The sequence below is a fragment of the Falco biarmicus genome, chromosome 3, assembly GCF_023638135.1.
Source record: "Falco biarmicus isolate bFalBia1 chromosome 3, bFalBia1.pri, whole genome shotgun sequence".
Classification (NCBI taxonomy): domain Eukaryota; kingdom Metazoa; phylum Chordata; class Aves; order Falconiformes; family Falconidae; genus Falco; species Falco biarmicus.
In genome coordinates this window covers 89,595,468-89,667,556 of record NC_079290.1, presented here as the reverse complement: position 1 = coordinate 89,667,556, position 72,089 = coordinate 89,595,468, and positions in this window count along the sequence as shown.

Here is a 72,089-nt window from a genome sequence, read left to right as displayed (position 1 = left end):
TTGTCTGCACATTTCAGCATATTAACACTGGGGAAAAAAAATGCAATGGAAAAACATTTTAAAATCAGAACAGTTTGATTGATGCAACCTTTCTTTTTTTTTTTTTTTTTTTTTTTAGCAGTTTAGAAATATTTTCAAGTTCTTAATCCATGAAGGACTCTCCTGGAAGGAAAAATAGCTCCTTAGCCACCAATAAGTCACATTACTAGGCACATGAATATTTCATGTAAAATTAAACCACAGGAAGGATACCAAAAATCTAGCAAGAACAAAGGTTCTTTTTGGTCTCTCTGTTGTGTCGCAGTATTGTTTTGATGGTGGCATTTCTTTGTACTCATTTTTGTTCAAGTGTTTGATCTTTCCTCTTTCCCCTCTTTCACCATCCCTGTTGGTCTCCCCCTTTTCCCTCTATCATTGCCACCATGTGGAAGAAGAACGACCCTCTCAAGAGCTCATATGGCAGTGGGCCCAGCAGGATGGATGGAAACACATCCTCACCTTCCTGATGGAGGGCTAAGTGGCTGGAATAAGGAGACAAGAGCATTAACCCATTGTGAAAAAATTACTTTGTGTGTGTGTGTGTGTGTGTGTGTGTGGAATTAGAGAACACTGGGACCTAATAGAAGCGTAGTATTACTACAGAAGGCTGTTTAGGATGAAATACAGCTATCGTTTTCAGGATGGTTGGCATGCACAGAATTTACTTTACCATGGCTCCCCAAGCAACACATCTTGCCTTCTCAGCACCTGCCATAGGAGCATCAGAGGATGGAGCGGAGTGGAGACACCATGGCCAGGCTCTGTTGTACTCCCTGGCAGGAAAGGGAATTTGATGGCACCACACAGCTGGTAAACAGCATAGTAGTTGTCACATGAAGAATAATGAGATGTCCACTGCTGAGCCAACAATTGTGGTGAAATTACTTTCCACAGATGAAAGAATCTCATTGCAATACTAACACACACACCTCCATCCCAACGCTACCTGCCTCCAAGGTACTGCTACACCTCACTGGGCACGTGATACCAATCAGTAACAAAAATATGTATGACTAGTCACTCAAGCTCCACTTAAATGTAAAGAAAATAGACTAGTGCTGGGCTGAAATAAATCCAAAGGGGCAGGGGTGGGGTCATGTTGTCTAAACTTCTGAATTACCATACTCTGATTTAGTGTTTAACTATATGTTAAACACATCTGTGCACAAAGTTAGGTCAAGCTGATGCACTCTCTAAACTTGTTACAAATGAAGGGACTTCTAATCAAGGGAGTCAGCCTTGGGAAGGATGAGTGACAAAGAACAGATGGTGAAAAGAACACCGTTATCTAATATTCAAGCAAGGAAGTTCTGACCTCAAGAGAAGACAAGCTGATAAGGTGTAACAACCCCCATACATCAACAGAAAATTAGTTGAAAGTAGGACAAGGGTAATTGTGGTAGTGGGAGATTGCAACCTCTGACTCAAATAACCCCCCTGAAAGAGGGCAACCCCACCTTGGAGAGCATGCGTAGTGAAAACTTTCAGCAGAGCTATCTGAGGATGTGTACTGATTTGCTTTAGAAACGAGAAATTTGTAACCAATCCTGTGTACGACAAATGAATATGCAATGTGCTATGAAGTGTAACAAGCAAACAAATGAGGCGAGAAGTTAGGGAAGACTCCATCATAACTTCTGGGATCAGTCACTGGGCTGAACCTGTCTTCTCCCCCATAGGGACGCCTACTGGGTAAGAACTTTATTCTATGACTCACACTAGCTGTTAAGTGGATCGTTTTAAGCTTGCTTTGCAGTCAGTGTATTATCTCTGGCAATCTTTGAACCTTATTCTGTCACAGACTTGCATTTTGTATAATAAAAATCTTTAGCTGAAGTTCATTTTGTATAACTCTGGAGATTTGAGTAGTTGTTGTAAGGGATTTGACTCAGTGACGCTGTCAGCAGAGGTCCCTGAATAGTTTAGCCGAGCCACCCTCTGATACAACGGGCTGCCAAAGCGCAGGTAGTGGACAGGCTGGTCGGACACAAGGGTCTTGTCTTTCTTGGGAAACTGACAGGCTGATCAAATATAAAGGGTCTGAGGAAACCCTTCTTCTTAACGTGACACCCATCTTTCGGAGGAGAGATGGCGCAGGGGACAACAGGGCAAAGCTGGTACAAAACCCCTACCAGGTCCAGATTCTGCTCTTGGTGACTTCATAGGTATAAAGAACCCAACTGCAAGGCCCAACCACCTTCTCTCACAAGTGTACCAGAGGTCAAGGAGATCTTTCTGGGTAAGATACAGACCAATGCTTATTTCCTTAAGATAAGGACTACATAAAGAAGAGGAAATGCAGGAAAAGGATGAAGCAATTCCCACTCCAAGGAAAGATGTAGAAATTTTTGATCTTTTTTGACTGGCACTTTATATAGCACAAGAAAATGTTGTAAATTTCACAATCTACTCTCAAACTGTCCTCTCAGTACATTAGTCAAAACCAGGCCTGTCGTTTAAGGTCATAAAGTCCAAAGGGAAGTCTCTTAGGAGCTCCAGTTTTACTTCCTAGGGACTTTCTTTTTCTCTTTCATCATCAATCCTTCTCTTCCTGCTGCTGAGAAAGATACAGAAAAGGAATTTGTATGTTCTCAAGACTTAAGATCTTCACCATAGAGGGATGGCTGTAGACAGACCCAGAAAATACACTTAGCATGCAAGATTGCCAACATGCAATGTTTGCTTCATGCCACAGCATCAGTACACAGCAACATTGAAAAGCAGTGAATTGATGCCAGCTCCTATTGATGTGAGGTCTTTTGAGACTACATTCAAGGCATTTATGCCTCCTGCACGTCCCAGCTTTTAGAAGATTACATGTAAATTTCCCTTCCTCTGCTAGAAACTTTACAGAAGTTGTTTCTTTTCTCACTTCTTTTCCAGGTTGCTTGCAGGCATTATTCATAAAGCAATGAAGCAAATGGTAAGAAAACAGCTAAAGTTTAAAAAAAAAAAAACTAACAAGGAGAAAGGAAAATTTGGCGCTGTATAGAAAGCAATAACATTTCATTTTTGAAACCAAAATTGACCCTAGAAAAGCGGTGTCAGCATTAAGTACCTGCAAGGGGAAGCTGGAGTGTCCAGACGGCACAGAGAGGAAGGTTTTAGAGGGCAGCTCCCATGCATGCTTTCCACAACCCCATAGCTAGTTAATAGGACAATTTCAGATTTAAAATTGCAGGTTTCTTCCACCTGCAGCCGGATGACGACGTTTGCCAGGTGAGCTGCCACTGCCACCGTGTGGGGACTTGCCGGAAGTGCAGGAGCGTCCTGCCACTCGCAGCCAGCGCTCCTGCGCCAAGCCCCTCCTGAAGAGCGGAGCTGGCCGGCACTGCAATTCTCTGCCAGCCCGGCTGCCTGTGGGGAATCACCCCAAATGACCCACGGTCAGAGAAGCTTAATGTCTCCAGTTTTATCTGCCAATGATTAGAGTCAAAGAAACGCACTGCCAGATCCCAAACTCCTGAATTTGAGTATGCATAAACTTTGTGGCAGTTGTAATCTGGAGCTGTGTATTTGGCACAGACATTCACATCCTTCATAAATCACTGTTGACTAATGTACAGCAAGGAGAGTGTTTTTGCAATAACATACACATAACTTTAAATGGCAAAGGAGGAACTGTCAGCAGATGCTGCTCAAATGCATTAATTAAAAACTGTTTAGCTGCTGGGAAACTGACTGTGTTTTGATCCAGGCAGTTGCAGGCAATCCCAGGACCATACGCATACATTTTTAAACCATACAAGCACTAGATGTAGTCAGAGTTACAGAAATAAAATGAAGTTACTAAAAAAAAATTAGAGCACTTTCTATGGAGTAGAATATTCATGCAAAGAAAAAACAGCATCTTGGCATCAAGTACACCGTGAACCCTTTCAGCCACCTATTTCCTATACACTGTTGTGGACATGCAACCTACCTAAGCAATGCTAACACATTATTTAAAACCAGAGACTCTTTCATGAATTCCTGCCAAAAATATTTCATTGCCATGTGTTTGTTTAAGCTATTGGAAAGGTTTCTGCATGTATCCCATAGTCAGTAGTGAAGCTAGCTGGAAAAGAAGTGGGAGTAGAAGGGAGATCCCTGCATGTTAGTGTTACCACGGTTTACTTCTGATCCTTTAATCTTTCTGCTCTAGCTCATTCAAAATGCAGACCGTTTTTATGCCTTAGAACAAAGCAAAGATCTCAAGCCCTTCATAAAGACTAATGCAATTACCTAAAACACAGGGAAAATCAATAACCAGTTATGTTAATTATTGCTCCCAGTTCTTCAAATTCATATATGTATATATGCACATATATGAATGCATACATATATAAATAAATATATATTTATATATACTGCTTATCACACTCACGGGAAAGGGAAACTGTATTCTAATATCTTCTTAGCTCCCTATGGAAGAACTGTCATTGTAATACCTACTAATAAGACACCAGTGGATTCCTGGGAAGGCCAAGGGTTAACAGCTATTGACGATATTGTCTGATGCAGATGAAGTCTTCAGTTCCCAACCTGGCCCTGAAGAAGGCAAGGGCAGGTGGAATGAAGGACAGTGTTACTGTCCTGAAGTTTTCCAGCATCATCTGAGGACAAACATTTTTATCCAACTCTGTGTTGAATGAGGTCCTGTGAAATTTAATCTGATCATCATTGAAATAATAGGCTCAGTTTTCCTGTATGAGTTACGTATCTTTTACAAAAATTGAAAGGTGCGTGAATGTCACTACATTGCAGCCATTATTATGTCTTACTTAACTTGGATGACATTTAAATAATACTGTTAACCTTCTCCCAAGTCTGACTTCTTATGCAATAGCCCATCTTTATCTGGGTAACCTTTATGTCCTCACTCAGTTATTTCTGTACAGCATTTGAGGATATCTGATTAGGTACATACAGACATAGAGATCATAATTAAAAATTAATCTGGACATTAAACATTCCTCTTATTCCTACATTGTAGAAGGAAAAAAGTCAGCTGTGGGGGTTAATGGCTCTAAAAACCTTGCAGAAAAAAAATTGAACCTCTTGAAGGATCGAGATCCTGTACATTCTCCAGTATGAACTTAGGTTGTCCAAGTCGGTGAGTGCCATGGGAAGCTGAGCCACAGGTCCTGCAGCAACTACAGCATTTTGAGACCCTGGAGGCATAAGCAGCTCTAGTGCCTAGCACACAGCTAGAGGTGAGGAGGATCCAGGTTCTACTACTTGATCAGCCAAACACTGATGCTGATTTTGCATCTAACCCTTTTTACTACCACACACGACAATTCCCCAGCCTGTGCTTGCACTGAGCTGAGTGAATCAAGTCAGGCTCAGTGCCAGGCCTCAATATGCTGACGCAAAGCACTCAGAAGTGAATTGACTATCGCATGACAGTCATCTGTCATCTCTTTTGTCTTTGCTGCCTACAGCAGGGGCTAAAAGGGTCCTTAGGTCCTCTCTGTATGGACATTTGCTGCTGTGGCCCAAGCTCCAACTCCATGCAAAGTGTCACCGCTACTTTGTCCATGCTGAGATGGGTCTGCCTATGCTATTCAGCACACAGGCCTCTGACTCTTGGGTTCACATCTTCCAGCCCCTGCTTCATCAGGCTGGCACTGATGAGAGATGAGAGCGCTCAGTTTCAGCTCACATATTGCCAAAACAGCAGTGAAAGCCTGGGCCAGTGTGAGGCAAAGAGCCTGGAGAGACTCCCCTTTGTCCTTTTTTTCTGGCAAACCACCAGAGACCATCTTGGTTCTAGGTTCAGTTTTCCCACATCCCAGGGCAGAGCATGAGCACCACACTGGGGACATCCCAGACCCCTTGCTCACCCCAAACGCACCCTGTGCCCCCCCCCCCCCCTTCCCCCGCCAGCTTCTGCAGGACCATCATGAGAGATGGAGGAGTGGGCAATGTCATGGCAAAGTCACAAGTGTACAGCATACCATGGTGTCTGCTGGTGGTTGGCTTCAGTTTGGTCTCACCATTGCACTGCATTTTGCTAGGCATGGACACTGATATTTCTTTGATTTCCTTATGCACCAAGTAGACTGGAGACACAGAACAGGGACGGATTCTTCATCTCTCCTTCATTGTCCCACAAAGTAGGAGGAGACATGATGCTAGATAGCACATGTGATCTTTCAAATATGCGGTTTCTGGAAGAAATGAGGATTTTCAGAGACACCATTTTAATGGCCCAGTCATGCCCTGAATGAGGTGGGATTCTGGCAGAAGTAGCAGTTACTAAGGGCAGTAAAATGACATCTGCACATACAGGAATAGACTTGGGAGTTCAGAGCGCTGCATTTTTTCTTTTCAAGATAATTCTAGCAAGAATGAAATAAAGTAGAAAAGGTTTAATGTTAGGGAATCTAATCACATCGCTTTTTTATTATTATTTAAACAACACATCTACTAAAACAGACTCAATGAAAGTTAAACAATCTCACTAACGATTTAATTTTCAGTTGGTAATCCAAGGTCTTTCGGGAGATGTACGAGAAACACAAGAGAAAAGCTCTCTGCCTCCATTAATGCTTTATGTCAGAGTTAAAATTTTATTCCAGAACTGCCTTGTTTCAGCCTCTGAGAGTAGTATCGTAACATCTTAGAGACTGCTATGTAAAGCAGTTTAATTACTATCAGATGGTAAGATACAGTGTGAAAGCACTGAACTCTGTTATTGATGAACAAGCCAGCAAAATTAAACCACTCACTGGAAATTGTTCCTTAAATACTTCTGCAATACCAGTGAGAATTGTATTTCCTAGATTAAAATTCCAAGTAATGCTTACTATTTCTTTAAGGTAGTTTTTTGCTTGCTTGCTTGTTTCCTTGCTTGCTTTTTGACTGGTGACTAGAGGTGGGATTTTCAGAATTACTTCAGCAATTAAGATTCCTACACCGCACTACAAGAAAAGCCTCCAAGCTTCCAACACCTCCAAAAGTGGAAGTACCCAAAGGCAAGACTTACTTTCGAAATCTGAGCTGAAATCTAGTTTTATGACTGCTTCTGGTGTTTGAGCACAAAAGTCTCTATTCATGTCAGTCATAGCATGTACTTAATTCCAATTATTCTTTTTAAATTGAAATGTGTATTTTAAGTCAGATATGCAGAATTTTATTGTTGGAATAATTTAACTGAGGAGAAAATAATATTGTAAATTTACAGTATTACTGAAAATGCAGGCTTTTTGGGGAAAAAAAACTAAACCATTTTGCATTTGATGCACTGAATTACAAAAGAGCTGAATTAGTTTGCTCAAAAGTAGCATTGTAACATTTCTTATAAATGCCCAAATAGGATAATTATGTTAAGACTCCCAGTGGGTAGACAAAACCTTTCACACGTTTTTAACAGCATGTATGATTCCTTTGAACAGGCCCTTCCTTAGTCCTACCCTGCTGAGATTCACAGCCTAGTTACAGGCAAAGAAGGAGGAGTGGACTTTTTGTTTTACAATTGGCATTTAGGAGCAAATGAAATCTACTTGGATGCTAATTCAAGTAATAATGTAATGGTTTGCCAGCTTTTCTCACATCTTAATGATATACCATAATAAAATCCACTATGACGATGACAGGATTCACTGGGTAGTTTTTTGAAAGGCTAATCTTGTTTTGCATATTCCAGGGTACCAAACACTGCAGACTAAAATTGTTCGTAAGAGTCTCAGCCTTGAGAATATGGGGAGGGATTAATGGCATTAAAAGCTTTTCAAGGACCAAATACAAATAAGCATTAAACTCCAAAAGAAAAAAAATATCAGTTAAAAAACCAAACCAAAACAAAAGTAAAGGTGGCTGGAAGCAGAAAAAAACCTGATTATTTCAATCTGTTGCGAATCAGGAAAGGCTGAAAGCTAGCAGTCAGCCTGATGTGCAGTGACTAACCAAAGGGCAAAAACACTGACTAATGGTTTTTGAATAAGAAATATTTCTTTTAAACTAGAAATTAACTATCTAGAAAATATTTATGGTATTTACAGACATTCTTAGTACATTTTCTTTCCTCACATTTTTTTTTTTTTAATAAAGAAACTCACATACACTTTATACTTCCCTTCATACCAGCATTCCCAGGTAAAACTTTACTCTTTGCCAGCAGTTCCAATGATCTTTGTAAATTGCATGGAAGCAAATGCTGAGCTTATTTATGCATGTAAGGCATGTAGCCCCACTTCTCACATATTTCTGAGGAATCATGAATGGGTGCAGTGGAATATGATTGTACTATTGTACTAAAGCCTGACATCAGTCTTCAGTGGCACCTTTTTTTCTCTGCCTAGATCAGCGGTCTGCACACAGCACAACACACTCATGTGCACTGCAGCCTTGTGCCAACAGCCCTGATCAGATGGTTATCAATCAGATTATTAAAGAGCCAAAGTAACTGGGTCACACCAACGGGATTGTGAAGAATTTGGCTGTGGTCAGAAGAGGGTTATTCTTCTACCTGGTCTCTGGACTAGTCAGTTATGTAACTACCAAAATAATTTCTCTGCTTAAAGTCTGTTTTCTTCTGACCAATGGCCTGACTTACCTCTATTACTTTGGTTTTTTGCATCCCTATTTCTCCTATCGCTTTTTACTTTAGTTATTTCAACTACTAGCTGTTCTGGCCAATGCAACTGCAATTCCTGTTGGATTTACTGGGTGCTGTTATAACCATGAGAATAAATAGCAGCAATGTCTCCCTGAGCAGACTGACTCTTGCAGGAGATTTCCCTCCTAGGAAGTCCAGTTGCTTTCTGGCTGGTACTAGCTCTTTATCCGGCTAGATTTAAATGTTTTGCAGACCTGAGCTGAGTTGGTCAGGGGTTATTCTAATGAACTAGATTTCCTCTCAGGAATTTTAACAAATAAAATATTTCTCAGGTCTGGAGAAAGACCTATGCTATGCAGAGCTACTGCAGGAGTGTTAATAGTCTAAAACCTATGGTACATGAGTAAGAGCATGGATACACTAGAGAATCAGATGAAGTTCAAGCCCCTAATGCTACTGCTTCAGGAGTGGTCTCCCCTGTCCTGCACATGCAGCTTTGTCATTAGCTGCTGGGTTTTGGGGTGGCTCCTAGTACATCTCTTTTGTGTTACTGCACTTTGCACAATAAAACAAACACCTCTTCAGTATGACAACTTTCTCCTGGTTAATGAGGGTGCCTGACAGAAGATCACCTTGCCAAAGCTGGAAGAGAAATAAGAGGATCTTTCTGCACCCAGGCACCTTACAGGGCAGCCTGGGTCTGCCTTCATTGAGGGTAAAGAGCGGGGTGCTGTGGTTTAACTGAAGCATGGACACATGGAAAAGATGGGAGAGAAAGGACAGAAAATGGAGACAGACAGGGATGAAAACAGTAGTGCTGAGGGCAGATGCAAACTGCTGAAAGGAGAGGGGGAGCTCGTAGCACCCTGACAGAGATGAAGCTGGGTCACAGTACAAGTAACATTTAAAGTCCATACAACTCTCCATGCAAGCTGTATTTAAAATTGCTGTAAGGCTGTAAAGCCTCCCTTCTTTCCCTTTTGCTGTTTGAACAACTTCAGTGTGAGAGAGAGGCATAGCCTGGTGGGCTTCAGAGCAGGACCAGAACCTTTTATGTCAACATCCTTAAAAGAACAGGTGGAAAATGCTTTTTCAGATTGAAAGCAAGATACTAAACAAGGTTTTCACTGGTGCCTAAGAATGACAGGTGAAAGTCTGATAGAAAGACTTTGCTTAATATTACCCCTTGACACAACTTTCACAAATCATTACACATTTTTACAAAAGTCAGCAGTTTTAAAAGAACCCCACTGGTCTTTCATCACTGTCTAACTTGCATCATACAATCAGTATTTTCCTTTGTATTCTAAATGCACATATTAACCAGCAAGTGGTCCTATAGAAATTGAAATCACCCCTTAAATACCCTTTGCCTTTTTAACAAGAAACAGCATTTTTCTGGGAAATCTATCCAAGTCAAGAGAATCACCCACTTAACAGTGCAGAAAAAAATCCCCAAACCTTTTCTTGAAAACCAGTTTAAAAATTATTTACTCTTTGCAGGCCTGTAAGAAATGTGATGTTTTTTTCCAGGCCCTGGGTTATCTGTCCCCTTGATCTTTCAGGTATCTCCTATTAAGAATCTAAATTAAATTAGCTGTTAAAACACATGGTTTGTTTTCTATGTCTATTTCAATAAATTGAATTTGCTCTTTTGCTGTTGAAGCAAAGTAACTAGGTTAGTAAAAAAAAGGTAGGGCTAGTACTAGGAGTTGTACCAATCACAGGAATAAGATCAGGAGGGAAAGCATCTAAGGGGTGAGAACCATATCGTGCTGGTATCATGTTCCAAAGGATGCAGTTGAAACTGTATTGATGGAATAAATTAAAATGAGCCTGGAAACCTTATTTGAAGAGTATAGTTACAACAGTACTCAAAGGATGAAGTAGGTTATTCCAGATTACAATCGTGTTAGTGTTAATTTCTATGATTCAGTTCTACTGTTTTCTGCTTACAACACAAATTTTGTAATTTAAACAAACTGTGTCTGCATGCTGCATATCATGCATGCACCACTACTTACAAGGATGGCAGGTAACAGTTCAAAAAGAAACAATGGCAGCTCTAGTAACTTTAATATTTACAGGAAGACTTACTGAAACAATCCAACAGCCTTATAATTCTACAGTAAAGAGAGCTACACTCCAATACCTTTCTGCCAAATGTCATGGGAAATGGCAATTCTTTGCAACTCTTCAATGGGGCAATATTGGAGATACACAAACTGCCCAACACCGCTGCTGTTATGTTCTCCTCAGCTGGGCCTGCAGTACTAAAGTGTGAACTTGAGCAGAAATATTGCAAGAGAGAGAGGATAGAGTTTTCCTGGCAGACAATTGTCTTTGTATTGTGCAAAAAACTGCTAACATTTGTAAGTTTTGCAGAAGATACTTTGAAGAGACACCAGGAATGAACAAAGAGTGCACCTAAAGGAGGCTGGGTTCTCAAGGGTAGCAAAGCACTGGTGTCACAGTTAGTCTGGAAAGTAATTGGAGAACCGAGAATGATATTACAGCTGTGGATCAGCTGCATATGGCTCTACTCTGGACTACTAAATTTAGCAGCACTTTCCTTGTTCCTCTTTCCTTTTCTGTAGCTGCTGCTATTCCTGTTACCATAACGAATTTTGCCCTGGTGAAAACTAAGAGAGAGGAAAAGGACTCCCTCATTCCCCAAAACCTCCAGTATTTTGCTTTCAGTCTTGGATCAGCAAAGCTTGATTTTTCCATTACTGCTGAGAAGCCTTGAACCAATTCTGACAACAGAGGTCCAGCTATGAGAGGGAACATGAATAGCCCTGTAAATCCGTTTTCTTGAAATATGTTCATGGTCCTCATTCTTGAGCAGGAGGGAGGCTTGAAGAGACAGAAAGGAAATTGACACTGACCATTATGTCATGCCTGCTTTAGATTTTGCTGTAACTTTAGGGTAAGAATAACCTTGCCTTCCTAACCCTCTCATGCCATGTCCTCCTCAGAGTGACCTACTCAAGTTTCAGATCTCTGTAGGACTCATGGAAGAGGAGGACAGTACTTCTCTGGATAATAATTAATTTTTTGCAGGCTCTGTAGAATGCATAATTGTATTTTTCAAATTTTCTGTGAGCAATTCAGTCACCAACTGGTCACCACAGAGCCTATTGACATGCATTTCAGAACAAAAGCATAATAAAAAACAATATGAAATCTAGTTTATTGCTGGTTTTCTAGTCCTAACTCAAAGCCACCTTAGATGACACTAAGCAGAGACACAAATTTCAATACGCTTACTCTGATGTTTCTCTTCTTTGGATATTCATTTGACATTTGGTTAGTCATCTTTTTAAAACACCATCATGTCCTTGCTTCTTCAGCTTTTTGATCCTGAAACAGAACAGAATACAGTTTTACCAAGTGAGAGAAGCAGAATCACAGAATGGTCAGGGTTGGAAGGGACCTCTGACCCCTGCTAAAGCAGGTTCACCCAGAGCAGGTTGCACAAAATTGTGTCCAGGTGAGTTTTGAATGTCTGCAGCGAAGGAGACTCCACAACCTCTCTGGGCAGCCTGTTCTACTGCTTTGTCACTCTCAAAGTAAAAAAGTTCTTCCTCAGATTGAGGTGGAAGTTCCTATTTTGCAGTTTGTGGCTGTTGCCCCTTGTCCTGTTGCTGGGCACCACTGTAAAGAGCCCGGCCCCATCCTCTTGATATTTGCCCTTAAAATATTTGTAGACATTGATAAGATCCCCTTAGAGTCTTCTCTTCTCCAGGCTGAATAGGCCCAGCTCTCCCAGCGTTTCCTCACCAGGGAGATGCCCCAGCCCCTTCATCATCTTCGCAGACTCCGCTGGCCCCTCTCCGGTAGTTCCCAGTCTCCCCTGAACTGGGGAGCCCAGCACTGGACCCAGCACTCCAGATGCGGCCTCAGCAGGGCCAAGTAGAAGGGGAGGATCACCTCCCTCAACCTGCTGGCCATGTTCCTCCTAATACACCCCAGGATCCCATTGGCCCTCTTGGCCACCAGGGCACACTACTGGCTCATGGGCAACTTGTTGTCCTCCAGGACTCCCAGGTCCTTCTCTGCAGAGCTGCCTCCCAGCAGGTCAGCCTCCAGCCTGTGCTGGTGAGTGGAGTTATTCCTCCCCAGATGCAGGATCTTACACTTGCCTTGGATGAATTTCATGAGGTTCTTCTTTGCCCAGCTCTCCAGCTTGTCCAGATCGTCCTGAATGACAGCGCCAACTCCTGGTGTTATCAGCCACTCCTTTCAGTATCATTAGCAAGCTTGCTGAGGGTACACTCTGTTCCTTCATGCAGGTCATTGATGAATAAGTTGAACAAGATCGGACCCAGCACTAACCCCTGGGGAACACCGTGAGCTACAGGCCTCCAGTCTGGCTCTGTGCTGCTGATCACAGCCCTCTGAGCTCTGCCATTCAGCCAGTTCTTGGTCCACCTACTGTCCACTCATCTAACCCACACTGCCTGAGCTTACCTATGAGGATGTTATGGGAGACAGTGTCAAAAGTCTTGCTGAGGGCAAGGTAGACAACATCCCCTGCTCTGCCCCCCCATCTATCCAGCCAGTCATTCCATCATAGAAGGCTATCGTGTTGGTCAGGCATGATTCCCCCTTGGTGAATCCATGTTGACTACTCCCGATAGCTGCCTTTCCTTCCACATGCCTAGAGATGACCTCCAGGATGAGCTGTTCCATCACTTTTCCAGTGATGAGGTGAGGCTGACTGGCCTGTAGTTTCCTGGGTCCTCCTTCTTACCCTTTTTGAAGAATGGTGTGACACTGGCTTTCCTCTCCTGTCCTCCATGATCTTTCAAAGATGATGGAGAGTGGTATAGCATTATCTGCCAGCTCCCTCAGCACTCGGGGGTGCATCCCTCTGGGGCCCATGGATTTACAGGCATCAAGTTTGCTTAAGTGATCTCTAACATGATCCTCCTTGACCAAGAACAAGTTGTCTTTTCTCCAGACTTTTCTTGCCTCCAGGGGCTGGAAAACTGGAGGGCTGGCCTTGGCAGTGAAGACTGAAGCAAAGAAGGCATTCAGTAACTCCACCTTCTCTGTGTCCTTTGTCACCAGGGCATCCACCTCATTCAGCAACAGGCCCACATTTTCCCTAGTCATCCTTTTCCTGTTGATGTACATGAAGAAGCCCTTGTTGTCCTTGACATCCCTTGCCAGATTTAATTCCAAACAGATCTTAGCCCACCTCGTCACATCCCTGCATGACCTGACAACATTCCTACACTCCTTCCAAACAGCCTGGCCCTTTTTCCACATCCTGTAAACTTTCTTCTGAGTTTGCCTTGCTCATCCATGCAGGAGTCCTGCCCCCTGTGCTTGATTTCTTACTCACAGGGATGCACCTATCTTGAGCGTGGAGGAAGCAATGCTTGAATATTAGCCAGCTCTCTTGGACTCCCCTACCTTCTAGATCCCTAACCCATGGGATTCCTCCAAGTAGGTCCTTGAAGAGGCCAAAGCTAGCTCCCCTGAAGTCCAGGGTTGCAGTCCTACTTATTGCCCTGCTTCCTTAACACAGGATCCTGAACACCATTTCATGCTCAGTGTAGCCAAGACTGCCCCCAACCTTCAAACTCCCAACTAGTCCTTCTTTATTTGTGAGTACAGGGTCTCCTCCACCAGGTGCATCAAAATGTTATCACCAATGCACTACAAGTACCTCCTGGACTGTGTGTGCCTAGCTGTGTTGTCTTTCCAGCAAGTATCAGGGTGCTTAAAATTTCCCATGAGAACCAGGGCCTGTGATCACGAGGCTACCTTCAATTGTCTGTTTAACTGCCAATAGCTGTCTGGCAATTAATGAACATGTATAACACGTATAGCACTAGTGCATATGGCTTCTTTAAAAATTCATGTCCATAAGGTTTAGCAAATTGAAACATAACAGTCTTTGGAATTGCCTGATTCATGAGGTGTCAGTCACAACAACATATTGGGGTCTCCCCACCAGTGAGTAGTGAAAAAGTGACAGGGACAGAGTTGGAGCTGAAAGTTTCCTCCAGTCAAGAGAAAGGAATCATTCAGAAATCCCATTCCTCGTGATGGTCTTTGAGCTAAAAAAGGAGTCAAAGCATCTCTCCCAGCTGCTACAGATTCTGAATTTCTCAGAAAAGGCTTAATCTCTTCTTTTTCAATGGCGCAGGCAAAACAAGGAGCTAATCATCACCACTTGCAGTAGTCTCTTTTGGCACTCACATGGACAGTTTTTCTACTTTGTTTTCTATTTTGCCATAACAAGGTTGCAGCACGTAACACATACCACAAAAACTCTTGTCATTGCAATCCATCGTTTTTACATTTTTTAATTAAATAAAGTGTGAAACTGAGATACACAAACATTTCAGATACAGATGTGATTTTTCTGATGTGCTTCATCATTTATTAGATTCCCTTTTGTCTATGTGTACATTAAATGCTCAAGGCTCAGAGAAAAGAGAGTGATTTAGTATAATGCAAAATTACGTAGGTGTTCTACAAACCCTACAGATATTAAACCATTACAATGGGAAAATACTTAAATAGGAGGGGGAAAAAAATCCATTTAGCAATTATCTTATTCAATCCTATTGCCTTGTAACATGAATTGGACTCAGTTTGCTTCCAGTGTCAAAAAATTAATAAAAATTAGAAAGGGGAACAACCATTTAAAGTCAATAAGTCTGCATATTGAAAGACTGCAATATATCCTTCTGCAGCATGTTTTATAGCAGTTCTTCCAGTAACTGCTAAAGAATATACACACTGATCTGAGCTGATCTAATCACACACCACTTTATATGTACACTGGATGGGGCAATTTAATTTTTACATATAATTTCCAAGTCACTTCTAGGCTTCACCAACTCTGTGCTCTGACTTGTGTGTGCGTTATGACACAGTCAGAGATCCAGACCTGTTTTGGTGACTGTGGTCCAGTCAGGAAAACTTCCCTCCAATTCCAGCAACCTGGTTACTCCTTTCTTTTCCTTGCTTGATATTGGTACGTGCATATGCAACATAAGGCTAGAAGAACCTTAAGGTGACATTTAATCTGCTTCCTCACCACTGGGCAAGTTCAAGTATAGCTACACAATTACTGGAAGATATTATATAACCTGGTTTTAAAAGCCTTAAATGAGAAATGACCATTCTGTTTCTTTATAAACTAATCTGTTCTAGTACTCAATTGTGCCTGCTGTCAGGAAGCTGCTTCTTAATTTTGGAACCAAAACGTCCTTGACTGAAGTATGAGCCTATTATTTTTTGTCCTGCTCACTATGAATATGAAGGGAATATACTCCATTTTTTAAACTTCTTTCAAGATCATCATGGTGCGTCTTTCCAGTTTTCTTTTTCATGAAGAACTCAAATTATTTCAGTGTTTTCCAGTATATCATATGTCCAAGATTTCTAACTATTCTCAGGCCTTTACTGATTTGCCTCCAGGTTACCCGCACCTTTATTGAAAGGAAATATCCAAAAGTGGACACGAAACTCAACATGAAGCTTTGAGACAGTTCTAGTGCTACACAAAGAAAATGGTAGTTCCTGCACAGTGAGTCCCTTCCTTTGTAACTTTAAATTAACAGACTTTTGCTCATCTGCACAGTAGATAAAGCAGGAACCAACTGGGAAAAAACCCATCATCTGAATAATCATGGAAGGATCTTAAGCTTTCTTACACTGCAACACAGACATACAAGTTACAAAACTCAGTCAATATTGCAGACAATTAGAGCAAAACACAGACTAAGAACATCACAAAACAAAGCAGAACTGAAGTACTCAAATGAAGAGATGCAACAGTATTTCTTACAAAGATGCAATACAGTGCAGCAGAAAGCAACCAAGAGCACTCTAAAACAATCAGATGGCCAAACACAGCTTCAAAATTTCATCTTGACTGTAAGGAAGAGAGCTACAATCCAGGGTCCCAAGCTATGACTTTCTATTCTATTCTATTCAGTTTGCTGATGAAAGAGGGAATGCTATTTTTATAGCACTCAGTTCCCGCTACTAGACCCAGATCAAACGAGAGAGTAAATACCAGCCCCAAAAGGAAGATAGGATTCACACCAATTCACAAGAATTAAAGTTTATTCAGACACCCGCCCAGAACAGTGAACCCCCCATTCAGTTGAGGAAGCATCATACAATGAATTTCAGGCTTTGTGAAATAGGGAAAAAATTAATTTACAAGCTGAGTGCTGTGAAAACTTCTGTGTTTCTAGTGTTTACCAATGATGACAGCTTATTCCCAGCCTTAGAATGATTAGTACTATGTTCAGCTAACACAAAGTAGGAAACTTCTGATGTATTTAGGTACCTCATAAAGTTGAGATTAACTACCACAAATCTTTGCCAGGTCTTTCAGTTTCTTCAAGGAAGAAGTCAACATCTGGTTTCCTGGTAGCAGGGGTGGAGAAAACCATTCTGAAAAAAATTGCTTTGTCACCTTGTGGCTGGTAGCTAATCTTTGTCATCCCTTCTGTCATCTGTGCTTTGATCTTGGAAACAATCTGCATATAAGGTGGGAATGAGTGTGGTTAACAGCCTTCCTGAAAAAAAAAGGCGGGCGGGGTGGGCAAAGCTGCTTTCTCCCTCTGCTCTGTACCTGGTTTTGCTATATAACCTTGCATGATGTTCAACCCAGATCAAAATGCAAAATGTTTCACAGGGGTGTGCCTAACAGAAGAAAGGATGTCAGGAGGAGGAGAGCTATGCATTATTTTGACTGCATAGTTTCAAGTGTCATGTGGCCTTTACTGAAGCCAGAAAGAATTCTGTCTGAAGAAATGGGGGGTGGTAAATTCAAAACAAGGAAAGACAGTAAATCCCTGGATTTGAAATAATTTGATATAGGATTAATACAAGTGTTTCATTCTGGGGATTATCTGATGAGTATTTGATGTGACTAATGCTTTCAGTAACCATGCTTCAATATTACAGCTGTACAACTAGTCAGATTATTGTTTGTTTCCTCATCAGACAGTTCCAAACCCCAAGAAATTTTCACAATGGCTAAACAAACAAGGAAGGCAATACAGACATGGGCATGCTATCCTACCCCACTGCAGTAAGGGATCACCTGCTCCAGTAGAACCCTTTCTCTCCTGCTTCTCTGTCTGGTCTTGTAGCCTTCTGCTGATCCCATGAATGCTTCCTTCATGAATGATCCTATGAATGTAATTCCTTCAACTCTTGTCCCAACTCCACCAAAACACCATAAAAAGTGATCAGTAATCATAAATTGTCCTTAGTACCTCACTTGCAGCCCACTCAGAGGGGAATACTCATTCAGGCACTATTATGACCACCCTGGGAATAACAATAGCGGTAGAGCCTGAGCAGGGCTGGGTCATTCAGTCTGCAACGCAGGACAAAGTCAGAGTGGACTTTAGTTGTATTAACACACTACAATTTTGTTAATGTTGGTATAACACGTTCAGAATTTCATTACTTCTGTGAGATTACTTCAAACATCTCCACTATCACAAACACTTCCAAAAATTTTTTATTATTTTATTTGTACTACAGTTGTGTGAGGGTTTATTTCATTTGGCTTTGGCTTTGTCCAGCTCTACTTCTGACACTGTTCTTTGCATATCAGTTGAACAATGACTTTTGAATCCTGTTTACAGTCAAGCAAAAAAAAAAATACATTAGACTATAGTGAATTATTGCTCAATGCTTTAGTAACCTCCAGACTGACTGAACGTTAGAAATATTACCTGATAAAGTAATTTATTCTGTTCTAGTCCACTCAGTGGGATGTACCAGAAGCACACACTGGTGAGTTCAGGCTTAAAAATAAAAATAAAAATAAAAATTATTTCTTAGCTTAGGAAACCCCAAATCACAACAGAAACCTCTCCTGCTACTGGTCTGAAGTCAGAGGACGTGACACACAATCAGCAGTACATGCATGATCTGTAATCTAAGTTGCAATTTTCAGGAATTCTACCCTTTATCTAGATAACAATTGTTCTGATTAAGGCTGACAATTACTGCAAGACAGTACTACTTGTTACCCTCCTCTTACTTGTTACCCTCCTCATTGTGCTTGCTTTCTGAAGAAATCTACATCTATGAGAACTTTTCCCTGGAAAATGCTGAGTACTCTGGCCCTTATAAAGCAGAACATTAAAGCAGATGTTTAGCGTTAAACTGTTGAGCTGTTCTGTCATAATGTGGACCTCAGAACACAATGACACACAGGAAACACTGAATCTTCATTATGCATGCAATACTGTTATTTTAAAATGCTTCCATTTTAAAAACAATTTGTTCAGAACAGCAACAAAACCAAGTTTCTAAGTTTTACCTAGAATAAAAATACTGGCAAAAATTACTAGGATAGTGTTTCATTTCGGCAATCCCAACTTCTACATTTTAAGCATATATTGCTATTTAAGTAGTGAAACAATAAAAGTCAAATCATAAAAGAATTTGTTTTACCTTTTCAAGCTATGTTGACATGAAAAAAAGTCTAATCAACCTAACAGTCCTTGCACCTTTCTACTCTCCCACTGAAACCTTTTCAAATAAGTAAGACACTATAAAATTATTTGATTTTTTACTGCTTTGACAGAACACTGTGATAGGTTGTAGTTCACATCTTGCAGGATCAACACCTTACTTGTCCCCAGTTAATTATCTTCTCCCAGCTGACGACTAAAAATATTTCTAATCTGATTTGCTACCTTTAGTTGTAATACTACCAGTGTTTGCTGAATAAGAGGAAGAAGGATTGAAGATACTGTTTCTTCAAGAAATACATGTTACCATAAGGACTCTCAACAGTACACTAGAATGCTTATCTAGAAAATGCCTGCTTCAATTAAACAAAGGAAAAACAAAGTAGAATGTTACATTAGCAAAGAAGACTGAGTATGTAAGAAATATAAGACAATATGTAGAAAGCAGAGATCAGAAAGATATGCCATTCATCCATACTTACCTTATCATCAAATACAAGCTTAGAGTTTTCTCTTGAGCTCAGTTCATTGTAAAGCTACTCAGCAAGTTCAAAGAATCTGTTGATAAGAGTCTCAAAGCCTAATGTTCCCTGTTGAATATCAACACATTTAGAGAGGTGGTCATAGCAATGATAAATATTCACTATACATTACATAAACATCATGATAGAAAATTATAGGTTATACTGACCCGATAACTTTGTGCTGTGCACAATATACCAATCCAGAGTATACAAGCAACAGCTTCATGAGAGTAAGAAACTGCTATGAAATAATGCCATTTCTGCAATAAGCATTGATTCTTAATTAAAATAACACAGTCTATAAAGAAGCTAGCCATCTTAGGTTGCCAGTGATGTGTGTCCATTTGTTTGGTTTTGCTTTTTAACTGATAACTGTTATTTCCCATTTAGTGATTAACAAAACTCTGGTTCTTTAACTACTGTTTAAGTAGTGTTTCATGGACTTTTTAACTTAACCTTACTTCCTATCTTAAACAATTTCTGGATTTTTTTTTTACACATACAACTTGTTTTCATGAATTATATATCATAAAAGTGAGAATTTTAGTATACTTTGATCTTACTGTAGATTATAATACAACACTACTGATTTTCTTCTAGGCAGAAGGATCAGACAACTATACTTCGTTGTGTTTGGTTTTTTAACATCAACTTTACCTGCCACAACAGTTGTTGTCATTGTTGTTTGTGCTTAAAGTATGAAAAAAGCAAGTGTGCACATTTAATATTCTATATTTACAACATCAGCCTTTTTATGCAGTGTACAATATTTCATACAAGACATAATTTTGTTCATCTAACTCAAAGAAGTGGCTACTGTATTCTAAATAAAACTAAGATTCCATATCTATACATAACCATTTGGAACAGGAAAACTGGCAGCACACTCTCAAGGAAAAGGACATAAAACAAGTTGTGTTTTAAGATTTAAGGGCTGGAGATGTTTGAAAACAAAGCTACACAAATTTAAGTGTGTAATGATCTTATATGGAAGGTAGGAAGAAATGGCAATATAGGTTTTAGAACACATCAATATTCAAGAGGCCAGATTCATCTGAGAACCTGCAAGTTTCCATGCCTGTCACAGTCATAAGGTGCCAGTCAGCAGTAAGTCAATTAACGTGAGTGATATGTTTGTACTACAAAAGTCACCAAGAGCATTCATACGCTAGGTGGTTGATAGGTGCCTCCTCTGTTTACAGATCTGGACCAGCAATGAAATAGACCGTATACTGCTGCCTCCAGTTCCCCCCTCTTTCCCTCTCCGAAACATTTCTAGCATGAAAAGGGCAAAAATAATACAAAAAGAGCCTTTTGGTCAACATGTTGACTTTTATAATGAAGGAAACGCATCCCATCTATTCAGTAAAACGTTGATGCAGAAGCAAACAACAATTAAAAAAATCAATGGGAAACAAAGTATTATTTTCTCTTAACCCCTGAAATATTGATTTTGACTGTGGACAAAAGATGATTTTAACTCTTGTTGCATGTCTACATGTTCATTGTGGTCTGTGTCTTTCCAAAGCACTCCCATTAGCATAGCATTCCTTACAACACTTAAAATCACCAAATCATTTAGATTGGAAAATAACTTTGAGATCATCAAGTCCAACCATTAACCTAGCACTGCCAAGTTTACCATTAAACCATGTCCCTAAGCACCACCTACATGTCTTTTAAATACCTCCAGGAACAGTGACTTCATCATTTCCCTGGACAGCCTGTTCCAATGCCCAACAACCCTTTCCTTCAGTGAAGAATTTTTTCCTAATATTCAATCTAAATATCCCCTGGCATAACTTGAGGCCATCTCCTCTTGTCCTATTGCTTGTTACTTGGGAGAAGAGACCATCACTCACCTTGGTACAACCTCCTTTCCTTCCAGAAGTCCAAGGAAGCAGTTCTGCTGACCACCCTCCTTCCTTCTCCAAGAATCAAAAACTATCATTTTGTGGTTGCTATGCCCAAGATGTGATCACCCACAAGTCCTTCTCTGTTCACACATAAAAGGTCTAGCAAGGCACCTTCCCTAGTTGGCTCCCTAACCAACTTGTACCGGTGATTTTGAGAAATTAATATGGCTGTCCTCTTCACCATGCTTTAGAAGGCATGTTCACCCTTGATGAAGGCTGCTGCTGAAGGGTCCCATACCAAAACAGGATTTCAATACCATGACCTATGGCTTTGAATTTAATTCACCTGTCCTTTGCCACTTACAAGTTTGACATGTACTTCAAACTTTAGATCTCCGAGCAGTTAGAAAGACCACTTAAAGTAAAGGTATTTGCCGAGTGTTTAGCAGCATGCTTAGCTTCACCATTAGGTGGAAGGGGAATCTATAGGTTGTAATTTAAAGGACACTTAATTCAGATAACTCTGGAGAGGGGAGATGAACCCCACAGACATATAATTTCTAACGTGGATGAAGCTCATATTATTATAAGAGTGCTTCTTAATATTTCGTGCTGCACTGCAGTTTAAAGTTTTATCTTTGTTTTCAAATATTTATCAGCCTGAAACAATGAAAGAAATTTGTTACATTTCTGGAATAAGCTTGTATTTTTGGAGTCCTTTCCTACCTTCGCATTCCAAATTAAACCAAAGCTTGTAGACATCAACGTGTTGACCACAGTGAATTGTCCTGTCCCCGCGACAAAAGCTATGTCATACTGTTTGGCTGGAACAGACAGCCTGCACACATCTGTTTACAATATTATAGAAGATCCTACTAAAACTATATGATGGTCACTTTGTAATGATATATGTGCAAATAACTTTTCAGGAAAATTCAGGTTTTTTCTCTCTAACTGGAGTTTAAAAGAAAATAAGCAGGACTAAAAATCTCTCCTTGCTCAAAGCCACACCTCCATCAACTGAAGAGAAATAAAAATTAATGAAGCAATAAAAGGATCTTTCCATATTAAACCCATGAAAATTAACAGCCAAATGTGTGAAGGAAGCATTAAATCATGTTAAAAGTAATAATTCTCCCAAATGCCTTTAAAGGTGCATTTATCTTTAAGACAATATGTTTTCTGTTTGTCCTGTGGCTAAGAATGACAGCACAGACTCTGGTAAACCTAAACATAAGCAAGCAACCTTGTTAACTTCTCATAAGAGTATCTCATAGGTGAGTTGAGTGTATTTGCCACATCATGTCAAGGTTAAAGACTATAAACCCCTACAGATAATTAATGCACCCACCACAACATTATCCTTTGGCTGGTCTACAGGAGAAAATTAAGTGAGCACTTAGCTAGGCTATAAATTAATGCTACGTTCCCTGTGTGGGCTCCAAGTATCGCCATGAGAGGCTGGTTGCTGCATTTTGAAAGTTACCCCATGTGGAATATTTGAAGGACTATTTGCATAAGGAAATAGAAGTAATTAACATGCTATAAATTCACACCTTTCCCTGCTGCATGCTGACTTCTCCTGCAAATGAAACTCCCAGCCTCACTGAACACCACGTACTGTACTAAGATAGCTAGCAGTACAAAGGCTGATTTAATTTTCACTATGGTGTATTCCATTTGCCAGGCATTAGTTTGGCAAGCAAGCTTTGCTCTTCAAAGAATGGCAGCTTCCATAGGTATTTTAATGAAAAGGTGAGAAAAGTGAGTAGTCTGCTCTTCCGATTTACACAAAGAAAACATACTTAAAAGTAACAACTATCTGGGATCTGATAGAACTCCTCTCAAGCCTTTTAATTCCGTGTGCTCCCAAATATTTGCAACAGCTTAGAAAAAGAAGTCTAGGTCCGTTGGAAAAAACCCAAATCAGATACTGTACCATGAAAGCCTGATAATAATTCTTTTACTTTTAAATCTTTAAATTTATAAATGCATAAACAAATATAAGCTTGGCTTACACAACCTTGCAAGACCTTTGAGCCTGCTTTGCGATTTCAGACAGCTCTCCCCAAAAAGGAGCAATCTGTGGAAGAAATCACTACTATGCATAACAGGATTCAACTGTTTTTATGTGCAACAGCCAACGTTTCCTTAAAAGAGTTTCCTAATATGAGGTGTGTAAGCCTATCTATAGCATCTATCTAGAAGTTTTCAAAAGGGGCTAATGGCCCAGAGCTCCTATAAACTTCAGAATATGGAAAAAAATCCACCAGTCCAGACTATTTAGTAAACACAATACCAAAACTGGCTAAAGATATAAACAATAATTATTCATACCACTTCACAATAGCAACAAAACCTCAAAATCAAAACCAGCTACTTCCCCCCCTACACCCACATACTTACTAATACTTTTGTTTGGGAAGCATAATCAACTTACTTTATTACAAGCCAAATATCCTGAAATTGGAGGGTAAACCAAATGACAACTCTGAGGGCAGACAGTAACTCAAGAACTCAAATGTTATGTGCTGGACAGGTAGTGTTTGATTTTTGGAGTTGACTTAGCTGATGCACAAAATAACCATCTTAGAAGTGGTATGTGCTATATTACTGCATGAATGCAGACAGAACTTAGCTCTCTAATAAGAATATCCTTTACTACCCCATCCCTTCTATTTCTTAAATTCCTACTCCAGGGTAAACTAGAAAAAAGGGTGCTCTTCCAAAAAAAGCAAAACACCCAAAAATATAATGGCACTTTGTAGGCCTGAATCAATTTGCGTGTGAAAGAATCTCACATATCCACGCATAAAACACAGCCCAAGTATTGTCGTCCATCAGAGAACTTCCATTACTTCTAATCAGAAGCTATCCAAAGACACCACAAGCTCTTCAGTGGTTTTGCAAATGTAGATCCTGTTCCTGCTGTGGTGGTAATGTAGCTGAAGAATGTTTTCTGAGCTTTCTTGGCTGTTCCACCCAATGAGATGTTTCAGCAATGTGAAAAACAATTGAACAGTAACAATACCAAAAGTCCACAATTTAGATGGACCTGCAATGAAATACTTAAGCATCAAGTACAATATTTTTAAGTTACTTTTTTAAAATAGTGAGCCAACACAGAAACATCATGTTTCCTTTAATATTATATCAGAGGGAAGCATTTCAAATTTTCCTCCATTTGGGGAAAACTGATTGAAACAGCAGGACAGAATTTGACAAAAATTAACAGACAGTTCTTGTTCTCTTCAAAACCAGATTTTTCAGATATTTTATTATTTCTTCAGGGAGTGGGAAAACATACGTATCCTACTTTGTCTTTTATAATCAGTATCAATGACAATTAATGCTGCCAGATTTCAGATAGCACTGTCAGATTCAGCTCCACATTAACATTAAAAATGAGAGTGAAAACAACAACCTATCTTTTGATTTTCAGTATCTTGGCCTCCAAATCTGCCAGAATAATTTTCCCAGTGTCAGATATTGAGAGGGAGGAAAAGAAACACAAAACCAACCTCAAGACAATTATGTCAGTTATTCTTCTGCATAGTCTTTAAATATACAGGAATCAGGTATCAGATTCTAATTCTAAGACTGTTCATAGTTCATTATTATTTACCGTATAATATGTTCATTTCATCTGCAAAATTTATGAGCAACAATTCCATGTCATCACCAAAACTGTGAAGAAAAATGACAAACAGCACTAGAGGAAGAACAGGTTCCCAAGTTCATGTTCCTCAGCCTCCTTTCATCCAAGAACTACCTAAACTTGTAAAAAGTGTTCATATGCCATTTGTGTGTGGAGGCCTGACAATCCATTTGCAGGCACCTGGAGGCTCTCCTGGCAGCCGTGCTCAGGTACAGCCCCAACCCCGCGCTGGGGGAGCAGGGCAGGCAGCAGCTGCCCTCGCCTCGCCACCGAGGGGACCTGCCTCAGCATGAAGAGGCTGGAGGACCGGTTTGCTGGTGAGCATGGCCTCACAGGGCCGTAGCCATCCTTTTCCTTAATCTTTACCCTACAGACAACTACAAAGAAGAAGGATCCACCTTTTAAAACTATTTATGGTCCAGGGGCCTTCTTCCCCAAACCAGGAGAAGTCAGCTGTCATGCCCAAGCCTCTTTCAGGCCAAAACCTTTCAAAACCAGTATTTTCTGCTTTTTCAGTGTCCTTACTAAAAATTTCACTGTGATTACATTAATTTCATTTTTTAAATTTTTCACTAGTGCCCAGGTTCTGGCAGAAGTGGTGAAGGCTGCGGAGGCGGCCCCCATGAGGTGGTGCCAGGGCTGCCCTGCGCTGAGCACAGCCAGTTCCAGCCAGTTCCAGCCGGTTCCAGGCGGCTCCACCGGCCCCAGCGCAGGGCACAGCTGAGCCCCGCAGCCACGGGCGGGCGCCTCGGGGAAAGCCGGGCTGAGAAAGGGCAAAACGGTGCCCGGCAGCCAGGGCTGAGGGCAACGGGGTGAGAAACAGCCCGGCCAGCCCCAAGGGGGGAGCAGGAGGGGGGCAGGGGGCTCCGGGCGCCCCCGCACAGACACCCCCGCGGCCCCAGGGGAGGGAAGAGTCCATTTCGGTTTTGAGTATCAGTAGAGAAAAGTTATGGTAATGAGAATGCGCCAAGTTTCTGGATTACTTGTTATGTTTCAGAGTACAGATTCAGAGTCTGTGTCAACAGATTCAGTCATTGAGGCTACAGGGAGCAGAAGCATTGTACATTTACAGCCTTCCAAGAATAACAATGATAAAAAGCAATATGAAGATAAAGTACTAGAGGGAATACTCCCTTTTCCCCTGATGTGTTAGTGATAGCTATCCCCCTTTACCACATGTTTTCATGGACAGAAGCAACACTGCCCTCAGCTGAATTTTCTTTCTCCCCTTGATCTCAAAGTTATGTCACATGATATGACACCATATAACTGTGGCCATCCTCCATGTTGCAGATCACCAAAACCAGAGAAATACGCTATTTGGAAATGTTTGTTTCATCTGCTTTATCAAAAGTGAATGGGGTCAAGAATCCAAGAGAACTTACAGCAACGTATTAAGCTTCTGGGGATTTAGTGGGATGGAAATGTGTGTGTGTGGAGTGGTGGGAGTTGCCTTCTTAAATGCCTAAGACATCTCAACCTTAATAATGCAATTGTACAAAAACTGATAAACCTTGAAGCAGAGAGTTCTACAGAAAGGAATGTTGCCTTTTCAAGACAGGTACTACAGACTGAGTTCCCTGTAGCTTTGACAAGATGCTGCATTAAGCAGAGAAGAAAATGTGAAGAAAGGTATCAAAAGTTCAAACACAAACACTTGGTTCTCATCCATCACGTAAGATCTAAGAAACAAACAGATCTCCCCTCATCGCACCCCCTAATTTTGTTTCATGATGCTTCTCACCAGAATTTGACAGCACAGTGGGCATCACACAGATTGTAAAGAGAGAAAGATAAGAGATTTCCTCTGCTGCAACACTGCCAGTTTACATTTTGGCAATGGCAGAAAATATGAAGAATTCAGTAATAAGTGGCGTGGGTGGTGGTTTTGTTTTGTTTTTCTTCAATGAAATGTAACTTCATATTCTTTTAACAAGAAAAAAAACAGAAACAGAACTAAAGAGATGTGCCCTAAAGCCCTGCACATATGCCAAGAACAATGAATATAAAAGAAATATGTTTGTAAACCTCTCCTTGAAACCACTACTGCACCTGTTCCACTAGGCTTATGCAGAAGACAAAAGGTTACATACCAGTGAGAAGAAAAAAACCCTTCTAAACAAAACAGTGGAGTCTAAAATGGAAGAAATTCAGACAGACTGAAAATGGTAGCAGGTGCTTGGACAGAAGCTCAGAAGAAAATAAGACTCCAGCCAAGGCTGCCCTAGCTTAAGAGGCCAGTTCCCCACCACCTGTTCCAGCACACCCAGATCCCTTGGGGCAAATCCTTTGGCTTGGAAAGCAAAGGCAGGTCTCTTACACTCCCACCTGTGCCCCAAGGAGGCACTCTGGTCTGAGTAAGGGTCTCCCACCCCACCACAAGCTCCTGGGCTGCTACTGCCCCAATGAGACTAACATATGACAGACAGGAGCACTTGGAGAATTATCACACCCCAGAAATGCTGAGTTAAGAAAGGAGGAATCAATCTTATCCACCATCAGTTTTCTTCCCTACTGTTGTGCTTTAACCCCAGCTGACAACTAAGCACCACACAGCTGCTCACTTGCTCCCTGCCCCAGTAGGATGAGGGGGAGAACTGGAAAAGTAAAAGTGGGAAAACATGTGGGTTGAGATTAAGGCAGTTTAATAGGTAAAGCAAAAGCCACACATGCAAGCAAAGCAAACCGAGGAATGCATTCACCACTCCCCATGGGCAGGCAGGTGTTCAGCCTTTAGGAAAGCAGGGCTCCACCACACATAACCATTACTTGGGAAAACAAACACCACCACTCCAAACATCTCCCCCCTTTCCTTCTCCTCCCAGTTTCATATATGCTGGGCATGGTGTTCTATGGTATGGAATATCCATGGGTCAGCTGTCCCAGTTGTGTCCCCTCCCAACTTCTTGTGCACCCCCAGCCTACTTGCTGGTGGGGTGGTGTGAGGAGCAGAAAAGACCTTGACGCTGTGTAAGCCCTGCTCAGCAGTAACCAAAACATCCCTGTATTATCAACTCTTTTCAGCACAAATCCAAAACATAGGCTAGTACTATCTGTTGTCTAGAGAATTAACTCTATCCCAGCCAAAACCAGCACACCCACCTTTGCTGAAATGACTGAGCCACACATTGCTGTTTGCACAGAACGTGGTAAGAACACCCAATCCCATTCTGTTCCCAAAACACTTTTTGCCACCGTGACACACATCTCCTAGAGGCAACTAAGCAATGAGATTGTGGAATATGTCTAGGACAGTTCCATACTTTTGACTCCATTTTTTTCCTCAGGCACAACAGCCACTTTTTACTTAAATGAATAGGGTAAGACCTGAATAAAGACCTAGGAAAAGCAACTTGTAAAACTGATTGCTGTGTTTATGAACAGTGGATTTTGTTCAAGATAGTCAGAGTTAATTTTATAAAATGGGATTTCTGCAAGAAAACAGAACCAAAGGCACACTGCATCAGAGGAAGTTAAGGCCTTAAAAAACCATTATTGATAGGCATGGCATGTCTTACATTTTACCACTACCACACTTCACTGTAATGTTATCTGTCCCAATTCCAAGAACCGCTGTTGCTTTCCTCCATTAATAATGGCTGTTAAACATAAAGAATAAAACGTTTGAGGGAGCTTTAGGCATATTTTTGCATACATGAAATATAAACTGTGTATATACATAATTTTTTCTATATGTGGTATATGTTCCTCTTCATTTTTTCTGTCCTAAAGAAATACATTGTGTGTGACTCAGTTAAATTAAAATGCTAGCATTAAAGAGGAGCCCTGTTAAAAATCATCAATGTTCTGTCAGTTTGTGTCTTCAGCAGGAGCAGCAACACATCCTTCAGAAGAAGCAGTCTGTCTTCTGTAATGCATCCAGTTGTGCAACATCGTACCATGCCACACAGGAAGCTAACAGGTTTTCCTCAAATGGTTTCATAATGCATTCTGATAAGATATACACGTGTGTGTATATGTTTAATCATCGATAATTAACTTCAGTGCAGTACTCAGCAATTTACTAAACAATTTCACTCAGTAGCAAGGGAGAAGCAATTCTGGAATGTTCCTTGTAGTTTATGATGGCATTATTATTGAGCAAGATTATCATATAGCCATGTGATATCAATAACCATTTAAATTATAGTAGTAACATTTTTATAATGAATACTTACTATGTGTCATCATGAATATTTACTAAGTGGTTGGTTACTTGAACGTTGGTTAGTGCAGTTAGTCCTAAAGCTGTAGGTGAAAGCACTGAGCTATATAACTACTTAGAATGTCTCAAATCAAACATTATAGGATTTGCACAATATAAAAGAATAAATTTATCTAAAGTATTCTCCATCATTTTTGTTTGGGTAATAATACCCTTGACTTGTAATATCCTTAACTAAAACCATTAAAGCTTCACTAACTGTTTTATCACATGCCTTCACAGTGACAAAACAAAAAGCAAGAAAGCAAGGAGCATTGTCCTCTGAAATGACATACCCAAACCACAGCTGAGGCAGCAGCATCAGGGTGATGCTCACCATTGCCCCCTACAAGGTCACTGTGCCTCTCCAGACACCTGCAGGGAGGCAGCCAGTCCCCACAGAGGGCTGTCACCATCCATTTAGATCTCTCAAATTTACATAACAGCGTACTCCAATAAAAAAAAATTATTTCATGAGCTCATTAAGAAATACAACAAACATGACAAACAGGAGCACAATCCCCTTTTGCCCAGACTAATCTATCACATGAATTCACTTGTTCACTGCTCAAGTCATAAGGTTTTAGAATTCACAACCCATAACTCAATTGGTGCACCTGAAGGGGGGGGGGGGGGGGGGGGGGGGGGGCGAGATTTACCTAGCCAGTGGGGAAAGTGCTCATCGTTCCTCCTCTGTAACACTGTGGGTGCACCCTGTATAACACTGGGAAGCAAGAAAGTCTTAGCAGTTCAGCTGCTGTGGGATCCACTCCAAAAGCTTTTTGGGTAAGCTGATGGTTTTGACCATCCAGCTTGGAGGGTTGGTCTATAAGTTAACAGATTCTGACAAATCTGCCAAAGATGATGGACAGCAATTTGCAGATGACAATGGCTGCATAATCACCCTTCAGCTCTTTCTGATCACCTGTCCTGCCTACGTGTTGCTCTCTCTTTGACCTAAATAGCACTGCTCCCAGCGTATAACAGGCCTTAGCATGAGCTGTGTTAACCAAAATCTAATCAGGAGCTGAGTGAACAGTCACAAGCACAGAGCCACAGCACTGAGTGTCACGTCCACACCACCTACATTGCTGCCGCAGGGTGTCCCGGGGGGGTGCCTGAGCCAGGGCTGGGTGCGGGGCAAGGAAAGCAGGGTAAGGGAGCACAGCTTGGCCATCCAGCTGGCTGTGAGGCACCCTGGTCCTACCAGGCAGATTCTTATATTTGGGGAAGAAATGCTGAGTTTTATTGATGCTCTTGAGACCCTAGTGTCAGCTTTTACAGACCCCAAGGGCATTGCTTGCTTGCTTTCACAAACCCCTCCACTCCCTAACCTCTGGTGCAGGTCAGGCGCAAACAGCTCTGTGCCAAGCCCACCCAAATTGGCACGCAATCCACCTTGGCTTGGGATCTAACCCTAGAAAGCTTTTCAGTGCATACCACAGCTCTTTTAAAGTTACTTACAGCAGCAAAAGACAAGCAGCCAGTGGCTTAGCCAAAGTGGCTGCAGGGCGCAGCAATGTCACCCAGGACACTCTGTGTCCATTACCAGTAGTTTTTGTGTCACACAATGATGAGTAGATGAGTAGGAGCAGGTCATATGCTCACCCATCTTTGCCCCTGACACAGGTGAGCTACACTCTCCATACTTGTCTGTAACAAAAGACTGAATGTTTTTCTTACTAAATGATCAGAACAAAGGTGCCTTTTCTTTAATAAAAAGGACATTAAAAAAAAAAAAAAAGTGATACCACAGGGTTCGCCACCACCTGACAGTTTTGGCAGCTGTTTTTATCAGCAGGGGAAAAAATTCTGAAAAGAGCACCCCTACACTTAATTCTGATATTCATATTCCATACCAAGTTCTTTCAGCTGAGAATTATTTTATTTTTGAAATTCCTTTAGGTCTTTGTACTGTAAAAAAGAAAAAAAGAAATTCAGTATTAGCAGCTCTTTTTTATTGACATGAAATATTTAATTCAAACAAAAGACTGATATTTGTACAGAAAATAGACATACCTGGGTTTGGTTAATGTATATCTATGTTTGTTCCTACTCTTTGAAACTCAAAATTACAATGACAGAAAAACAAAAGAGAGTAAAAAACAGAAAGAAAAAAAAAAAGGTAAAATGCTGTGCATGCTTCAGGCTAATTTGCTAATACAGGTCAGCAAGATATTATTTCTCCTTCCCTTCCCTGCAGTAGCAAGCAGGAAAAGAGGCTCAATTCAGGGATCTGCATTCAGGTAACAGTGATTTCTTGACTATGTGCTTATGCAGACCATGCTCTCCCATGCAGCCCATCATATGATTGAAGGATCAGCTAAGGTTCAAATACTTGCAGGATGAGGATGCTTACATTAAACATCACAAACCAAGTGACTCAGAAGTACAGAGCACTGCAGGCTTAAATCTAACACCAGAGGTTCCTAAACCACTAAGAATATTCTTCCCAATAAGCAGTACAAAACATTTGGGATTTTCAGAAATCACAGGCTGTGCACTCTGGCACAGGCATTACAGCAGTACTCACTGATGATGTGTCACAAGCAGGCAGTTTCTAGAGCCTTAAGGTGGTGAGATAACTAAGGTGTTCAGAAACAAACAACATAACACATGGAAGGGCAGCCATGCCTTCAGTTATAACCTCAGGGCAAGACTTGTAGGAAGCCAGCGAAACACTGCAAAGGTTTGGTATGGTCCTACCTAGTGGCATGGAAATGACAGAGTTTGAGTTTTGAAGTAGTTTATTCCTTTGCAGAATCTGAACAGTGTATTCTCAGAGATCTTGGGCCAGGATCTTCAGTGTGAGCCATCATTGCTCTTCCAGCCCTGTATGAATTCCCTGTGAGGCAAGAGACTAACTGCGAACATTCACATTCTGCCTGCTTGCACCGTCTGCCACCTGACAGCACATCGGAGGATTTCCTCTCCATTCTATAGCCCTTTCTGTAATTCCTCAGTTTTGATAATGCCAGAAAACTTACTCTGGGACATGGGAAGGAAAGGATTATTTTTTCCCCCCTAATTCTTTATACAGTTGTACTTCCTAGGCCCATTTAACCCTTTTCCTCTTCCTTCACCCATCGAGTCCTACACTTTAGCAGAACACCAAAACATTGAGGAAGATGAATTGCTTACACCCAAACCATTGTCACTGTAGTTCATGCCTTAAGTTTGTTATTTTGTTTTATTGAGGCTGATTTCTGATATCAAATTGAAAAAAAAATAATTTGAGTACCTCCAAATCTGGAGATGTTTCTATCTGAGATTTTTCAGGCTGAGAAAGTATTTTTACCATGTTTTTACAGTATATTTCAATTGTCACAATTTGTGTTGAAGTTACAGATATTATTTAAAAAAAAAAAGCATAACCAAAGTTATCTGCCTTCAAAGCAGTTTCATGCACTGCTGTTTGCTTCTAAATTAAAATGCAGGTACAAGTTACAGCCTATCTTACTGCAAGCTCCTTTGCCCTCTTGAAAAATCATCCTCCTCTAGAGCCTGATCTAAGTACAAATTCTCTCTCAGTTCAGTGGTGCTATAGGACATCACAGGCTGACATAAACCATAAACAGGGTTAATTACCTTACTCCGCTTACCTGGAGAAAATGTGCTATCTGCTTAAAATTCCCTCCATCCAATCATTTAATGCATTTTCTTTAGAAGAATCTGCTTCATGATAGTGAACACAGGAGCCATTTCATACGTAAACCTATATATGCATTTCTTTTTTTCTTTAAAAAAAAAGTAACACCTTAGTTTAAGAGTATTTAATGATGCATAATAGGAGAAACATAATTAAATGGAAGTTTTAATTTAATAAGACCAGAGAGCACTAATATTTGCATTTCTCCAGAGGAGATATTTGCTGCATTTTTGATAGACGTGTTAAGGGGTCACTATACAGCCTGTGATTGTGTCTACTGCTTCTAAAAACTGTAGTTCGCAGTCAGGTTTTCGCTACAAAATTTACTTAATTCATGTGGGAACTGTGAACTATAGCTCCCTGGACTTAAAGATTTCAGCATTTCAGAGTCATACCTTGTTATTTTTGCTGAAAATTAACACTGGACTGTGTAGCACAGTCTTTATGCCACACCATCACCTTTGAGACGTTCTCCATACAACCTGTAGTGATGTTGGGTGGCTACAATAACCCCAAAGTATCGAGGACCGACTTAAGGTAAAGTTGCAGTCCTGTTAATAATATGCTTTATGGAGCAAGAGGGTTTGACAGCTACCTGATGCCTGCTGTAGAGGCAGTTAAAAATTCTTTGAGTAAAATTGATCTCTAAGGCAGTCAGGATAACTGCCTAGTAAGTTACATTCAGTACATGGACATTATCATGCACTACCTGCCCACTTCACCATACAACTCCAAACAAATCTGAAGCCAGACACAACTTCTAGCCAGTAAAAAGTATTTACATGGGCTGGTGAAAGGCTTGCAAGCTCTTTTCTGTCATGTGTAATGCAGAGGACAAAGCACTTTGGCAAAACTGAGTAACAAAACATGCAAAAATACTGCACAATACGATGACTTGCATGCAACTGAAATCACTTTTACTTAATTTACACTGCTCTATTAGATTACAAAGCCATACAGATATTTACCTGAAAGAAGATTTATAAGCGGTGCTTATAAGGTATAGTTATGCACTATTGCCTAGTACTAGAGCCCAAGAGAATATTAAATTTATTCAATACAGACTTACTAGACGTGACACTGAAGCACTGGTATTTTCTAGTTAAACCAAAGTCTGTAACACAACAGTCCTATAAATTTAGCTTGGAATGTCAAAAAAAAAATAAAAATCTAACCATCCTAGATTAATGTATCACACCACCACTCAAACTGAAAACCAGATTAGGACAACCTCAGCTATTAGGTAATAAATAGCAACAGGAATTTTCTTCAGAAGACAATAATTTTAAAGCAAGCAAGAAAAAAGCTCTGAAACTTCAAGCAGAATTCTGGCTTTTTGGCCTTTTGCATGCAATATTTTTTTCCACATGACCAGGTTTGCCTAGACCACAGAAATTTACGCTAATACACAATAAGCTATATTTGTGTGCTGGATTGTTAGAAAGATGCAAAAAATAATAAAGAATGGCTTTGTTATCACCAATGAAGCCAAATGCATGCTTAATTTAATTGGAAACATCAGGAATGAGAAATGGTCGCTTGCATGCTTTATGACACCAGCTCCCTTTTTCCCCTGCAAATTATACTATAGCTTGTCAAAGGGGACTGAGAGACTTTTTCAGTCCTTTGCAAAAAAGTTCCCTAGCCAAATACAAGTAGTCAGCTCAGAAGGAGAACTACTTATATGTTCAAAACTATTAGACTGGGTCTACAATCCCTGTCTGATATTAATCAAGAAATGCAGTATAGATGAGAAGCCTCATAAACCCTTTTCAAAGGGTATCAGACGGTAATGTTGCAAGTTAAAAATAACCACAATCTTAAAGATGATAAAGTGTTATCACATACACACTCTACATGCTTCTTTCTCCACCTACCCTTTCTAAAGGGAACCATATATACTATAATTATCCAGATTTCTCTGGTTTTTGTGGGTTTTTTTTGTTTGTTTGTTTTTTTTAGACATACCAAAGAGCTAAAAGGATATTCTGATTGAGAAATGGAGGTAGGAGCATTGTTTATCAAACGTGAAAACCACTGGCTACTTCCATGAATATAAAACCTTATTCTAGCATCTCCAAAAATAATTAAACAAACAAACAAACCCAGAAACATTCCTCACAGGCAAGTAAGTACACATTGTTTCTGCCCACTAATATATTATGAACCACTCTTGAGTTATTTGTCAAAGAACCTAAGTTAATTCTAGGAAGGACAGAGTTGGTACCTCAGCTAAGCCTGCAACCATCAATTCTTTCCTCTGTTTCCCTTAGCAAGTGTGGAAGTACTTCTCATTAAACCTGTGATTTCTTTTCTTGTATAAACACGCTTTGGTCTCTTACTCCTTTGTATTTGTCCTATATGTTAGCACTATTCGTTTTCTGCAAGTAGAACATACTTGCTAATGCTCTCAAGGCCACTCCTCTATTCTTACCCGTTCCGCACTTCTGAAAAGCTGTATTTTCAGTCCTGAAACCTATCAAAACATCTTTGACAAAATCCTGCCTTTTATTCATTATTATTTCATGGATGCTAAAAAAAGAAAACAAGGTGTTTAGGGCAAATATCTAACAAGCCTTATACTGAAAGTATTATTCTGGTAAACCATCAACTAATATTACAAAGACAAATATTTCTTTTCATTTGGGGGCTGGTGAGTGATGTATGTATACCTATACACACACATACGTATATAGGTATAACCATGTGTATGTGAGGGTTTTACAGGGAATTCATTAAACAAAGATTTTTAGGGTGCACAAATATAGCAGAACCAGTCACATACACACTGTAGTTTAGATTTCTTGCAAGATTCTTTGGGCAAAGCTATGGCAGGAGGTCAATCCACCCTTTGCCGAACCTGCTCTGTTCCCTTCTGTATGGGGCTATAAATGCTCCACAGTCTTGCACGCAGATATCCAGCCCTGGTCAAACATCCTAAAATATTAATTCTTCATGTATTGGTCCTGCAACCAGTTTCACAGGACAGAGCACAGAGACATTAGAAGTTTTGATCTTCATCAAGAGCACATTTTAATACAATGTATTTCCAAAGGAATACCGTAATTCTTCTGGTTAGCACACCCAAGCCACACACAAGATGAGTTACTATTAAGCAAAATGGGAGAGATAAATGTTTTAATATTCTGCCAGCAGTCATTGATGTCCTGAGGAAATGTCTTGCTGGAAGTGAATGGGGAGCGCTTTCAGAAGCGCTCTCAGCTAAAGCTGGCTGCCTGGCACTGGCAGAGCCGAGGTCTGTCCTGTTCTGTTTTGTCATGCCCCTTGCTGAGCAGGGGAGAACTGTGAGTGTAGTCAGGAAAGGAATGCTCAAAAGAGATGCTGTCCACTGTTGACAAACAATTGTATGACCACACCTTGGGTTTATCTGCACTAAAAGGTCAAGGTAGAGGCTTAATTGCTGTAATTTCACTTGCTACAAAAGACTGGTACGTACAGTATGTGCATGTTAGTATTTGCTGTAGCTGTGAGCCATTCTCCGGGTAGGCCAATAATGTCAAGGCCACTAGAAAGTTGACTGAAGTTGTGAGGGTGTCCTGAAATAATAGGCAAGCAAACCAGGATTTGTGTAATAAATAGTTTTCTCCACACAGTCTTTATGATCTTTTATGAAGTGATTTGTTAAAAGCATATGGAAATTAATATGCGACACAACAGAGCACGTTTCATGGTGACATTGGGAAAGACAGACATCCCTGAGAAAATGATACAATGGATGCTGTAAAGCATTATGCACCATTAAAATTTTTTAAATTAAATTAATCAACTAAATTTATCATCTACATCAGGGTGACACACAAGTGTTTGCTGAAGTTACTCATGGCAGATGTTCAGAAGCATCCTTTTTTTTTAGGACTAGAACTCCATATGTCCTTGAATATCTGAACAAAACCAAATGGTTTTACATCTTTCTGCTAGTTCCTGGATTGTACTGAGTTAAGGACTGTGCAGGACATAATGCCTCTGTAAACACAGCAAACAAGTTAGCTGAAGATATACAGGAAAAAAATGGACACGGGAAGTCAGCCAAGCATGTCATAAACAATGCCTTAATGAAGAGCGTGAAAATGAAACCATGCAAAAAGAATCCAATCCTGCAAAAACATTAGTGTTTCAAATAACTTTTACCATTAATGAAGGAGTAAGGGGAGTTTTTCCCTCCTGCATTTATAGTTACAAATTGAACTTTAATATCTAAGAAGTAATACTTTGAGTACCCAATTTAGGAGCCTTTTTTTTTTTTTTTTCTACTAACCATACGAAGACCCCTAAATAAGACAGCATAAATAACTCTTCCAATCTGTTAACTGGTCCCAGAGAAGTACATCTTTTTCCACCAAATGTCTTCTATAATAACAAAACCTTTTCAGAGCATTATGAACATACTGGAAATACAGAACTGTCACAAAACATATACCATACGTTTGATAAAACCCAGATATTCATACAAATCTAGTCTAATCCATGAATCAATGTTTCATGCATCCATGATGTGATATAACAACGAAGGCAGGTACGCTTTTGCTACTTTACTTGTTTTAACTCTGTGTTTGAAGGTGCCCCTATATTCAGCTACTATTCGTTCCAAAGGCTCTGGCTGGTCACACCGCTCTAGACTTGAACCCTTCCAAGCCTTCCAGAAGCTGATGGGGTGGTGAAAGTCCAAGAATTAATTTTCTCTATCACAGGTTTTCTTACCATAACTCAGGAGAATCTGTCACCTCAAGCAAGAACTGTTCTGTGAAGCCTTCAGCATTTTTAGCAGGTAACAAGTCTACACAGAAATGAGGAGAACGTGTGAATCAGTGTTAAGCTTTATCAGCTTAGTCAGGCTGGTCAGAGACTGTTTTAGTGACTATGAATTTTCTGCTGAGTTTGTCCCTGTATAGCCGTTTCACAGGCAATCAAACAGGAATGGGGCTATAACAAAACAGTGAGGAAAAATGAAAACATGGTTAAAAACAGAGGGCTTTAACACATGAATGTTTTTGCAACATTTGTAATTATGTTGTACTTCTTGTTTCTGGCACAAGAAGTGCCACAGACTGCGAACCTGGCTCGTAAGAGACTTGTCATTTTCTTAAAGGCCAGCTGCCAGAGGGTAAGATGAGGAAGGGTGAGAAGGGAAGCATTAGCTTGCTTTGCAGCCATTCCCAGGACACAGGAGTGCACTGCTCTTCAATGCCACTTTCCAGCAGCAATGACAGAACACATCTCCCAGGAAGAAAGGGAGACTATCCATAAATCTCCACACTGCTCTGGAGAGGTGGGTGCCACAGTGACCACTGTACATTCACAGCTTTCTTTTCTCTCACATGTGGTGGTGGTCCCTAAGAACCCTGCCAAAGTAGCTCCACAGCATGCTATTGAGGCCCTGTGAGATCTTCTCGAGAGAACAGACGAAGAAGGTTTGTTCTCAGCAACATTTAAGATGAAGTAATCACAAATTGTAAGGTTTTTTTTAAATTATTATTTAGCCTTACCTGATGCACAGATGTTTGAAAATAATCCTCAAAGCTCAGTGCAGGTCTCTCTCTCCTCACTCTCTTGCTGGACACTGCAGATGTCTATTTTACTTGCATCTCTAGCATTAGAATTAATGTCTTCATCTGCAGAAATACCATCGGGATAGGAGAGAAGGTAGAGGGAGAAGAATAAGACAAAGCATTATTAAAAACATAAAAACTACCATACCTATGAGATTAGCTCTCCATCTGATCCAGCTGAAGATAGGACCTGTTATTTGACTATGAAAGTATCTTTTCAGTTTCTTATAGCACTGATGCTGAAAAAACCAACAGATGGATTTGAAGAAGCACTCAAAAAACCACAAGCACCAATCCCAAAAACCTCAGGTGAGGTTAATGCACTTGGCAAGGCTGAGTAGCCTGAAACACAAGGATTTTTATGAATGATAGAGCTACTCGTTTACCTTTATGTTATCCTGAATCTGATTCCTAGCTGTGAGGGAAAGGAGGAAAGGGGAGAAATGAAATACATTGAAACAACCTGTGGTTTGAGAAATCACCAAGCTGCAGGTTGCTGGAAGCTGAAGCATTATGCTGGGGTATCACTGCAGGGTTTTCAAGTCAGTGTCAAGCTCAGAGAGCAGAGAATGTGGTGGTATCTTTCTTTTATTTGGTATCTCAGAGAGCAGATGGTGAAAGACCCGTTTTTAAAGCTTATCTCTGCTTTATCACCAAGCAAAGGATGAATCATTTGGAAATGGAAGTGGGAACAGAAGGAAGCATCACACTTTCTGCACTGTAACGTCAAGGATTGGTTCTTACAAAAGGTAGGGAGCCAGGACACTACTCTTGCACCAGTAACTATTTGTGTGTTTATTATTAAAGCTTACCTTAGCTTTCTGCTTTACCAAATTCAGTTTCCATATCTGAAAATATCTGTTTTCTTAAGAATATCTGTAATATCTCTAAAGTCAGTAGAAATATCTGTAAGAATAACATATTTGTTTTCTTACTTGCATAGTTGGCAGCAAGCCTATTCCAAAGATAACAGCCTTTATAGTTTGGGTCTTAAGCTTGCTAATTTAATTTAGGATGGAAATATGCCAGTTGCCCTTGTCATGTTAATAACAGATTTATCGGGCTGGACTAAAAAAGCTGTAGGGTCCCCATTGCTGACAGACCTGTTTTCTGGGATCACATGTCAGGAAAGCAGTTGCATCACTGCAGAAGCATCATTCTCAGTCTGAAGTGTTTCACATCCAGCACTGCAATGTCTATGTTTTCAGCTTTTCATTCTTCATCTATACGTTCACTGTCCCATGGAGAGGTACGGTCAGGCATATGTGTCCTGAGAACCATGGGAAGAGCTGGTGTCGGGATAGTTCTGTCCAGCACTTTTTCTTATCCTCACATTGCAACAGGAACATGCAGCAATGCTGATGTACGCCTGTTTCCCCCCAGGCGCACAGCCAGCCTGCTTCTGAGAGACTGCAATATGTCACGTCCACGTGTCTTGGTGTGTGCATGCCCAGACAAGAACCAAGATTGTGGCACACAGAGGGGCAGAGATGTAAAAGGTTGAACTACCCTATTAGACACTATTAGTACTTAGCTGAGTAAGAAACTCAGGTTAGTAAACTGCAAATTCTCGCAGCCCATCATAGAAACTATTCTGGCAGGATTGAAGTGGGCATGGCCCTAGCAGGAGGCTGCCAACAAAAAGGATGGTTCTACCCCTGCCCTCCGTATGACCTTCCCAAATCTTGGCTGAATGTCTCCTGTGGCAACTTCTGTATCAACACTAGCATGTGGCCATGCAACAAATCAGATCAGATACTGATACAGCTGCAAACCCCCAAACCACTCTTTAGGGGCAGCAGGTGGGGAGGTGGGTGGGACATGACACACCAAACAAAAAACCCAAAACAAGCAGGGCTCAGCAGCTGACTCAGCTCCATGCACTATGAGGCTGCCAAAGCACAGGGCTGACGAGAGGAGGAGGAAGGCAAGGATGTCCCTTTCAGCAACAGCACAGGCTTTGATCAGCTTTAACCAAACACAAAATCATGCCTTCACCGTACCGGGGAGAAACACAAGTATGGGTTTTGAAATTAAAGATATTAATGTATTTTGCCTCAATTCCCTATTTTTTTCCCAACAGGTAGCTTTGTTTCTATGAACTATTTAACACAAGTAAAATAATACCATTTGATACTCAGTCCAGACTAATGAGGAACAATAAAAGGCTATCATCACACCTTCCATTTTCACAGCTTTCACAACTATTTTCCTGTTGTGAATCAGAAAATGTTAAATAGAGCTCTTTTTGCTGTAAATTTACTTAATAGAAAAAAAAAAAATCAAACCAACCCACTCAACAGAGAGATCGCTGCACAGGTCACCATTCAACAATTTTTTTCTCCATAGCTTACCCTAGTGGCAAAGCATGGAAGATTTGGTTTGTTTCCTCCTGTTGTACAGCAGACATAAAGAGGGGTTGGTCCACAAGCAGGTCTCCGAGGCTGTGTGTATAGCAATGGATGTCACACCAGTGTTTAGCTGTGGTAAGGCTTGCCCTTTGTACAAAACACTAATGTTTTGATGTTCAACGATTTAACTCTGATCTGTACTCCTGGAAAAAAAAAGGTCTGGAGGGGAGAAAAGGGTACAAGTTTATATAATGTGACCTTAATATGGCTTACTTAGGTGACTGAATAAGGAGGGAGCCTAGAAGCAGTGAACCTCTCAGAAGTCAACTCAAAGCACACAAGACCCTTAAAATTAGACAGCATCCACATACTTCAAAGGAAAGTGGAGTCACGCTCCATATGTTATCTATGAGCATACCAATTTTATGAATGCCTACTTCTCTGCTCCAAATTACTTCAATGTGAATATAATGACCTTGTAGGAGTTATTACTGAACTTGCTGGGGACCCACCGATGTGGCCACTGGGGAACGTTTCCCTTAAATTAGGCAATATTGTAAAGGTCTATTTCTTACATTAAGGTTCAGCAAATAATATCATGGTGCTTAATAAAGTTGGGGCTTTTCTTCAGATAAATTCACAATTTAAAAAGAGGTTTAATAGTCCTGAGCATTGATGACAAAATCTTGAAAACAATAAAGATGCAGAATTTTAGGCAGAAATCGGGTACGTAGCTGAAATTTTCCACAATAAGCATTGAAGTTCATCATCCTAATAAAGATACAAATGAGTATACACAAGGGCACTATTTGGCTTTTCAGATTTTTGTTTCAAACAGCAACCTAGTAGATATGAATGACTCTTGTAAATAAACATGATTTATTTTACGACTGTTTTCAGGGGACAGGTAGGAAGAAGTACATTTGTTATCAGTTCGCTGTTTGGCTTTTTGGGCTGGGGCTTTCTGGGAGAAGACTAAGCAATATATTAAAAATATCAGTCACCTGAACTTGATCACTTTTGCATTTTTGCTTTCATCTCTATATCATTTCACTGTATTAAAAAGAAAGAACTCAGTTCAAAAGATTTGTTTCAGTTCTTTATTAACTTAATGGGATGGTACAGATCCATTTTTACTCTAGTAATACAGATTATGCAAAAATAAACTGTGTCACCTGCACACAGCTTGTGTTCAAAAGTAACAAACAGTAGGAGTCATGGACACACAGTTCTGAAGAAGGGGAGAGGTTTATCTGTGTCTGAACAGATATCCAACATGTAGGTTTTATATTCTTCTGGTCTAATGGGAACAACTCTGAGTCATTGTGGTAGCTAACTGGACGGCTGAAATCTGCTTTCGTTTTGCTTCTACAGTGGGCAGAGCTGTCAGAGCTTTTACAGAGCTCTTACCTGTGGAAAAGCTTCCTTAGCACCCTCCTTTCCTCAGCTGCCCCCACCTTATGTTTATGTAAAGAAGGATGGTGTCTCTCATGTGTGATGTTAAATATTTGAAAGTGCAGTGCCATCTGTCGCTGAAACTTAAGAAAGTTGAGTGCTTTCTACTCTCAATGTGTTCAACAGAAGCAGAAAATATTCAGGAATTTTTGGGATCCAGCCTTGCAAAGAATATTCCCGTGTTCCTAAATATCTCTGTTCAATTTCCTGTTCTACCAGCACAGGTCCCCTGACCTCAAGCACAGCCACTTGGACTGACTCTTCACATGGCATTATCTCACTTTTACTTGTCTGACTCACCAAAAGCAATTCTTAGTCTTAAATCAGGTGCCATCTCCTCCTCTAAGGAGCAAGAGAAGCTGCACACTTCACGTGGTATGTTGAAAAGCCAAAATAAGATGTGGAGAAACAAAGTAGCTGGAAATTGAGTGAGGCATTTGAAACAGCTCCTTTCATGTATAGGTCTCTCTAGGTAAGAGATTGACCTTCTGTGATGGTGCAATGGCAGAAATACTGGAGACTAAATGAAGAGGTTATATAAGCAGCAAAGGTGAAACCTCCTGGAAGCCTTAAAATTCTTACAGTCTTTAGGGCTCTGAGGAATCATCTGTATTTTGTGAGGTTCCTATTGGCTAGTTTTGTGTATAAAAGAGAAATACCTTTCACAATGTACTAGACTTTTAATATACACATGATATAAGTAGATCCATTATCTGCATATTTACCACTAAACCATAGAAACAGGATGTGAATTACAATGCACAGCAATTTATTAAAAGCACTGTTTGCAACACCTTGGTTTGAAAAGGACTGACATCTTAGACATTAACGAAACAAAGAATCAAACAGGATTCTGCTGTCGAAAGAAACAAATGCCACTTCTCTTGAGGGGTAAAATTAATGTTTCACAAATTCAGACTAAGAACTATATTGATTCACTTAGTTATGTTTCTTTCCTTATTCATGAAAAAGAGAATAGAGGAAACAAAAAAAGCTTTCACTTGCTTTCCTTAACTCCCCCCCAGCCTCTTTCTGTGAGCTGCATTTCTCACTGAAAAATAGAAAATTTCTATTGCCATTTACATCTCACTTTTTTTCTAGATATTTTATAGATTCCTGTTTACTTTCCTATTGATTTGTCAAATGTTACTAGCTTCTTAAATTATATATTTCTTTAACTCATTGCAGACAGGAGAGAAAAGTTTGCAGACTTTGACCCTGGCTGTGCAACTTGTAACATATGCATGGACAAAAACATAGTTTTATAGCTTTTAGGTCTTAACTCTTTCTTCTGTAACTATTCTCTGTACTATAGATATATATGTATGCCAGTATCATAATGCTTATTAGGTATGCTTGTGTTTTTAAATGAAAGATCTTAACAAACTGACTCATATGCAGTTTTGATTGTCTTGCTCTGTTCTCCATTATAATTGAGGATTACAGATTATTAGAACAGTGGGTCTTTTTCTACTAAAAGTTTCAGAGAACGTACATATGTTACTTTAAATCAAACTTTTCCCTAAACCCCAAAGCATTTATTTTTGCTAAAGTATCTCACAGTTTGCTTAAGCTCCCACTCCCCTCCATGTGCAGGCTGTTTGTCTAAACCCCAGCTCTCAGAAGTTGTCACTCCCCTCCCTCATTTTTCCTTGGCTGCAGTATGAGAAGAGTATTTATGAGCAGTACCTGTCCTACAGAGGACTTCACGGAGACGAGAAAGGCAGAGAGGCACAATAATTTATTGAAGGTAACAGATTTAGATTTTCAACAGAAATATTTCAAGTTTAGGATCAAAAAAATGTATTTTTTCATGAAAAGCAGATTTCTACAGGAAAAGTCATACCACTTACTGTGGATGAAACAGACTGTATGGACTAAAGCACAAGGATCCCTTGGGCCAGCCAGCATTACAGCAATACTTGAGCCTTCAGATAATTCCCGAATTAAGCCACAAGGTTTGTTTCACCAGCGTCCTAGCTACCTCCCTATTAGCAATTACACAGCTCCCTATGAACAAGTACATAGCTCCATGAAATGTCCCTTATCTTATCAAATCATGGGTTGAAAAAGTTAGTGTTGGAATCTAGATGTAGGCTGAGTGACAAGGGCACCAGGAGAGGCTCCTTTAGAACAACATTTGCTGGGGTAGGTCTTGCTGATATGCCCCATTCTAGGTCTGGGCTGATTTTCCAAAGATAAGCTGATGTAATGGAACTGACACCTCATATTTGGCATTAACTGCTTGGCAAGTTGGCAGCACTCTTTCTGATTATTATACTGCAGTAAGGAAGAGGTCCTCTATAGTTATGCAAAAATGAATGAGGTGAAAATCTTCAGATATGCATTCAATTATTTATTTCATCTTCATGTTATCTGTTGGCATCAATTGCCACCTTCGCACAAATGTGCCTGCAGATGCATTTTTTGCATGACTTAGCAATTTTCTTTCCAGTGTTGGCTTGGAAAGGAACTGTTTTAAAAAGATTCAAAAATATGACTGTAGGGGGAAAAAAAAACAACAAAAGAAACCTACATGTTCCCTGTTGCATGTGCAATGAAAAAGTATGTTGTCTGACAGAAGCTGCCCATGCATTTTCAAGCCCATGGATTGCACACATGCAGGTTTTATAGATTTTTTTTTTTAAATTTCATCCCTCAGCTAGCTCTACCTAATATCCATTAAATTTAGCAGTATAAAAATCTAAAGATTAAATGTTTGCCTTTAATGAGTGTCTAAAATTAAAATTTACTAAACATTAAACATTAGCTTTTTCTTTCATTAACTTTGCTCTCAGTTATGTCTTCCAATATAAATTTCATATTACAATAAAGACAAGTCTTTCTGATCTCCACATTTATTTTTAAATTATTGTTTCCTTGAAAAAGACATATGAAAAGACAACCACTCTTCAGCAAGCAATATTACATTACGAGTATGAATACGAATTCTAAATATGACTACTGTGAATTTGCAGCAACAGTGGAAAAGGACCTAGAAGTATTAATTTTTGATGCTTAGATTATAAAATATTTGACTTCTTGCTTAACAATTATAAATTTATAAGTTAAATGATTGCACAGTTATCAGCAGTTGAAAATACTTGTCATGTCATCAGGACTGCAACTAGTTCCCTCTGAATTTGCCATATAATTTTAGATCTTACTGTTTCTTTGGAAATTTGGAAAAACTTCAAGAGACAAGACCAGAAACTCCTAAAATATTTACTCCATTTTCCTCTGTAAAGTTAATTTTCACTGCATTTGCATCCCTTCTCTCAGCCAGTGTATTTACCAACCTAGACATGTGACAGCACAGTCAGGAGTCCACCTGGTCCTACACTGGTGTATTGCGTGCTACACAGCCCTTTCTTTACACATCCAATAAAAATGCCAAAGAAACAGATGCCTTGAATTCTCCTGAGCACAAGAATACTGCAGAGTTAGGGAGGGTACTCTCTCAAACACACAAAGAACAAGGAAAACAAGCATGAAAGGAAGCATATGCTGTTTTAAAGAAGGATGAAGCCTCTTTCATTCCATTCAAGCATAGGGCCCTTTCTTGATGGCTTAGGAGGTCCTGCTCTCTACAACTGAAATAATGCATCAGTAGCATACCTGCATGTGTGAAAGATAAATGCAAAATAACATCAAGAAGCTTTCTTCCCTGGGCAAAATCATTTGTGCAGAAGGAGTTTGGAGAGTTTAAAGGAAAGCACTTCCCTCAAAACACTCATCAGATTAGACATCATTCTTGAGGCATCCCATTTACCAAGTTGGAGGAGGTTGGGAGAAGGACAGAAAAAAGCTTTTAAAGTGGCGGCTCACTTTCATTTTCCTTAGAAAAAAAAGAGAAGACAAGGACCACAATAAAGCCTGTCACAACGATTTTGGAAGCCGTAAAAGCTACATTTGCCTTTTAAACAACTCCTTTGAGTACTCCATGTTCTCCACAAGCGTAATTGAAAGATGAAGTTTTTACAGCTTCCAAAATGCTTGTCCCTGTTCCCTCTTTACACAGATCAAGGACAGTAAGAGGGTAATTACTGACTCCCTGGAAATGTAAGTCCACCAAAAGCTTGAAAATTAGTAGATATGCCCATACCTGCTTCCTTAGTTTGCTAAAACAAATGGACTGAAGAGGGCTTTTGAAGACATTGCCTCTTCACCTTTGTTAAACACAGTTATTTCACAAAAGTCAGGTTTTTCCCCTTGACCTTCCTTTTTAGATTAGCTACCCAGGATCCACAGGAGGATCATCCTTGCTTAGATATCTTCTCTGGTTCTGCAGTAGTTACTGTAATTGCATCTATACATTATCTTTTCACTAGGCAGTGAGGGGCACACTCCATGCCTGCAGTGGTTCAAACTTTTGCCTTGTCAGATCTTCAATTCTCCCTCAGAAGAGATCAAACTTTATCCATACTGCAAACTGGTTGCTTTGCTTCCTAACCCAATGCCCACCCACAAGCTTCTCCAGCTTGGAAGTGTGGTTTCACCTACCCTGCAACACCCACAGCATCCATCTGCTTCTCTCATTACGCTGCTGCCCCAGCACTCTCTGCAGAAGACCATGCCAGATGCCTCATCTAAGTTACTGCCCAAATCCTGTTCACACCTCCCGCTGTTCTAGTTGCTGACAGTCAGGTTATAACACCATGGGCAGGACACAGGTAGGGCTGCTTCCTCAGCTCCAGAAGCAATCTGTGTTGCTTTAAAATGACCATGCAACTATGGCCTAAGATTAGTTAAGGTTTGTCTATATTATTAAATATTCAAAGCCTATTTGCCGAAAACAGCCTCTGACTTGAAATTTGCAAACTGCAATGAAGAAAAAGTTGAGATCTTTAGAAAGTCACACATATACAGATCCAGTTATGATTCACACCTACAGATCAGGCCTATATGAGATACCTTGTTGTATTGCCTTTTATGCTAGATTCCAGAAAACTGTGCCATTAACAGGAAATCACAAAAAAAACCCCAACAAAACAGATGATAGAAAAGGTCCTTTCATTACTTAAATATGGCCCTCAAGCTCTGCCGAGATAATCAAACCTCTTCATACAATTATGTCCTTGATAAAAACACAAGTCATTTTTGAACTGATACTGGAAATGAAATTTTAATAAATCACAAAAGGGGAGCTCTCATTTCTGCATTACAACAAGCTACTTCAAAACCAGCCCAAACAACAATAAGCATCAAGTGAAAGGCTGAAATATGGAAAACAGAAGGAAGTAAGCTATAATTGTTGGTGTCCACAGACTACAACTCTCAGTCAACGCCCCGAAGTCACCCAAAAGAAGCCTCTGGAGAATGCTAAACAGTTCTTAAAAATCTTTCTGCTGATGGCAAGCATTTATCCCATCTGTGTTGTAGATCAGTCCTGCCTAGACTAATAACTATTTGCCTCACCAGAAATTAAATAGTTTTTGTTGTTCTCACTGGGAAATATTCCCAGAAACAAAACAACAGTTTTCAAATGCAGGGGAGTGGTGGGTGATGGGTGGATAGGAGGAAGGGAGGTGGAAGGGAGGAAGACAAAATTGTGGGAGAAATTCACGCAAAGCTCCACACCCAAGTAATCAAAGAGTAAAGTAGAAATTTGACTGGCTAAGTGCACAATAAAAGGCAAGGCACAAAACAGGGTGCAATTTTGAAAAACAGAAGAACAGCGTGTACAGAAGAAAAAGAAAACCTCGACTTTTGTAAATGCAGGAGGATCCTGTCTAGGGCTAAATGTATGCCAGACATTTTAAAGCACCAGTGGGTGAGTAATGAAAAGGTTGGACTACAAAAGTATTAAGTCAAATAATAATGGTTTGTAGATCAGGAACCAAAAGCAGTCCCAGCTTACAAGTCTTACACCCCAGGGACTTTTCTGCCCTGTAGTGATTCTGTGCCCACTTCTTCAAAGGGAAAGTGGTTGTCCTGACTCCTTGCTGTGGCGGCAGAGGATGGAGCACTGGGGATACTCGCCCTGCCATCAGCTTCGTAGCTAGTGCTATGCATTATGCAGAGAAGTTAAAATATGACAGAGCTGCTCTCTCATTGATGCACTGAACTATTGATTCACACATTTCTGCAGTTTTAAATTATGCAAAACAATAACTTAGTCTATAATCGAGTGAGGTGTGACAGAGGCAGCACATCTTCAGAAAGACCTTTGGAGAATGATGCTGCTAACACAGTAATTTGTAAAACTTATACTACTTACAAACTGTATGCACATTGGACGTCAATATACAGCATTTTTCTCTTTGGTGGATGAATTAAGTCAATTCAACCAGCACATACCTACAAGCAGCTGTAAACAACAAATCAAAGCTGCTAAACACACGTTAACAGAAGCCAAATAAAAATGAATGTGCCTTATAATAATACAGACTTAACAGCAACACCAGCCAGAGAGACATGAAACAATAAATAAAGCATTTCTGCAAGGAAAACCTGCACATTTTCCTGTGGTGCTTATAGTACTCAGACATTTAAGGAAATTTATACAACATTGAGATAAGTCACTTATGACCCCAATTTCTTATAACTACAATAGTTTAACACCTTTTTTTTCCTAGTCATTGGGATAATATAGCTATACTTTGAATTACAGGTTTTTTAAAAGTTAAACCCAAGTAACATTGTGAAATGTTTTTCATGCTTAAAGTAAAAATGCAGTGTGTTGCACCCAAAAATATTACCCACTCAATCCCACTGAGTCATGCAGTTAAACAACTTCCTGTAATACAGCAATAGCCATAACACTTTTGCTTAAAATATGGTTTGAAATACACTTGAAACTACACAAGAATCAGGCAATCTACATGCATCACAGAATAATGAGCTCCTCAAGCTAGGCAAGGCAGCAATTAGTTTGAAAGTTGGAAATATGAGGTTATAAAATAAAACCCTTAGTATTTATTTATTTAAACATGATTTTAATTTATTTTTTAAATATAAGTGTTTTAAAACTGATTTTTTAAAAAAGTGCTTTATTGTTTTGTTTGCTTTTATTTTTATAGAAAATTGGGGAACTACAATTAATGAATTTTCCTCAGCTATCTTTTAATTCATAAAACTGAAATAATTCCTTATTTTAAAGAATGTGATTGAAATTTAAAAGGTTGCACTTTGAGTCAAAGTAATTTTTCCTATTTAGGCAATGGTATCAGAACAAATACAGAGAAAAAGTATAACAGAAGTGAGAATGGAATAGTAGTACCACTTTTTTTCATAAAACCTTATTTAAAACAATTAAAGGTTTTTTAAACATTTTGACCAATTTCAGGTGTTTTATTGCATTTTTGCATATTCAGTATTGCATATTGAAATATATTTTGTTGTAATCACCTCAATTTCTAAAGCCAAAGTCACTTAAAAAGAAGCTTATAATTTAGTATTTCTTTTTTAAAAGCCGAAAATAATTTTTGTTTCCCCCTACTAAAAATCTGATTGTAATAATTTCTCATGTGTTTTGTCTTTGGCCAACCGCTCCGGTGTTTTCATTTATTCTTCTAACTGAAGTATGGTCAATGACAAAGTACATGAAGGTACCTCTGCAAGGTGGTATAAAGAAAACTTATCCAATCGATATTGTGGCATGTTCATGCAGTTTAAAAAGCGGTTCATCAATGTTTTAGGCTGACACTACTACTCCAAGCAATATTGACTCCAAAAAAGCACTTCAGATTTCATTTTGCAAGTATAATCTGTAGTTTGCTCAGCTAGTATTCATTTTCAAAAGGATATCGCTTCAACTTTTATTGAGCCCAGAACATTCCTTCAGAGCCTTTTATCATTATTGAGTGACAAAATTAAATCTACAGTTATTTATTGCAGCCCAAAGCAAAGATGACTTCTTTACTTTTCTTAATTACTCTGTTTAATAATTCAAGACAATCTGTAGTGTTGGACTAGTAGTCCTAAGAGGGACTGGCACAGAACTGTAGTGCCTCCAGAAGAGACTGCAAGCTGATTTACCATGGTCTTGCCTCTGTTTTATTCCCCTCCCTGTCTTCTTTGCTGAGCTCTAGGGTAGGATGAAGGAACCAGTGTCTCAGGCAATCCCTTAGAGAGCCTCGTGTAAGAAATAATATAGCAGGTAAAAAAAAATAAGCAATGGAGAAAGAAAACTGGCAATCAGGACCACAATGACTTGCTGTTTTGTAGCTCCTCTTTGATCTCTATCAAAGCCTCTGAGATGCATTTAAAACCATGCTTAGAGTCAATTAGGACTTTAAAAAATAATGGTTTAAAACCTGAAGTTTTTCCCCCCTCCATTTTTGGAGGGTGCCAATTCTTGGGAAAAGTGTTCTTGGAACTTAAGACTTGCTGGGAAGCTTTCTCAGAGCTAGGCTTGTATTTCACCTAGAGATAAAAGACAGAAGCACAACAGACAACAGAAGAAGAGATTCCTTATGACTGTAAACACACTGGGGAACCTGTTAGAAATACAGATGTTCTGCAGGCACATTTGTGCCCAGTGCTGCTGGGTAGGTTGTTTTTCTTAAGAACAGGTATGCCTGTTGGAGAGCACGAATGCTGTAAGCAGCACAAAACACTAAGCACAAGTTTCTGAATGATTGGGCATGAAATCCACACATATACCTTAATCTCCATGAGCCAGAGTGTTCAGGAATGTAAAAGATGCCAGCCGAGCCTTTACTGCACAGCTGTAAAGATCATACTTCAGAAAGCAACATAACCCTGATCTTAAAAAAAACCCACCTATTTATGGGAGCACGCGCTTCTACGATCAACCTCAAAGACATCCACAACTTGTTCTAACCAATATATCCAACATAAGTGTCCAATCTGGTCTGATACTATGCCAGTATCAACACAGAAATGCATACACTGCTGGAAGAGGTTTTGTTGTTCTTGAAAAAAATACAGATAAGGTCAGGAGGACTTCTTCCCTTAGGTATTCTTAGGGAAAAGAAAACCACCACCACCATTACCACCCAAATTTCATGCTCAGATGTTCCAAAAGAAGACGTGATTTAAACCAAAGCATTTGGTTTATTCTGTGGAAAAGAGAGCTATTAATGCACAAGTTCTGTCCACACCTCAAGGAGCATGCCACACAGCATCTCCAGGCTGGAAGGACATTTGTCAGTCACTGCTGCCTTAGTAAACACAAAGCACTCAACACCTTTTTGTGCTTCCTTTTATTCGTATAGTTAGAAACTCTTCCTTTTCTGAAGAGTTTAAAAAAAGGTGCAGTTTCCCTGTCATGCTGTTTGGCTGATGTTAAGTATAACCTCATGAAATGGAAGTGTAAAATATGACATAAGTTGTAACATAACTATATTCATATTCATAAAATACTAGTTATAAGTGTATTTTAATATCCTCTGCATCCGAAAGCATGTGTGGCCTCTTCCCTTTTTTAATAAGCAAGATGTGTGCCTGACTCATAATACCAGAAGTACCTTCTTTCAAAGCAGTTGTTAGCTCACAACAAATTAGATGAGCTGGAGGACATAGGGGCAGTGGTGAAAAAATGACAAAAAAAAAAATGATAAAGTGGACTGAAATTAAAGTGGAAAGAAGCCCATGGAACGCAACAGTTAAAAATTAGCTAAGGGGAGAGGAAAGGGAAAGATTTCTCAAAATACGAATGTGTTGCAGGGAAATAAATCTTTTGCTCATTTTCCGTGTGACCCAGGTGGTCAGAGCTTCCAAAATCTTTGCTTCCTCACTTAAACGTATTGGGCTTACAGAGCTTTATCCGCATTCCCCCGCTCCCGTAAAATTTCAACCCTAAAGCCATCCAAACGTGACAGGCATTTTTGTTTGCCTGGATTATAACTTTCTATGGTGCAGTTAATAAAGATAATGCTTCCCTTCTTCAAAGTAGCACTAATAAGCAATTACTAAGTATGTATTTGGGAGTGTGCCTAAAGAAGAGAAATCAATGTAATTTCCATACAACTTGATTTAGTTTTTCTTATATACCATTTGAGAGGTTATCAAAGAGTTGACCCCTTTCCTCATAGACCTGTACCAACAAACAATTCCTAGAGGCTTCTGCTCCAAGAAAAGAAAAGATAAAAACAAACTCTAATAACATCGGGAAAACCCAGGTAGGCAGAAAAACAGCCTCGGAGGCGGAAGCTGGTCTGCTGAAATATACAGTGTCACGGAGTAGTTGTCCCAGCTCTGATACGGAAAATCATACAGCACCACCTTGTGAGATTACCCTGAAAGCACTCTTAAAGAGACTAAACACACAGTTGGAAGCACACGGATCAGACTTAGAGCATGACTAGCAAAATGAGCAAAGACTGAAGCTTGGATTCGAAACACGTATAAAATCAGCCTAAAAAAATAGGAACAAAAAATCAGATGGCATTCAAAAACAATGTAGGAATTAACGACAACCAGAAAAATCTCCTTTATGTATATTGAATAGGCAAACAAATATTGTGACTGATACCAAAGTCCTTCACTGTAGACCTGCCAACAGTTCTAAATAACAACTATTTCTTCAACATTGCTGTATTTGACCTCACAGGGAATGGAGAAATGCTGCAGCAGTGGAGAAACTGACAGCATCAACATCCAGCTCTGAATGAAGTAACAAAACCTTTAATGGCTTCTGCTACTTCATTCCAAGAACAAATACATACCTTTTGGAGACTGGCAAACAAATAAAACATACAGCCACTGCATCCCTCATGCACACACACAGCAGCAGCACTAAAACACGGTTTAAACAAAGAAAATTTGTAAATTGAATTAAAGAAGTTGGGGCAAGCCCTGATGTGACTGGAAATACACAAGTGTAAAGTTCCTTAAAATGCTGCAGCTTACACCCTTCCCTTTCAATAGAGTTACACCAACACAAGCCTGTATACCAATGAAATAATTCAAGACTACAGCAGAACAACTTTAAGCCTAGTACCCTATTTAGTTGTCTCTGCAAAGGTGAAAATATAGGAAACTAATTTTTGTAGAGGTGGATCACTTCAGAATGCCACTGTTCACAGAATATAGCTTTACAGAAGAAGCAGCCTTGTTATTTACCCTTCAATAAAAATTTCCACTTGTGATAAAGGTATCACCAGAGAAAAGACTGGCACAGCTACAGCTGCTCTTTTTGAAGGGTGGTTCTACTACCTGTAAGCAAAATTAGTGAGTTCAAAAAGTTAGCTGAAAACTTCCATGCCTTCTCTGCCGTTTTTATGTCCATGAGGCTTTGCTCTTTGCCCTCCCCACCAAAAAAAACTCCAGAGATTAAGTTAAACACTAACTTCGTTACACGGGAATAACAATGAAGTTGATTTCCCCACATTCACTTAACGGTAAATTTTGAAGATTTTTATTCAGAGCAGTCCCAAGTAAAGTCAAATGGAAGTTTTCTCTGGTTTAAAAAAAATTCCCAGAGAGCTAGTGGTAAGTAGCATAATTTATTTAAATATGAAGATTTAAATTTTGTAATTCAATAAAAAACTGCGACAAGGATGCCTCTGTTCCCCTCTTAGAAAACAAGTGTGCTATTTTTCCTCTCTTCCCACTACACTGATTTTGCAGTTACTTTAAAAAAGGTAAGTGACCGTAATTACACAATGTGTGCCTGAGAAGATTTTAGCAATGTTTTGTACAAGGGTGAAGTACTTCAATATTCCTGATTTCTGCAGAAATAACATCTTACATAGTCTAGAACTACATTTGCCTTCCCCCCCTCCCCCGCCATGTGCCTCCTGTATCCCTGTCTTGTGAATGACTACTATACACGATTAATTCCTCAAGTAACTGTCCTCCAGCATCCTATTTTCATTTCAGCAGAGCCCACTGTTGTGTCCCCTTTGACCCTTTGTCCAAGTGCCCATACTATTTCCAATCTTCTGTAAATTAGTAACTTTCCACAAAGCATCATACCACATCCTTTACTGAAGTCAGCATGAATTAAATTGTTTCAGTTCCTTTGCCTAGATAACTAAACAATTATTCCAATTATTCTAAAACAAAGAAAGGTAACAGGCTCCCAGTGCTGAATTCATGCTCCTTTTTACTCTGTACCTTTAACTACCCTTACGTTTATAATTTGCTTTTAATCTTTTTATGCCATTAAGGTCAGACCAAAAGGCCAGATGCCCAGAAATCGTATCGGTAATATTGTTGCCTGACGCAGCTCATCTTAGAGCAAGGGATGTGTTTAGATGCACTTAAAGTCATAGGATACAGAGGGTGCTGTTGCACTGAGCATCTAACGGTTTCGTGCAGCTCTGAAATCAGGCATTGCCCATGCGTTTTTACTGGGTCCTATAGCTGAAACTCATATTTGCTGTAATTTGCTAAAAAGCAAACATTATTAAAAAAAAAAATCATAACTTGGTCTCAGTCTTATAAAAGTGAAGATGAGTTGATGGCAGCTTCATGGTCTTAATAGCAATCCAATTTCTATTTTATAAGCCCACAAGTAAAAAGTTCATTTCACTGCCTGATACCAGCTGTAAGTTTTAAGCATTATGAGAATTACAAGATCAACTCCTGTTGTAACAATCTAGCACGGGGATTTTTTGTTGGTCTTTTTTTTTGACCATGAAATATAAAGAACAATGTTTAGCAATTTTCATTTTTTTTTTTTGCAGGAGTCAATATTTTTAACACCGCCTTCAAAGCAGGAAAAGGTAGCAGGAGAAAGTACTCAGGTTCACAGATGGATGACAGAAATGGAAGAATCACTTTTAAAATATTCTCCAGTATATATTTTGCCCTAAATTTTCAAGAGAGTTTAATTTTAGCTTGAGCCTTTCAATAAGTAAATTACAGCTTTCATGGATGTTACTACTGTCTTCCTCAGTTTCCAACATATTTCTTCTTTATTGGTATTCCAGTGAAGAAGTACAAAGGGAGCCAATAAACTTCTGCTAGCAAAAGGCTTTCCTCTGCTTCTACCTGTTCTGTGTGGAAGATTGCTTAAAAACCAGAATAGATAATTACTTCAAAAGTCCAAGCACTTGTGCAATGTTTGGAAGACCCAGCTCTTGAAAGCTTTTTTCTGGAGGAGGAGGAGAAAAGGGAGGAATAGGTTCCCCTTTCCTCTCTGCCTCCCAGCCCAAATAAAATGGTTGTGACGAAGCATTTGAAATATATAGCTGGTATACCTTAAACGCTAAAAATTAGGTAGCGAGCCAAAAACTCATTTGATAATATACTCTTCCCTCCTCCTCTTCCTAGTTATTCTTGGGTTTGCTTTATGACAGTCCTGCAGGAACAGCTGCTGTCTGAACACTAGACTGACAAGACTGAAAATCCAAGCCTCACACTATTAATGGATATACATTTTTGTCGAAGAACAAAAGATTCTGTCTCATCTTTAAGCATTTTTTTTTTTTAAAAAGGTGTTTACATCCCCTGAGTAATGAAAGTTTATGCTGCCTTTACATGATGTTACAAATTTTATCTCATCCTATTTTGATGTTGAAGACTTGCAGCACATACATATGTTCAAAAGAGAAAGGTAAAGACGCTACACTATAGTGCTCACAGCTCTTCTCTTAGGAGCCCATAGTGCAAAAATGAGAGCTAAGAACATTCTGGCAGGATTATCTCAAGTGTGCTATGCTAAGTTGCTCCCTTGATGGAGAACCTTGCCATGAAGACATGCTAGCATTGGTGGGTGGGTTTCTGTTTGTTTCATTTTTCTAAGAAATGGTAGATGAATGATAGATGAAAACCAGAACTGAACCATTTTTTTTTTAAATGGCAGTTTCATATTCTGTCCTGTACTGGTGTAGATATAAAGGAACAATAGAAAGCCCTGACTGACTGATGGTAAGAAAGATGATGTGAATCAGCTACAGTAGTCACTGAGGGCCTTCAAGAACCATTGCCTTCACACTTTTCTGAAAGAAAACAGCTTGCCTACCAGCTGCCTAACCTGAACTGAGAAGAACAGAGAAGGTTACTCTTTTCACACTTTTCACTAGGCCCATATTTCAAGCACAGAGCATTTTACACTCATTTATTTGTATCCCCTGTTGAACGTGGTAACTTACATCACAAGCTCTGTAGGACATGAACTTCACTTGTTTCAGTGTCCAGCCCCATGCACCACACATGCCCTGATGATTACAGAAAACCTTTGCAAACAGTGCTGGAAAAAAATGGGTCAATACAAGAAATTCAGTTCAGTGTTTTCAGGACCAGCATAGTCATAATACAAATACAGTGCCCAAATCAGTATAATTGCAATGTCAAAACCTAAAAGCAAATATTTTAAAGTGTTAAAAATGGATTATTTGATTTGGTCCAACAGTATGCTCAGCTTGGTGAATGGAAAAGCAAAGGAGATGTCTGGCAACTCAAAGTTCATCACTGAAGTCAGAAAGACATGACTTTTTGAAGAACACATTTTGATGTCTGGTTGCTGGGAATAAGGGAAGGTTAAAGATGACTCAGCTCTAGAGAACTAGATGATTACCGGTTTATATGGAGGCAGCTGAAATGGGGGGAACTGTAAGTTCATGTCCTGGTTTCAGCTGGGATGGAGTTAATTATCAGTAGCTAGCACAGTGCTGTGTTTTGGCTTTGATGTGAGAACAATGTTGATAATGCACTGATGGTTTTGGTTGCTGCTAGGTAATGCTTATACTGAGTCAAGGGCTTTTCAGTTTCCCAGGCCTTGTTAGGGAAAAGGCTGGAGTGACACAAGAAATTGGGAGGGGACACAGCCAGAACAGTTGACCCAAAGTAGCCAAAGAGCTATTCCATACCATGGGGTGTCATGCTTGGTATATAAATTGGTGGGTTGGCTGGGGCAGGCAGATCATTGCTTGTGGACTGGCTGAGCATCAGTCAGTGAGGGGTGAGCAGCTGCGTTGTGCACCACGTTACCACGTTTCTTTCTTCCTTTCCCCCTGGATTTTATCCTTTCTCCACACACACAGACCTCCCCCCCCCCCCCCCCCCCCCTTATAACTTATTGTCATCGTTGTTATTATTGTTCTTTAATTTTTTTTCTATTTCAATTATTAGATTGGTCTTATCCTAACACTTGAGTTTTACATTCCTTTCCGATTCTCCTCCCCATCCCTCTGGGTGAGGGGGAGTGAGCAAAAGGCTGCATGGTGCTTGGTTGCCAGATGGAGTTAAACCATGACAGTCCAGAAAACTGAGGTTTGTCCATCAAGGAAAAGGACCATTTTTCAGCATAATGGAAGAAAAAAAATGGCATACAGATGACAACTCAGTAATTGTTTGTTACTGAGGAACAGCTGTTCAACACACAGAGACTAACATTTAGAAACTTGCAGATGCTTTAATAGCAATAAGCTGACTCACTAGCACCTATGCATTCTTATCTAAAACAAATCAGAAAACAAATGTCAGGCTAATATAAGGTGCTCTGAAGTTCAGCTAAAGGCCTTGAATCATGGCAGAGCTATGTTATCCCACAGTTCTTCCTTTGACAGAACTGTAGAGTCTCTCAAATGGCTCCATTTACAACCACCTCTAATGGATGCATAACGTCATCACAGACAATTCCCTGAGAGCAAGTGAAGCCAACCAGTACATTCCTCTGGAGCTCAGCCCAACCTGTGCTGGAAAGCCAGCAAGCTGAACTAGGTCACCAGCTCGTTTCTGCCTCTGATGAGATAGGTCTTCTTGATCCATCTGAGCTGGGACAACAGACAGCCCTGCTTGACATTCTCCCTCCTTTTCAAGAAGTCCTCCCAGACTGTCAAAACTCTCCCTAACCTTTTAGTGATAATTGTCTTTTGACCTTGGCTCTGGTGAATAACCAGGTTTGTACTGATGTGTCTGATGTCTTATTTTGTTTGGAGTGGTTGAACTTTTCACTGAATTTCTTTAGCAACTTCTGGTTGATCTAACTGCATTTCACATAGCCTACAACTACATCCCAGCTCCCTGGAACTTGTATCTGTGTGTTGTGGTTTAACCCTGGCCAGCAACCAAGCACCATGCAGCCGCTTGCTCACTCCCCCTCACCCAGAGGGATAAGGAAGAGAGTCGGAAAGGAATGTAAAACTTAAGGGTTGAGATAACAATTTAATAGGTAAAGCAAAAGCCACTCATGCAAGCAAAGCAAAACAAGGAATTCAATCACTGCTTCCCATGGGCAGGCAGGTGATCGGCCATCCTCAGGAAAGCAGGGCTCCATCACGCGTAACGGTTACTCGGGAAGACAAACATAATGCCAGATGTCCCCACCTTCCTTCTTCCCCCAGTTTATACACCCAGCATGACACCCCATGGTATGGAATAGCTCTTTGGCTACTTTGGGTCAACTGTTCTGGCTGTGTCCCCTCCCAGTTTCCCGTGCCCCTCCAGCTCTCTTGCTGGCAGGGCCCAAGGAACTGAAAAGTCCTTGACTTAGTATAAAAATCACCCAGCAACAACCAAAACCATGAGTGTGCTATCAACATTGTTCTCACATCAGAGCCAAAACACAGCACTGTACTAGCTACTAAGAAGAAAATTAACTCCACCCCAGCTAAAACCAGGACAATGTGAAATGAGCAGTTCCCTCTCATGGTTTTATCCTCTTCTACTTTATTTCAGTACAATTTTACATATTTATGCCAGCTATACCAGTAGAACGAAATCAAAGCGTGCATATAGCTATGACCTGTGAGAAAATGTTTTGAGCTACTAGTAGAGGCACCAAAAATAGAAGAAACACCAGAAGATACCAGTGAAGTGGAACTTCTCCCAGACTTCCACACTCTGGGATTTGTCAAGGGAAATTATTGTGGATGGGTCTTTCAATGTCCATGAGAAACCACAAAAGTAGGGTATGTGAACAATGGTAGAGAGTTTTACTGTGTTATTATGCTGTTATTGTAACAAGAACAGTTACAGATCGAATTTGAAGCACGTGTCTGTTCTGAGAAAACTTTTCCATCTTCTGCTTGTCTTCCTGACTCCCTGAAATTTATTATATAGTGCTTCTGAACAACAGAATACCAATAACTCAAAGAAACATTTCAATAGTAGTGTACGATTGAAATGAGAGGTCATATTTAATCACTAGACTTCAAGAATAAGGTACAAAATGAATTAATGACAAGTGCAGAGGGAGCCACGCTGCACTCCAGAGGGTGCCCATACAGCACACAAGACAATGGCTATAATGCTGAACATTTGCTACTGTAAAAGACAAGTATTTCCAATAATGAAGGCAGATAAAATAACAGATTATGGCAAGAGCTTTACCATTAGCTGAAATCTTTTTATTCAAACAGAATGCCTTTGTAAGACATAGGCTTAGCACAGCAACAAGGTAGTCAGCCCAAAACAGAGAGAAATTTTATATGGCTCTATTGAGGTAAGAGATTTTTAAGGTTTATTATTAGCTATCTTATTTTCTGAAATATTTCATATTTTAGCAACTATAACAGACAAGTACTCGCTATGCCTGCTTAGAAATATTGGGCTGTTTTCTCAGCCCTTACCTGCATCAGCAATAGAAGAAAGAGTTGGAGATCAGAGCCTTACCTAAATGGAAAGGACCACATATTATGCTTACAAAAGTAAAAATTACATATATATATTTATATATAAACCTACCTCCTTGCTTTCAGAAGGGAAAAAGCACAGAGAGGGGTTATTTTTCTCTGAGATAGCATCACTGAGAGCTTGTGCTGGAAGAGCACATCACACCCCACCTGAATAGATTGCTTCCCAATACAGATGGTTACTACTGCCGCTGCTTCTCCCAACACCTGCTATTCTCGTGCCAGCGCACACAGATTTCATGCACCAGTAACCGCAGGAGCATTCCTAGCCTAAGGATGGCATGTGAGGTGTTACAGGTGTAAAATGAGATACTTTTGTTTCCCCTCACTTAAGGGCAGCTCAGCAAAGGCACCAGGAAATAATCCTCTGTGTTAAGCACCTTCCAGTACCTCTAAGCATTCTTTAACTATGTATGCCTTATCTGAACAGGCAAGCAAAGTAAACATAATTCCTCAGATTAAACCCTCCAGTGATTTTTATTCTGGGTGCAGAAGCTGGTTTGGATAAAAGAAAGAGAGGAGAGATACCAAAGGAAAAAACAGAACAGGAAGGCAAGGATAAGAGGAGAGAAGAGCAGACAACCCATGCATAGGAAAAAGACAGACCAGACTTCAAATCTGATTATCAACAGCTTGATATCACCAGCTACAGACACCAGTTCATGTGAGGAGGGCTCTGCCTCTCAAAACTCATCATCTTCCTAGCAATTCTGTGTGAGAAAAGGCAGTTTGCTAGGAAGGGGGATAGGGGTTGGGGGTTAGTGTGCTGGTGGTGTCCTGATAGAGCCTTCTTGAAGACTACACTCCTTATGAGCCTGGGTTATCACACAATTGATAGCAGCAACCCAGGCGGGTCCCTACCTGGGTGAAGCAGCAGACTGGTGGGAGCATCCATAGGCATGGTCACAATGTCACCCTGGGAACACCTGCTTGTCTCACCCCAGGCTCCTCTGGCAGCAGGAACACGGGGATGCAGCCACTCTCTCCCTGAATGCTTCCCTTAAAGCCTGTCTCCCCAGGTTTCTCTGGGTTTGTGGTTTGCAATTCCATAGGTCAGGATGGCAGCTCAGGAAGAGCCCATTCAAACAAGGGCAGTGGTTGTAGGTAATTTGATGTGCATAGGAAGAGAGCAGGACAGGCAAAGCAGTAGCCAACTCCCACTCCCAGCACGTACATCCCTACTTGCATTACTTTATACAAGATCCTTTTGCTGCTTGGAGCAGCCACCACAACCTTCACATCTTTTCTGGGTGGCAGCAACAGCAACTGGCTGTGAAGATCTGGAGAAGGGGTCCATACTACATACGGTACACCAGAAAGTAGATCTCTGAGAAAAAGTGGAGAAAAAAGTGGAGGTTTCTGATATTTCTTAAAATTCGCTATCCATTTACTTACCTCCTGCTGATTCTTCTCAAAGTTATGGGAGATCATCTACTTCTCTCTTCTACAGAGAATCAAAGTTTTGCTGACATATTAAAGCTCACTTTAACGTTGTCAGCTAGCCTTAGCAGCATTAGATCGCCTATTTTTGATGGCACGTCAGATGCAACCTTTTCCAGTTTGCAAGGTAAAATCTACTGAGAAGGAAGATCTAAGACTGAGCCTCATAGTGCATTCAAATAGGCTCTCTCCCCACATTGGTATCAAGGCAGCATCTCTGCTGGTTTTCGATCTAATACTGGAAGAGTGCTTAGAACAGCCTCAGCTATGAACCAGCAATAAGCACACCTTCTTGCCATTGCCTGACAATTTCTAAACAGGCTAAATCCGCTAAATGTGTAAATAGGCTGTCATTGCCACACATTTGCAGAGCAAGCTGTAATCACTTGAGCTACTGGTAGTTCTGTTGGCTGCCTAGCTCTGTCCCATTCTTTGGGGTTGTGCTTGATTCTCCCAGTAAGATTCAAAGCAAAAAAGCAACTAAACTCTGCAAAGGTTACTGATAGGAGAACAGACAGTGTTTACTAAATCATACATTCGTTGGGGCTATCTGGGTTTTTATTGCAAACAGCTTATTTTGAGAAAATTCAGCCCGCTGCCCCTTTGTGAGTAGTGTATAAGGAATCTCAGAGATATGAAATGGCAGCCTGAGGTTTTCCTGTCGTAAACAGTTTACTTTGTCATTTACTGTAGTGTGTGCTAGAATGAGCAACCAAAAGTCTTCTCAGAAAGTGCCCTTCATATCATCCTGTCTCTAGGTCTGCCCCTTTCTTATAAATAATTTTGATAAATCCCACCTAATTCTGTTACATTTTTAAGTGTGCTTCTGCACCCAAAACCACTTCCATTTTTCTGCTGTATCAGCTGGTATGCTAGAGAAATTATCTTCTCACCCTACGAAGTTCACTTGCTGGCTGCAAGGAAAGCCCGGCTACACTTATATGCACAAACAAGTGAGCTTGCCATATACGAGGCTGTTTAGTTCACCAGTAGGGATCACGGTAGACAGTGAAGGCACTTCGGCTGGCCACTCTCATAGTCATCCGACAAGCAGGGACTGTGCATGCACAGTAGGAAAAACACAGCAGCACACAGATCCTTACGACAATGAAACACACTGCCAAAGGCTCCAACCTGATGTTAGCTCTGGCAAGGTAAAGCATAAGCATAATCAGATTTTCAGTGGCACAGGCTAGTTCCCAAACTACCATATTCCTTCTCAAGCAGAAAGGGCATCTGATTATAACTATGTCAGTGCCCAGCAGGGTGTGAAGTGCAGCACTGTATTTTAAGGATCAAATAGAGCAGGGGATGAATATACCTTTTGCTTACAGTATCAAATACTCACATCGTTCCGATGTGCTGGAGAATTGTTTACAACAGAATTAACTCCCATGGTTTATGAAGTGAAACCTGCCATTAAGCGTTGACAAGTGTTCCCTGCAACTTCGAAGACGCTGGCAATGCCAGAGAGGCAGGGGGCATAGGCATTCCTTAGTCACAGATCATTAAGATTTCTGTGTTCCTCCCCACAGACCTTATTTCACCACTGGGTTGCCCCTCCAGGTCACTGCCAAGGTGCAGGCTGCTTTACTTAGGAGCACTGCAGCTCAGGATGTGGCTTACTCATTCTTCAACTTGTCAAAGCAGATGCAGACCATTGGGATGCCAGCTGTATCACAGAATCACAGACTGGGCAGGGCTGGAAGCTACCTCTGGTAGCTAAAGCAGGTTCACCTAGAGTAGGTTGCACAGAAGTGCTGACAGCTTTTCTCTGAAAGGGTGTTTGCTCAGTGGCAGAGGGGCTGTACCCCCACCCTGGGTCTTCCTTCCTACAAGCTTAGCTGCTTTCAACTGGAACTGAGTGGAGAAAGAGCATACAATGCTGTCAACCTCTCTTTCTGCCTGTCAGTCCCCAACTCTATAAAGCTGCGCTATCTGGTATATTTCATTATAGCTTTCATCTGAAAAATCATACATTTTATTTTCATATCAGACGTGAAACCGACACTACGGTCTTTGTATGAATGGAACAGGATGTCAATTTCTTTTCTTTAGAAATATCACAAAAGCCTCTATTACTTTCATATTATGGATAGATTAGTACAGACTTTTAAATGATTTTCCTTGGATTCTGCATCGTTAAAACCAAGGCATCAGCAAACCATTTTCCAAAGTATTTGAACAGCTAGTGTTGATTGAGGTAAGGAAATGGACACAATAGTGCATTCTTGCCATTTACATCTGAGCACACACAATAAGATGCAAGACTAATTGTATTTCCTAAAAATGTAGAAATGCATCAATAAAAAAACTTCATGAACCCTGAGATTTACTTGCTTTGTATTAGACCATTCACATCACAGCATATTGTAAATAAGCACGCTTTTAGAGTTTTAACTATGTTTCTCTTCAAAAGCCTTTTAAAATTTGGTCTAAATGCCATTTCCTTATTATGTGTTTTCTTACTGCCATTTTTAACTATCCAGGCAACCGAGGAAGATACAGAAATTATGGATGAAGTGATCTGACTGGTGGTAAAGAGTTCTTACAATGAAACCTTAACATTTATACATTAATATTTCTAACATTTAGCAAAGGGGAATCAAAGAGTAATTTTAAGTATTCAGTATCTAATTCTACAATAAGAAAATGCAAAACAATTTAGAGTACTAACAATTTTAGAGTTCTTCAGTCTAGTGTAGAAGAAATACAAAGGATAATTATATTTCGATAGCACCCATTAAGTAAAGTTTCAGTGAAGTTGACCGACTTATTTGCTTAAACAACTGATCAAATAGTATAATAAGGAAAGCAGTAAATCTGGCATCTCTTGGTGATTTCACATCAGATGAGATGCCTTTTTTGGAAGCCATTTAGTTAAGCAAGTTGTGTGCTGAGCCCAAGAGTAACGAAATTACAGTTTAGAATTCAAGATGCGAGGCGTTCAGTACCTATTGTTTCTTTTTGTGTAAAAAACCCCACCAACCAACCAACCAACATGCAGCTCAGACATCAATGATTTTATTTGTGCTTGTATGGCCCAGTTATGGTGGCACATACTGAACTAAGAGCAGATTTCTGTGCCCTGGCTCTAACAATCAGCTCAGAGGGAACCCCGCTTCCTCTCTTACACAGACACCATTTGCATCTCTGAGAAACATGCCAAGATTTTTGCAACTACAGCTGGCTTCAGCCTGCTCCTTGATGGTAACTGCTTAGCTATAGAATCAAAGAGACAGATCAAATAATCAAATAAGAATTATTATACAAACATACCATCCATTCATGTCAAGCAAAGTAATCAGAGGGCAGTTAGCCTCCCCAGACTCCTGGGTTCCACACTCAGGTTAACTTTGATCTAATAAATTATTGCAAGTTTAAACATCAAAAACAAATACTCAGTGATATGAACCTGGCAACACTACCTATCCTCTTATTTGGAAGAAATCAAACGTGTCCTCCAGCTGGTGACAACTATGAAGTGAGGTTTATTGGCTGTCTTACTCTGAACTTTTCCCACTGGGGACGTAACAAAAATTGGGTGGGGACAAAAGATCCTTTTAAATTTATCATAAAAATACCATAGATTACAAATTCCTATGACACAATATTTGAGGGTTTCTTTCTCTGTGAAGAAAAACAGAACAGGACTATTTCAAAATACTTTACCTCAAAATCAGACCAGGCTCTTCATTAGCTAAGGTTGTATGAAACTGTAGTTATAGAATCATAGAATTATAGAATCATTACAGTTGGAAAAGACCTTTAAGATCATCGAGTCCAGCTGTTAACCTAGCACTGCCAAGTCCAGCACTAAACCACGTTCCTAAGCACCACATCTACATGTCTTTTAAATACCTCCAGGGATGGCGACTTCACCATTTCCCTGGGCAGCCTGTTCCAATGTTTGACAACCCTTTCAGTGAAGAAATTTTTCCTTATATCCAATGTAAACCTCCCCTGGTGCAACTTGAGGCTTTTCCCTCTTGTCCTATTGCTTGTTACTTGGGACAAGAGACTAACACCAGTCTTACTGTAATCTCCCTTCAGGTAGTTGTAGAGAGCGATAAGGTTTCTGTGGTTTGTGTGATAACATCTGTAATTTTTTACATTCATGACTACATTGATTTCAGCAAGATGATGAAAACTCAAGAAAAAATTGTCTTTAGATTCGTATCTACATAGCTTTTTTATTTATTCACCACTGATTTGCATAGATACCTGAATCCTTCTGAATGATAGAAATAAGAGCATTCTAGCTGTTAGAAACACCCTTCTTTAGGCAGACATCTGAGGTTTTCTACTGAAGAAATTTGATACATCACACAAAAACTTACAGGTGCTCAGTTACATTTCCAGCAAGGAGAAGAAAGCAGTGAGGGGACAGCCACACGTCCCACTATAAGTAAAGCTCAACCAGGGGGGAACATCCCCACCGCCCTATTCCAGTCTTACGCCCTTGGTTCTGCCCTAGATCTGCTGTGTGAGTCATTTTCCTTAATGATGTGGGCCAGCTCGGATATACTTGTTATTTTATCTGAGTCAAGAAGCCAGGAAGAAGGCTCACTGCCCAGCAGGACATACTTGTTACTGCTGGTTCTGCCTGTGGTGAAGCAAAGGCAGAGCTATTTATGGCTTGACATTCTTTCCTGGCAGTACCTGTATGTCTTAGATATTATTGTGTTATTAAAGCTCACCAAGAATTTTTAGTCAGTGCAAGTGATGTAATCTGGCTGGTAGACACAGTTCAGAATTGAGAAGGTGGCCTAAGGTACCTGAATGATGGCTTTTACTAATGTGGACATGTAAGATTGGTTTTGGACAGTTAGGGCACTTTCTGCCAAACCCATGCACAAAGAAGAGTCTCCTTTTACTTCAGTAATTCTGGATGAGACATTTCAGGGCTGGATTTTCACACTCTGAATCATATTTTTTCCAGAAATTTCTATTCCACTCATGCATTCAGTATTTTAATTTCTTCCATCTCCATTTGGGGGGAAAAATAACAGTCTTTGAAAACACTGAAAATACTTTTGGGGTGGAAATTCTAGATATTCAAATGGCTCCCTTAGCTGGAGTTTTTTACCCTGTGCTGCATGGTCCAGCTTCAGGTTTAAAAGGGTATTTATTCTGAGTGCCACTTGTACCTAAGTAAAAGAGAAATCAGAAAATAGAATCAAATGTGATCAAAGGTTGATAAAACTGGGAACACTGAGTCTACGGAAAAGACAGATGTGGTATTTGTGCACAAGTATATAAAAAGGCAGTTCGCCACAGATTATGACAATTGCAATTAGTCACTGCAGGCAGAACAAAGCCATGGAATGAAGTTCCTGCAGGGGATATCGAAGTTAAACATTAAGGAGAGAACTTTACTCACTGTGAAGAAATGGAGCTGCCAAGTCAAACTGTAGACTCATGATAATTGAAGATTATGCTGGGCCAGACATCCAAAGGTGGATGAAGAATAATGACATTAATATCCGCCACCACCACCCACATACAGAATAGGAGGAAAGAATAAGTCGTCTATGTGCAACTTCAGAATGGCAGAGTCAAGGTGAGACAAAAAAAATAATAAAAGAAAATCTCTAAAATGAACAAAAAGCCCTGAAACAAATCAACCCAAAACCACTTATATAAGTAAATTGCTTTCCTGGAGCAACAAGGATGAGAGAGAAAACACAAATGAGGCATGACTCACATTGTTTACTGAACCCATTGATAGCAAAAGTTACCTAGATAATTTGCTGATGAAATATCAACCTGGCTTCAGGCTTGTGAAAGAAGTTTTCACAGTTATGGTTTGCTTTAAGCTAAAATATTGCACAAAAAGTAATTTATGACACTTTCAAAGAGGAGATATATATCTGCTCTTTTATTATTGCAAAATGTGATATGCACTTTCAGGTAAATATTAAGTCCCATTTTAAGAAAGAAAATATCAAGACACATTTTTTTCCAAAACAGTATTTCTGTCTTTCAAAATATTCTGATAGTTTCCTATAGAAGTTCCTATGGAATACTATAATTTATTTAAATTACCATTTTGTGGCTGAAATCTTCCACTGAAAAATTTAGCTTCATTTTAACAGTACCAGAGTCCACAGAAACAAACAAAAGAACTCCTTTTTTTTTGTAGTCAGACGGGAGAAGTCACAGAGGAAAAAATAAAGTGTTTTGGAGTTGTGAAAAAATTCAACGCATCATTTTGTGAAAAATCCATATGTCAAGAAGAAAAAGAGTTGAAGAACAACTCAGAACTGTTAGCATTAACAATTGGAGATGTGTAAAGTAGACAGAGGCAGAAAAAAGAAGCTATTCTAATGCAACATTTGAGACATTGCTTGGAATGTAAGGTTCTAGAGAGTGGGGAGTATGCTAAATTAAAAATACTGTTGTAAGAAATGACAGTATTCAAGCATTTTACATGTCTTCATAAAAGTGACTTACAGACCTCCATAAAGACAGAAAAGGTGCACTAAAGATGGCCTAGCCACATACTGAAGTGCTATTAGTATTAAAACTTCTAATAGAAGCGAGAGTTAAACATTTTTAAAAGTGAACATACTAATGAAGCTGAAGACATAAATGTATTCAACTAAACTACACTGGATCAGTTTGACACAGTGAAGCTTTCTAGAATTATTCTTTTCTGAATGACATTTGCTGTAAAAGATTCAAGCCACACCTATAGGCTTCTTCAGGGTCCTAAGTCATGGCCCAAAAATGGAGATGAAATTTTTCCCATGAAGATTTCAGCTAGTGTAAAGAAAGCTTGAGATTTAAAAAAATGCTACATGTTGAATGCTAGTTAAAATGAACGTTGCTAGTGAGCAATGGACGATTTCATGTACATTCTCACTGCTTCATAATCTATTTCCATTACCATCCCAAAAACTTTGCAGCAGGAACTTGATCTCCATAGTTTACTTTAGAATTAAGTGGAAACTAATGTAATCATTCTAAATTTAACCTTATATGCTCAGGGTACATTGCTCCAAGTGTCCCTTTTGATTGCTATTCCAAATGGTTAAAAATATTGATTAGTAAGACCCAACAATGCCTTCATAAGTCTGAACCCTGTTTGTCCCAAATACTTGATAATTTATCTCAAGTGTATTTTTATGTTGATAGGAGCCTGAGATTTTGGCATTTATCTTCTACAATCTTTGATGAAGTTTTTATTTCTTTACAAATCTTGTTCACATTAATGCATATGGTTGACTGCATCCATCAACAGTATTATTTCCATTAACACATCTGATCAGAGGGGAAAAGTAAAATTAATTAGACATCAACACTCTATAATTAAAGACAACATAAGAAACAGAGGTGACATTTGCAGTCTAGACAAATTTTAGTGCTTATTTTATAAACAGCATGATGGTTTTGAAATAACTTATGAGAAATGCTCTGTGATATTTCTTGGATCTTCTCAACTATTCAGTCAATCTCAGGTGTTTTAACTACTTTTGGTTACGACCATGGACAAGGTTTCTCAGAAAATATTAGTTTTCTCAAAGGAAAGAGAGCTAGGATTGTGTAGGTTGGTCTCTACAATTAAGGCAAATATTTCCTTTCTACAGGAATCTTTAATATGTAGTTTTACTCATGGCAGCAGATCATGACTCTTCCCAAGAACACTGGTTCTGCACAGAAAATCATTCCTGAAAAGTACTGTAATGCAACAAAGGATGAGCATGCACCTGTAGCAAAGGCAAGCAATACCTGCAACTTAGGAGACAATAGCTAACTGACAGAAGACCAAGCAAATAAAATAAAATAAATAAAACAAATAAAAGAGTCAGACAGCATATTATGCTTAGGACTCTCTATTTGACAGCACAGCTAGAAGAAGAGAGAATCATGGGAGCCCAAAGTGCTGGCTGAAGACCCCCCACCCCCACCCCCCTCCCCAGCATGGCACAGTTCTCCCAGCTGGGCAAGTTGGCTGGAGGAGAGCAGGAGGGGAGGTGAGAACAAGGGTTGCATGCAGTGCGGAGAGCACGGGGACACAGTGCAGCAGCTGTGCCTCTGTCGTGACCTCTGAGGATGTGGCAGGGTCTCATCTACTAGGACTTGCTATCAGTCACAGAGATTCCATCAGCTGTAAAAGCTTTCTAGAACTGCAGGGTAAGTCACAACCTGGACCTGCACTGTCAGCTTTTACCCACTCTATGTTATGATCAGACTGCTGGGAGCAACATCTCATATCCTCATAATTTGATAGCTGTCAGCAATATGAGTTAGGTCTAGTGTTCATTATGATCAGGTAAAAATGTCTTCCATTATTTTTAAGAGCACAGAAACTGAAGGAGTCCTGAGTCACTAAATGATGTCCTGTAATGTCTTTGCACTGCTTCATGTGCACCTTTTCATCAGATAAGTGAGTTATGTTGTGAAGTTAAGTGTGGCTTTTTGTATTTGTTTTTTGTATTTGGTTTTTTTTTTTTTCTGCCTCAAACAGACCGTTTAAACCATGATGTTTCTGTTTTCCAGTCTTAATCTAAAGATGGTCGATTTATAGCCATTTGTTCACATGGTGACGTTGCCCTTCAGTTCAGTTAAAACCTGATGTTTATTCTCATTTATGGACCACAGTCATATCCCCTCTCAGCCCTCACGATACCAGCTAAGCTAAAGCATCCTAGCTTCCCCTAAAAAAATGGGCTCATTGCTCCCCTGACATTTCTAGCAGCCCTTCTCATAGCTGAACAAAAGAGCTACATACAAATGAGGCGTCAGCAGAGCTGTTTATGGTGATGTCAGTAACCCCTCTTCTATTACAAATACTTCTTTTCACACATTTCAGGACTATACTGGCATTCTTCATGTCTGTGCTAGTTAGTCCATACGACATGAAGACCATACACCCAAGTCTTTTCCACTTCAGGTGCTTCTAGCTGAGCTCCTCACAGTTTACAAAGAGGCTTAGTTCACAAACATACAACCATCTGATTTTGTACTGCTCACTTGAGTTCCGCCTTCATCAGCCAATCCTCAGCCCAGTCTACTGCTTCCTATTCAGTACCTCAGTAGTCTCACATATTGACCACTCTTCTCTGGCATCAGCGCATGCCACACTTACCACTTTTGACCTGAACAATATGTACCATTTATGTCCTGTGATTGAAAGACAAGAAAATTCTATTATCTCTATAAACCAGAATTGAACACTTCATCCCAGTAGTCCAGATTCCTTATTTTTTTGTCTATTCTCTTGCCTTCTATATAAAAATGTTTTTAGAGTTCATTGTTTCTGACCACATCTGTATCCTAAACAGATGAGGGACTATTGCTAGTACTGTGAGTTCTAAAAAAAAAACCCATAAAAAACCTCTGGTAAAATTATGTTTGCATCTTCATTTGCACAATTTTAAGCCTTCTGCATACCAACATCAAATGCAGAAGTTGTCTTGTCCTGTTCAAGACTTCTCCTACTTAAAATGGACCTTCGGGCCTCCTGTGGTCCAGCTGTCAAAATAAATGTGTGATGGTTAGAGAGAATTTCTATTCACCTACTGAAAGCTGAATGATAATTTACCCTTACGAATAAACACCAGATCTAGACATGCAGACACCTTCACCAAAGTCCAAGGCTGGTCAGTCCCTGATAGAACAACTCTACTGACAGGAGCTTTGCCAGAGAGAAAAATTTTGTGAGATGTCTAGCAAGGACAGGGAAGGAGGGACTCACTTCTGCAAAGAAAGCATAAAAATGGGTAAATATAACAACCACCCCAGTGGCAGGAGGGCAGGAGAAAATTTCAGGAAGTACAAGGTAGAGATACCAAGAACACATGATCTCTTTGGACTTCAAACGTCAGTACGTGCTTGGCAACATACTCCATTTTACTTTCAGCTATTGATCAGAAATAACAGCAATTTTTCTTTGCTTAAGAAAAATCCAGCATACATGATTGTACTTAAGGGCTGTAGCTTCAGAAACTGAATCAACCAGGCAGATTTCATGTTGTGGCATTCTGTCTAGTATGACTAAGACAAGGAGGGAGTGCTCCAAAAGCATACCTGGAAGGAAGAGGAACTGCCAAAGGCAAACAAAAAACCCAAGGCAAATCCCAATAATGGAAGATTTTGCAAAGGACATAAAATAGACAGGGACATTTTCATCAGATTTGGAAGAGAGTTGAAGGACTTCTTACAAATTCATGTTTAAGAAACAACATTTCTAAAGCCGAACCTAAACAAAGAAGCAGATAGATAGGTTTACTGCTCAGAGCTCATAGCAATAGCAATGGTATGCAAAGTTGGTAACTGCCCTGCAATATAGTTTTATTTACAGGTTCTGCTAATCTGGGGATCAGCCACTTCAAACATATTCTAAATGCATAAAACAGATCCAACACAGCAACATGCACCTGTCAACCAGTTTTGTGAGCGTAAGTCATCTCTGGCACACTGATAAAAAAAGAGGTGGTGGAAATGTCAAAGTCCAGACTGCATTACATCATCCCGTGTCACCATAAATACAAGGGAATCAAACCCTATGGTTAGTAGCACTAAACTGCAAAACAGAACCAATGAAACATAGTTGTCACTTTCTGGCATTTATTCACCAAAACACCAAAACTAAAATGCTTCTAGAGCTAATAAATGAAGAGGGAGTTACTGGGAACTGGTGGATCTATTAAAAGACAGCACAGTCAAAAAATAAGTAAATAAAACATGCTTTGAGATCTCAGGATCCGTAAGGAATTTGCCCTACTTTTCTACTGTAGGGGGAAAAGGAGGAGGGAAGTAAAAGTAGACACTTGAGGTTTTTCACCTTGAAGATAAACAAAAAGATAAATCTTGGCAAGGCAAA